At 38.1% G+C, this 72,089-nt stretch overlaps 1 long non-coding RNA gene and 1 pseudogene across 1 annotated transcript; one reads left to right on the top strand and one right to left on the bottom strand.

The window, feature by feature from the left end:
* Positions 1–24,618: 24,618 nt before the first annotated feature.
* Positions 24,619–53,424, bottom strand: LOC120612460 (uncharacterized). Its single transcript, XR_005655447.1, has 3 exons — positions 53,291–53,424; positions 52,600–52,696; positions 24,619–25,787 (listed from the first exon to the last, which is right to left on the bottom strand). It is a non-coding gene; the product is annotated as an uncharacterized LOC120612460 (long non-coding RNA).
* Positions 51,958–52,076, top strand: LOC120612651 (uncharacterized; annotated as a pseudogene).
* Positions 53,425–72,089: the final 18,665 nt, after the last annotated feature.

A 72,089-nucleotide genomic window follows, 5' to 3' on the forward strand; every position in this document is an offset into this window, starting at 1 on the left:
AGTTGGCAGCTCTTACATAGGTAAACCTACTTAAAACTGGTTTTCTTCTGGTTATCTCTCACATTACTGGTGGGAATATAAGTCTTACAGTATCTGAAAAAATTATACATCTACTTCCTGACTCAAGAATTGCACACTGGACATTTATTCCAAAGAAATGAAAACTTGTATCTACATAAAACCTGTACACAATTGTTCATATCAGCTTTATTTGTAATGAACAAAGGCTAGAAACAACCCAAATGTCCTATAGTAGATGTATGGTTAAACTGTGGTACATGTATACGGTGGGCTATTATTCAGCAATAAAAAGGAATTAACTATTGATACACACAACAACTTGAATGGATCTTAAGGGCATTACGTTGAATGAAAAAAATTAATCTTGAAAGGTCACATAGTGTGTGATTCCACTTATATAGCATACTCAAATTGACAAAATTATGGAGATAAGAACAAACTAGTGGTTGCCAGGGGTTATGGACTGCAATGCAGAGGGAAGTTGGTGGAAAAAAATGAGTTTCTAATTCCCCTTCATATGGCACAAGTAATTTTTGATTTAAATTCTTAAATATTTCTAACTCTGTGTTTTCATATGTGCTAAATATTTTGAAAAGGAGTAACCAATGCCACTTTCAAGATAACGGTAATACTGCAAAGCATGTTTTTCCATATGGAAGAGGAAGTCAGACAATTCATTTTAATCAGGGGCTTCAATAGTGAGAAGGACATTCCAGGGGGTACATAAGGCAATCTATTGAGGAGTGAGAAAGAACTATTAGAACAACTATTTCTACTTATTGCATATCTTATACATTCAAAATTGTTATTTTGGAGCAGCTTTTATAATACCTGGAATGCATTAGTTTCATAGTACAATATGCCATTTATACATAAGTAAATATGAATATGGGCATGAAAGCTCAAAAATATTTTCCTCTTCTTAGCTCAATGTATGAAAGAATATTTTCTAGATCAATAGTCCCAACCTACTGGCACCAGGGATCGATGCTCCTATGAGAATCTAATGCCTGATGATCTGAGGGGGAGCTGAAGCTATGATGCTAGTGCTGGAGAGTGGCTGCAAATACAGATGAAGCTTCACTCACTCATCTGCCACTTACCTCCAGCTATGTGGCCCGGTTCCTAAGAGGCCACAGACAGGTACTAGTACCATTCTGCAGCCTGGGAGTTGGGGACCTCTGCCCTAGATAAAGATAAGGAGAGCCTTGTTTGTTGGTTCTCTGTTTGCCCTCCATTTGCCCTCCACTTTTGTATCTGTGGCCTTGAGTTCTGCCTTTGATATTCTTTTCCTCTCACTCAGCATGCATCTCCTGAGTGAGACACCAACTCCCATAGTTGCAACTGCTGTCACTACAGTAAAGGGTAAGATTATCTCTAGATTAGATCATGCTTCTGAGCAATTTTCATTAAATTGACCACAGAGCATATTCCATCAGTATAGCTCCAATAAGTAAGCACAATATGCCCCTTCAAATTGAGCTCAATATTTGCCAGCCCTCCTCATTTTAAAGCTTTTATTATATTCCTCATCCTTGTCTATAATTCACATGATCACTCTAGCCAGAAATATGGTGGTTATGTGACATTTTTTCCCTCTCTCTTGCATGTCACATTGTTAATTTTTACTTTTTCATTTTCTCTAAATTCTTCCATATATTAGATCTTCATGTAGTCAACGTGGATAAATCTCAAAAATATAATAAAATAGAAAAAAAAAGTTGCAGAAAGATGCATGTAAAATTCAAGTATGCAAAACAATGTTTATGGATACATTAATGCATCTAAAAAGTAAATATCATGCATGGGAATAATATACCCCAAATTGGACAGTGATTACCTCTAAGGAGGAAAGAAAGTGGGGAGAAATTAGACATAGGCTACATTTCTTTTTAAAAAAACTAAAAAATATTGAATTATGTTAAAGCTGGGGGGTGGTCACATGGGTGTCAGTTACATCATTACGTGTTTTTCTGTATGTTTGAAATATTTCACGATTAAAGATTTTTTAAGGAAAGAAATCCTATTTTCTTTCTTTACCTCCCTACCCATGGGCAAGGAGTCTAATTCAAGCTCTTGGTATTTTTCTTTGGATTATTACAATATTCTCACTGATCTCCCAGCCTTCCTTTTTGTCCCTCTTTAATCCATCCATCATTCTAAAATGAAAATTGGAGAACATTATATCCCTGCTTATGGCCCTTTAATGGGTATATATCATTTGGAAGATTCCATTAAAATGCTGAATAACAATTATAAAAATCTCAAGTGCCTGCAATGATAAGCATTTATTTGGCCTATGAGTATGGAAGTCACCTGGGGGTCAGCTGACCTAGGCTAGGCTTGGCTGGGATGAGATGACTCTGGTCCAAATGGCTGTCATCTTGCTGTTCTGAGCTGTCCTTCTCATGGTGATGGCAGAGATGCAAGTAGGGAAATGGAAACATACAAGGCCTACACTTGGAGCAGGTACACCATCTCTTACATTTCTCTGTTTTGGTCAAAGTCAGTCACCTGACCAAACTCAAAGTCAGGAAGTACAGAAACATCTTTTATATCCTTAGTGGTGAGAACTACAAAGTCACATAGCCAAGAGTGTGATTATAGAGAAGGGTGAAGAATTGGGACTAATAGTGCAATTTTTCCTAGACCCTAGCATTTATGGATAAATTTTCTTCGCAGTGAGGCACAGACAATACTTCATGAGAATATTCTGAGACACCTCCCAAGCCTCATTACCTGTTGCTCTACCCTTTGTTCTCTATGCTCAGGCCATTCTGAACTATCTGCATGTCTCTGAATATGTCCTGTTGTTTCTTCTCTTTTTGTCTTTGCATATGTTACTCTTTCTGTCTTTAGTAGGCAAATGCCTACTTATCCTTCTTGGCTCAACACAGACAGGTCTTCTTGACTAACCCCATTCCAGATAGACCAATTTTTAGCTCCCACCTTAATCCCATCAGAATTTACCACACCGCCTCTATCTTCATTGTATCTTGAGGACACAATATGGAAACCCAGCACCACACTTTCTAGACTATGAATCCTTTGAAGACAGAGATTTGCATCTTCAGTGCTTAGCACTTTATTGAGGCTCAATAAATATTTGCTGAATAAATACAATCTAGCTATTGGTTAAACTTCCTTGGTTTATAGAAACAAAGTGAGGTGTGCTCTGACCAGAGGAGTCTAAATAGCCTAGTTTTCGAGGCAAGTGAAACTCTAGTTGTAAATTAATACATTGATCTCCTGCTAAAACATTTACTTAGCTTAAAATCTGATCATTTTTAAATGAGATGTGCCTCAGCCTCGAATTGAAGAGCCACAAATAAGATGCCATATAACTAGGTGAGGCGTGGCCTAAGGGCCAGCTGACCTTACCCATTATATTAGTATGCAGTGCAATTTGAGGGTGGAAGAGACCTTAGGTGTATTTGCCTTATGAAACTGTACATCAGTAGGGCATGTGAAGGAAATCAGAGGGCAAATCCCTGTTCACTGTGATACCTAGAGTCATCCTCCCGCAATTCTTGGAAGAGGCCCTAAAATCAGGTTGTGATTGAAGCCTCTAAGATCCAATATTGCAGGAAAACAAAGGGAAGGACTGAATCCATGAATGGCTGTCTTTGGGGTATAAATGACCTACTATACTAGTATGTCTGAAATCACATATACTTTTCTTGGTCAACACAGTCTCACTTTCGAGTGATGTGTACCAACTCCTTCTTTAACATATTGCTGGGTTTTGTGTTCAAGGATTGCCCCCTCAAACAGAAACACCCTACCTACTATTATATCACTTGGATTTACAAATGACCAAAAGACAGAGTCAGAGACAAAAGTAAGCACAGAACACACAGCTAGAAACAATGGAATCACTATTGCTTGTTTGCTTGTCTCTTCAAGAGGGCAATGTAAATCAAAGAATAAGAAAACAACTCTTTAGTCAATCAAGATGCATAAATGACACCTCCAAGGCTTTACACATTCAAGAGAGAGCTAATTACAGCATTAACCAATACTTTGCTACTACTGGGAGAGAGAAATAGCTGCTTCATCTGCTGCTTCCATTTCTAATTTCCTTAAATTTAGGGAAACGTACAAAATGACTTTATGCCAATATCACATGCCACAAAGCAGAGCTCATTTGGGTGATTCTGGCAAAGAGATTGTTCGTCAGTGTTGTTAATGTACACTAGAAGACATCCGATGTGAAATTCATAATTGAAATGTTATGAGCAGTTTAGCATATGGATCCTTCACATCCACTTAATTGCCAGTTTAGTAATAATTTTATGTAATGAGGCATTATTAATAATACGTGAAATACTAAATTGACATAATGCCCTAAAAACATAATATGGCATTTGCCGCTGAAAGAATATTATGATTCCAGGTGTCTTTACTATGATTTCAAAAACATATGTGATATTACATAAAATATTAAATTAATGTTCAGGAACAGCTTGGTTGTGATATATTTCAAATTCATCCTCTAAGTTATAATCTGTTATTATTTTTTTTTTTACAGAAAGTACAAAATTTTGACTGTCCTTACGGACCTACACATTGCGACGGTTGCTTGAAGCTCTCACTCCGTTTGCTCCTCCGCGGTTGAGGTGGCATCTGATACAGCAGGAAGGGAAAGCGAGACAGAAAAGTCAAAAATTTGTCCCAGCTCAAGCACTGAGAAAATATAGGGAAGCAGAAGCCAGTGCTCTCTCTATTGACAGACTCCTCAAAATTTCATCACACCTCAGGAATTTTTAAAATATCTTAATATAGTTCCTAAAATCTTCTAATTGAGACCATGATTATCTTTCGTGAGGCCTGAGGGAAGAATACAGATGGAGGCTCATGTATCATATATTTAAAAGTTACATATGATGCTAACAAACTATTAAATAAAATATGATCTTTTCTACCTTGACAAATATACTGTCAAAATGACAAAATGGAAAAATATGTAAAAAGCCCTGGTTTTTATATGACTAAAAGTCATATAAAATATAAAATATCAAAGATAACTAAATCTAATTACTACTGCGCATTATTATTGTTGCTCCATGTTGAGCTGGTGATATTTAAATAAGCAATAAAATAAAAATATACCTAATTCACAAAAAAATTAAAGTTGTTCATAAAATTTGTTTTTCTTGCTTTTATTTCAGCAAAATTACTAAAGATGCTGTTAGAATCAACATTTTTACATAACTTGTGTTCTATTGACAGTAATGACCTGAATGACTAAAAAACAGATTGTAATTGTATTCAGAATGGAAATTTCAATATATTTTCATAACATAAATTAAATATAAACATTAATACTTTTCACATATTTTCCAAAATTTATTTCTTTTCTAAAATATTTTAAATTATGCATTGAACTTAAAAGAGAATGAAAATTATAATTAATAAATATCAAAATTTTTAATCTATTAATCTAAAAAATGCCAAAAATTTTGATTTATTATTTTGAAACCTTAATGAAATCTTATTAAGTACTTTATAAAGATAAAATTATTTGCAATTAGAGCATTCAACATCCATCTGGTTGCCTATATAAAGAACTAGCTTCACACTTCCATGTGTATGTCTAGATAAATATATCTATAAATATGTCTATAGATATATAAGAATGATATGAATTATTTAATACTGCAAAGTGTTTCTAAGCCACCATGTGCAACCATTGCAAATGCCACTCTAACTTGTGTGCTAGGAATTGGCACGCAACTGGAACACGGAAGAGAAGTAAGAAAACGAATGCTTAGCACTACTGGGAAAAAATACTTCACAATATGAGTCTACTGCATTCATGCTGACAGGAAGGATTTGACAAGTTAATTAGTCTTTTCTCTTACCCAAGCACTTCAGCGTCTTAAATCTCCCTCCACTCAAAAACAGTGTTCGTCTCTGAAGCTGGAAGTGATACTACCTAGAAATCTTCTCCGCATTTGGACACAGTTGCCGCTTTGAGGACACAGGGAAAAGTGTTTCCTGGGCCAAAAAGGTTTAGTCATATAAACTGATGTTTAGAAGTTTGGGTTTCCTATGTCAACAATGAGCACTGGATACTAGGTGGCAGATGTTCCTATGTGTGTGTGTGTAATTACAAGGTCTTCTAAACTGCAGGTACTAGAACAAGGCTAACTCTTGCCTGGCTCTAAGTGCAGCACAGCATGTGGTACATGTACACAGAAAAAGTTTATAAATGTGGCTTCCACACTAACTAATAATACTACCTCACAGACACTGAAATTCCCCCCTACATGCTTCCCCTTTGAACCAGACTACGGCTCGAATCTTCTCCCATCCATTTGTGGTATATTTTGGGGAAATGGCCATCATCTTTGAATTTTGTATCTATGCCCGAGGCTGATTTAGTTGGTTCACACAAGTATTACCATACTGCTTGTTAAAGTATCATAATACTTTCCCAGAACCCCATGTGTGCCTCCCACCTTTGTGTCCTCTTTCTCTCTTTCCTAGGACCCTCTTCACAAGATCTCTGCACAGAATCTCTCCAAGACGTTGCTTCAATGCCTGAGCCACATGTGTTACTCAGTATTTTTAATAGTGCGATTGCACACGGCCTTTATCAAGGGAGAAGTACTGGTAAAAGGGATAATGGATTAACACCACTCACATTTGTATCCAAAAAACATATTTAAGAGATCATCATTGATAGGATATTGGTAGGATATTTCTGGATGGCACCAACTTATCTGGATAATAGGAGGAGATATCCTTTCTTCGTGAGGTTGGCTATTAAAATCAGTTCGGGGTCAGCTATAAAGAGAGCTATTTCCATACTGACAGATGTTCAGTGGCTTTTGTCAAGTGAATTGGTGGCCTTTATCCACTTCCAAGTGGCTAGATGTCCAAATCACTAAAATCACTATTCTAAGCTGATGTGTGATCTGATTAAGGTCCTTCCTGGGCTTTCTGGCTCAGAGTTTAGAACTGAATTGGAGCAGAGATTGAAAAAGACTTATAAAGAAGAGCTACAGCATATTCTGATTCTAAGACAAAATCAAATGCCTAAATGTGCCCGGCATTAACTCATTTTGCAGATAAACCTAGAATTTAATCTTCATGAAATGTTATTTTAGCACCTTTCAAAAAGTCTGCAAGAAAAAAATGGGTTATTAAAAGTAATTGTATTATTTCAATGCTGCATATTTTTTGTCCTGAATGTTCAGCAAAGGCTAGTGAGAGTAAAAGAAAGAAAGAAAAGACGTAATAGGACATTTTCCAAGTTGAAATCACTTATTTTGATTTCCAAACCCAAATCAGCCCAGCCTCTTTCAACCCCAGATTGAGGGTGGCCTAAGGTTTCTTCCAGAACTTGACCCAACACCACTATTATGAAACGGATTCAAGCTTTTATATGTATGGTGATGACGTCCTTGTTCAGAGGCAGAGCCAGGTTTTGTGGGTCCTTGAGCTTTGGACCTTACAACTTTGGAAATCTCTCTTTAAGAAAAAGGAATATATGCCATAAATTAAAAATTGCTAGAATTCCCATCAGGGCCTTAAAAAGTGCCCCTGCGAGTGAAAAGCCCTGAGTGTAAGCTTCACTAGCGTTGCGGTGGACCTATCTCTGTTTCAACAGCTCGCCCATGGAGTAGACACAAAAAGACTTTGTGAAACTGTGATCTCCTGTTTTAGTCCTTGTAGGTTCTTTGTTGTGCTATTGTGCCTACCATAAGAAAAATGCAAGATGGGCCAAAGCCATAGGCTTTATGTAGCGAGAGAAAATGGATTTTCCATCATTTACAAGAGATTTGATTAAAGAGACACTCCCATATAAAGTCTTGATGAAATCTGTGTTGTGTGACCATATGGAAAAAAAGGATAGACTTTATGTGGCTTTCTTCAAGCTTAAACATGGAGATACCTGGTATTCCTATCTGGAAAATTCTTTCAAATCAGCTACGCAGTGTAAACCCCTGTGTATTTTGGGATGGTATGAGAGGGGGAGCAGGCCAATTATTTTATAGTTAATGTCTTCCCCCCTCATTCGGCCATGCAAAGCAGAAAATGGGGCACAGATCGACATTACCATTCTCACTCAGAAATTTTAGAGGAGATGCTATTTCTGAAGGTTTATTTCTACCTGTCTAAAAAGATAAATTATAGAGACATCATTATAGCCTTCACTCTTTCCAAGTTTATGGGAGGTGATGGCTTTCAGAGTCCAAGTCCTGAGTGGGGCAGTCTTCAAGAGCTGGTACATAAGATTCTACAGGACAGACAGGGATGACACAAAGGGCCAGGTCCCTTAGCAGCCTGCTCTGCTCCTGGGTAGGGCTCACATGCTTGAGGGGAGAGTAGGTATCTGGGTCCTAGTGATGAAAGTGAGGTAAACTGAGTTTTTTCATGAGTCATTTAGAAGTATTTTTAGATTTTCAAATATATCATGATTTAACTTAATTTTTGTTTTTTTTTCTTCTAATTTTACTGTGGTAACTGTTCTTTAAAATGTGTTGAAATATGTGACTTAGTACATCATCTATTTTTGAAAATGTTTCATATATGCTTGAGAAAAATGTCTATTCTCCAATTGTTGGCAGGAGAATTATATATGCCCAGTAAATGAAGGGTATTGTGTTCAAATCTTCTAAGACTTTACTGCAAGTGTGCCTAACCTACCAAAATCTAAGAAAGAAAAGAAAAAACAACTCAGTGTTTAAGTGGGCAAAAGCCCTGAATAGACATTATACAGACTAGAAAATATCTACAACTAATGTGCATCCAAGAAGCTTAATCTCATTAGTAATTACAGAAATGTAAATCGAGGCTACAAAGAGATTCCATTTTTCATTCACTTAATCTGAAAAAAATCAACAAGTCTGACAATATCAAGTGTTGAAAGAATATGGATCAAAAGGATTTCTTATATGTTGGTAGTATAAAAAGGCATAACCACTTTGAAAAATAATGTGGCATTATTTTGTAAAGGCGAGCATTTATATACTCCATAGATGATCAGTTCTATTCCTGGGGGTAGAGCCAGAAGAAACTTCCGCACATGTGTATCAGAAGATGTGTGTGAGAGTTCATTGCAGCACTACTTATAATAGCAAAAAAAAAAACTATAAAAAGACTCAAATGCCCACCAATGCAAGAAAAAAGAATAATGAAATACTATAAAGCAGTAATAATATGTGAACTATAACTACCTGCAACAGCATGGAAAGATCTAAGTAATACAATATTATGGGGGGAAAAATCAGGTCCCAGAAGTTACCTACAGCATATAATACTTGTTTTATGAAGTAAAAAACAACTAAAATAAATTGTTTAGGTATATTTGCATATATAAGAAAATATTTATCATATTGCACATATGTAACATAAACACACACTTTAGGATAGTTATTATCTTATGGGGGCAAGGAAAGGAATGAGTGGTGATTTTAGGATAGGACATAGATAATGAAGACTACATGTCATAGACCAGTAGAATAGAATAGTTCTGTTGTCTCTAGCTCTCATTTAAATATAAATAAAAGATAGAGGAAGACCTGAGGAATGCCCAGATATGATAAAGGGGTGGGAAAAACGCAAGCTTTAGCCGTCTGATTGTATTGTTAAGTATAATTTGGCTTGGATTGCAGATATCTGATCCTCTCAGAATTATTGGCAGACTATAACCCAAAGTGAAAGCCTAAGGCTGGTTTGATGGTAAGCAAGTCTGATGTTTACTCTCACAAAGCGACAGGTGCCTCAAGTCTTCTCAGATTCAAAAGCAAGGTGGCTGTGAAGATACTGTCTGCAGGATGAAGCCTTTTCCAGATCTCCACAGCCCCAGCCCAACCCCAGTCTTGACCAATTTTCAGTTAACTCACTGGGGCTGAGGCCTTAGGAGAGCAATGTGGTCAATTTTAATGAACCAGCAGGAAAGAGCTAGGGAAATTAACTGTTCAACCTCAGTCTTCTCTCACCTTCCTATTGCCTTCCAGTGCCTCCTACTGGCCTCACAAAGCAAATAGTGCTGCAGCTTCCAGAGGAAGCTGCAGGGCAAAAGAGCCATTGAGGCAGTCCATACAGGTCAGCCTCCTAGTGCACAGAGCAGGATGGAGAAGGGTAGAAGTAAATCTGGAGTGACAAGCAGAAAATATTCAAGGAGATATGAACACAACTGCTGAGTGAAGCTTCTGAGAAAGCTTATGAAAGGGAGACAGACTTGTTAGCCATCTTTTCTCTTCTTCCTTCCTGGAAGCTGACAAAATGCCTAGAAACATTATTGCATTTTTGACCATGGAAGATGCAAACCACATGCTAAGAATGGTGAATCAGGAAAACAGAGAGCCTGGTTCCGTAGCAGCCTTGAACTACCTAGCCCCAGAGTCGTTGTTACATAATAAAACAAACAAACAAACAAACAAACCTTTTAGTCGTTTAATGTCAGGCTTTTTTTACATGCAGCCAAATGCATTCTTGACTAATTCAGACACCTTGCCAAGGTCTCCAATCAGATATCTGAATTATTAAGTAATTTCTGTTCCTTTCAATGTACTAGACAATAAGCATCACTTTGGAATAATTCTAGTTAATGTTTGATATTTCATAAAAAATTCATTCATCTTCATTTTTTATTTAAAATTAACATAATTTAATAGACAGTAGAAATAAACTGAAAGTCAATCATTTTTCTTTTATCTGCATATTAACTGACAGAAAATCCAAAGTTTTTATTCATTTTTCTGGTTCTTTTAAGATTGCTCAGTTTGGGAGTAAAAAAGATGTCAAATTTCTAAGATTCTTAGGACTTCTACTTAAAACATCTAGTTTTCAAGTTAAAAATTATGTATTTATAATGCATCAACTGTAGAAAGACTTTTTACCTGGAAAATAATTATGAAAATATGGCAAGATACAGAATAATATCGTAATTACTTTTATGATTAAATTGATCCTCTCCCAAAGATAAATGAAATGAAAAGCTCTCTCATAGCTAAAAAAAAGAAGAAAAGATAGTATGTAACAGATTAAATTTATGTCTATTTATCCATCTATTAATATGCCTATATATAATGCATTAGATATTACTGAAAAGTTATACAGTAGCATCTAAAACATTTGACTATTAATCAATATTTTGACTAGAGAAGTTTGCCAATTAAAGGAATTCAGCTGGTGGATTTTATGGTTAAAAATAATTACATTTAATTAAACTGTTTTATAAAATCTGCCTCTTATGAATTGGGGCAAAACTCTCTATACAGATAAACCTGTGATTTGTAACCAATCAGAATTCTTAGAAGCTTATGAAAGATTTTATACTTCTTTATAGATCAGTTAGATCTCCCAGTCTATTAGCTACCAGGGGCCTTTTAACTGCATTCTGAAACCTGAAACTGTTGTGTGTCTATGCTCAGAAAAATGAGTTTTCAGTGGGCTAGGTGACAGAACTTAGTGTGGTGGGTGATGGCAAGATCTGTGCCAGGGCATTTAGGGGAGATGCAGACAGATGGAATGGCTGCACACACCAACCTCCCTTGTGCTCAGAAATTGATGAAATTAGGTTGATTCAGCACACTGTGGTTAATAACATGAAATGTTCCTTGGAATTCTTACTGCATTACTTTGTGCAGCTTTTGTTATGCAGATCAGATTTCATTTCGCAAAATGTCTCTGGATGTCTTGTAAACAATGTAGTTTTGGTTGCTGCCTCAAAAGGACCAAGTGTGGAAAAGGTTTATTATCTTCGTTTGGTCACCAATCTTTCTCTTAGAGATATTATTTGGGTTAATCTTATATAGTGGAGACTGGTGAGCTGTACTCTTTTCCTCCTGGCACCCAGCTAGACTGTATTTCCAATTTCCCTTGGTGTTAGGTGCAGCCATTGATAAGTTCTGCCCAGTAGAATGTGGCTAGAAGTGATGTATACCACCTTTATGCCAGCCCATAACGATCCTCCTTCCTCTTTTCCTTATGTCAGCTAAACACAGAGGATCCTTTTTAGGCCTTAAAAAATGGCAGAGCCACTGATTATAAAGAGCCTGGGTCCCTGAAATACTGGAGCAGAGTCTCCCTGCTGACCCTTGCTAGATTAATGTAAAAGGAAAAACAGACAACAAAACCTATTTAGTGTTACACCACTAAGATTTTAGGACTATTTGTTATAGCAGTTAACCTACCTTATGACTAATAAATCATAAGATGTGTATGTGAAAAGAATATTTTTATAATCATCTTTTCAATTCGCACAAATAAATTCTTATGAAACTTAATGATTATTCTAGTAAAAGTCTAGAAAATATCTATTCCCTACTGACTTTAATAGATTTTGGCATATAGTTCTATAGTCTTGATAAGTATCAGACTTCGTTTTTCATGAATAAAAATGTCACAATACTGAGGGCTTTCATTCCTGTCTCCTTCACCTGAAATCAGTTTTTAGAAAATTATTCATTTTTAGTATTACCCAAATGATAGTATCAGTATGTCAAGATACAAGACCTTGTCATCTCTCCTTAGCAAGGAAGAAAAATAATTGCATATGTAATTTTTAATTATTTCCAAAATTTTTTTTAGCTAGTACAATAAGAAATGCTTGTGTCACTGGCACATGTGCTCACAGGGAATACTTTTGTGATTGTTAAACACAGTTACTGCATTTATGCAGTACTGCAATGGGTATCTCCTATTTTTAATATGTACTATATATATTTAGACAAACTCTAGCTTGCACAAATTATTCTTGGAAATGATTTATTCTCTCGAAGTCTTTATTCATCCCAATCTTTTATTGTGCTATTCGCCCAAGTTAAGAATGTTTTCCTCATAAGCATAGAGAGCCTCCAGTTATTTTTTTCTCTCAGATGCTTTCCATCGACTATTCAGAGATTAGTTTTCCTTACACAGAGTCATTGAACTCAGTCATCTCAAAATAGCTAAAACAAAGCAGTATAGATCAGCTCCAGGTTCAATGGTCACACTGTAGGAACACAATTCATTTGTTAATTAAATTCATACTATCTACACCACTGCCTCTTGTTAGCTTCAAATTTCTGTTTGTGGGAACTCTGGGTTTGCCTAAGTAGTGGAAAGGAAAAAGACACCTCCCTCTGCTCTTGCTAAGTAGTCTTCCATGAAAGTTTTTCTCCTACTCCTATTTTTTAAATGTTAATTTGTAGATTAGCCTAGTAGAATTTTTATGTCAATCCTGCCACATGTCCCTCCCCCACCCCGCAAAACCACCAAAAAATTAAAGACATTATATCAATAAGTTGATAGTAACAATATTTTTGGGAACAACCAACTGCCATATTATATTTCTACCTAGAAGCCCCAAGAATCATCCTAATCTAGACCTAAGTTTGTGGACAGATTTTCCAGTGAATATGGCTTGGGTCTGCTCAAAACTGAGCTCCCTGAAGGCAGGGACTGTATCTATTTGACTTACTGATATATTCCCAGTACCAGGCACAGTGCCTAGAACATAGAAATTTCTCAAAAAATATTTTATTGAAAGGAGAAAGTGTCAAGAGATAAGGCTGGAGAACCTCATCTGCCATACTAAGGAGTTTGAACTTCATCCTAGAAGAATCAGTAATTTTATGTAGGAGAGATATATGAATAAATTTTCATTTTTAGAAAGCATAAGCTTCACATTGGACTCTAAGCTATGTGAAGGGAGAAGACTCTTGCTCATCACTGGTATCCCCAGTATAGAGCACAGTGTATGGAACATATAATCTTCCCAAGAGGCATATGCCCAATGAATGAATAAAAAGTCCATGAAACTGGTCTCTCAATCTTCTAGAAGAACAGAGAGATTTCAGGGCCTCATGCAGAATTTTGATCTCCTCTAGGTTAGCCCCGTGATTTGATTTCTGAGTGAGTAGCTGCTCCTTGATCTATCTGAACCTCTAAGAAAGTCACCAGAGCAGAGTGAGACATCACTTTGGTCTGGAGAAATATCTTTAGACCCAACTAGACACATCTCTAGGCCCTAAACTGGAACTGATTCATTCTCTAAGACATGGAGAAGGATGAGCCATCCTCCTTAAAAACATTTTCTCAAGGGACATTTGCAGGATGCCTGGAGGTCCTTGTCAGTCCATTTTCAAAGTAATAGCACTTCAAAGAAAGGGTACAAACCATAAGACCAGCAGTTAATTTTATGGTTGATAAACATGTTTCAACCTTGAGCTTCCAGATAATGTGTTTCTATGGGTCAACCGGGTAGCGTCTGGAGTGCTGACCTTTGAAACATGGGCATCACAACCTGACATTTGAGGCTGTTCAGCGTCTTTGGTATCCACACGTTCAATAAGTCTTGCTTCTCAGAAAGCCTCCTCCCTTGCTAACCCTGACTGTTCTCCAATATAAATGAGAAAATTAAACATTTACCTTGATGAGAAAATAGTGCTCTCATTGACACTTCCTCACATCCTCACCAATGTGATTTAGTTATAGTTTTTAGTAGCTGTTTTTACATTTTTAATTATTTTGTAGAGTTAAAATATGTAATAATGGATAACTGTGCAATACATTAAATACTTATGGGTATGTTGTGCCTTCTGTTATAATATAAAATCCATCTATTCTGGTTGATGGGTTTTAACCTCACACAGAATACTTTAAACTCCATTTGGACTTGTGCCTACAATCACCTTAGCAAAGTCTCTTAAGTAACTGCGCACAGCCTAATTAGTATGCATTATCAATTAACAAACTTAATAGCCGGCAGATTGATTAGATCCTCTGTTGCAGGGGCAGAGCTGAAGCGAAACAGAATGAAAAATCATTGCACGCATACACTGCAGCTTTGTTATTTTCTCAGATCCCCTCCTCCTCCTTCACATTCCTTTAATTAATGCATGCATATGGTTCTGCATATCCGGTAAACCGGAGCTTTTTCTAACTATAAAGCTCATTCTTAGAGTAGTCTATGCCTCCCTTTTTTTGGGCGGGGGTGGGGGCGGAGATCTGTATATATCATTTTCACTCCTCTTGCCCTTTGCATAGCACTGAATTTTAACAGGCTTCTTCTCTCAACCTGATTATCCTCCCGGTGGTGGAAATGGGAGAGGAATACAAAGATGAGTGGGAAGCATGTGCTTTTTAACACAGAGGACCACTCGGGAGTCACATCGGTGGGTCTTTGACAACCGTAAAGTGCTTCTAGCAATTATTTCCAAAAAGAATAGTACAAATGGACTGTCCTGTTACATCTTGTCTATTTTTGATGGGCTGGAAACAATATGAATAAATGAAGGAAAATCCACATTTCCTGAAAGCAGGGATCAAACTAAAAGGAATTGCCAGTTGCACTGTTCATAAAACGCTGGCATTATAAGAATTTTACACCTTCCATAAACATTCAACACAAAATTCTAAAAAGACTTCTGAAGACATTTCCAACACCATAAATTGTTACCCTGCAGTGCCGGTTTGGGTTTTATTTTTCTATTTTAAACAAAGTAATGGTTCACGGCAGTTTTTAATGTATTAGCTGTTCTCAAGTAGAGTATCTTTTTGCTTCTATGTGGGAAGAGTTATAATGAGGGTATGGAGGAGGGCATAGAGAAGTTTTAATTTCCAGTTTGAAGGACACCCCTGTATGCTTGTGGTTTCTTGACTGTTCCCTCAAAAATCATGTCAGGCATAATCCCAGGAATCCCAAGCCTGGTCAATATTTTCCTGGCCACCTTTCAGAAGGAAGGCTCCATCTCTCTGACCCCACCTCCTGCCACTCTCTTCACTCACCATGCTCCAGCCACCTTCTCACTCTCCCTAAACTCACAAAGCTCTTTCCTCCCACTTGCTTCCCTCTGCCTGGATGGCTGTCCCTACTCTTTTTATGGTTTGCTTCTCTTATCGTGTAGGTCTCAGCTCATAAGAGAGGCCTTCCCCAATCATCCAATCCATCCCATCTAAAGTAGCGCCCACTCCCCTTGCCCAGTTACCAGTACTCTTCCAATCATTCTATCATGCTGATGTCCTAGCTCTTCCACTATCTTACATTATCTTACCTATTTGCTTCTTTAGTTAATATTTTCATCTTCTAAAAAAAATGCAATTTTCTTATTAGCAAGGACCTCATCTGTTTATTCATAGCTGTTTTGCTTCAACATCAGGCATGTTTATCAGTTTGTCAACACTAAGGATTTCAACACTCTCATATTTATTATATTTTCTTAGTGTTATGTCTTTCCATTTTCATATAAAGAAATTAAAAAAACATTTTAGAAGCTTAATTAATATTTGTTGAATGAAAACATGATTGAATAAATGAATAAGGAATGAATAAGGAGTAAGGATAAATACGCATGTGTACAGGGAGAGGTGCAAAGGGGGTAAACACTGAGCCCAGCGTAATACCGACATTTACAATATCAGCCCACAAACAAAAGACATTTCTCCAAAGAAGATACACAAATGACCAATAAGCACAGGAAAAGATGTTCATCCTTAGCCATTAGGAAAATTCAAATCAAAACCACAATGAGATACCACTTTATACCCACTAGGATGGCTAGAATAAAAAAGAAAGATAATAACAAGTGTCGTAGAGAAATTGGAATGCTCCTACATGACTGATGGGAATGGAAAATGGTGCAGTTTCTGTGGAAAACAGTCTGGTAGGTCCTCAAAATGTTAAACAGTTACCATATGACCCAGTAATTCTACTCTGATGCATATTACCTAGTGAAATGGAAACATATCTCCATACAAAAACATGTACATGAAAGTTCATAGCAGCATTATTCACAATAGCCAAAAGTGGAAACAGCCCAAAATCCATCAACTGATGAATGGATAAATAAAACGTGGTATCTACACAATGGATTATTATCCGGCCATAAAAAGGAATGAAGTACTAACTTGCTACGACACGAACAAACCTTGAAAACATTATGCTAAGTGAAAGAAGCCATCACAAAAGACCACACATAATGTATGATTCCATTTACATAAAATGTCCAAAATAGGCCAATCGACAGAGACAGAGAATAGATTAGCGCTTACACTGGGCTTGAAGATGGGGAAAATAAGGAATGACTATTAATGGGTACCAGGTGTTTGGGGTGATGAGAAGGTGACAAAATTGGTTGTGGTGATAGTTGAACAACTCTGCAGATATACAACTGAATTGATTGGTAAAAATCAATCAATCAATCAATCAATAAAATGGGTATGGTATGTGAATTATATCTCAATAAACCTGGCTTTAAAAAAAAGCCCTAAAGGAGGTCGGAAAGGAATGGCCACCAGCGATATGACGAAAATCAGGACCATAGGGTATCACAGAGCATTTCATGAAGAAGGCGGTCATCAGTGGCCAATTCTGCCAGAGATAAAGCAAAACAGGGAGTGAAATGTGCCCATTGGAACTATAAACAGGGGGGGAGCTTAGTGGCTTTGGTTAGACAAACACAAGCTCCAGGGAGACTTCTTAGTTTAGATCTCTCCCAGAAACAAACCATAAGATAAGGATTCATGTGCAAATGTGTCTTTGAAGACGTTGGTAACATCCTGGTAGGGAAATGTGGAATGATACAGGAAAAGGGAAGGCAGCAATCAAGGATGCCTCCTTAAGCGTTAAGCGAGCTATCAGCCAGAGCTCATTCCTTCAGGGAACTCTGGTCCTGCCCAGGCAAGGAAGCTGGCCTGTTAGTACACCACCTCCTGGTTCCCAGGGTCTGGGCTCTCCTGCACTCCCTCACTGGGGCGCAGAGGCAGGGGGATCCTACCTGCTGGCAGACACCAGGAAGCACTGAAAGGTGGAGAGCTCTAGGGAAGCACTAGTGAGTCTTCTCCAGAAGGGCTGGCTGCTTCTGTAGGTAGGGAACCTGGCCTCCCTGCAAGGCTGGGAGGGCAGCAGGAAAAACTGCAGCACACAGGTGCAGGCCCAGAGACTCAGGTGCTTCAGGGGAATGCTGGGAAGACAGGTGGTAAGGGCTCAGGGGAGGGAGGCAGCTTCTGTGGAGAAGCTGGAGCTCTCTGCTGAGAGCTGGGGAAGTGGCAAGGTCAGAAGCTTGAGAAGGCTGAAGAGGGCTTCATCTAGTTGGAGCCTGGTCTTCTTTGAGACAAATTCTCCATGTTCCAAGCTGACTGACTCTGGCCAACTCCTCTTCATCTCACCAGGATCTCATTACAGTCATGTGCTGCATAAAACCTTTCTGTCCAGACTGCATGTATGATGGTGGTCCATCAAATATAAGATTATAATGGAGCTGAAAAAATCCTATTGCCTAGTGACATCATAGCCATGGTAACATGGCATAGTAAAGCATTACTCACATGTTTATGGTTATGTTGGTGTAAACAAACCTACCATACTATCAGTTGTATAGAAATATAGCACATACAATTGTGTACAGTACATGCAACTCGATAATAAACAACTATGTTACTGGTTTATATGTCTACTACTCTATACTTTTTATTGCTATTTTAGTGTACTCTTTCTCTTTATAAAAAAACACTTTGCTGTAAAGCAGTATGCTGTATGACACCAGTAGCAGCTTCTTACATTTGTGTTTACCACGTCTCTTGACTGCATCACTTTCTCCTATGCTTGATTTAATCTCGTATTGTTTTGTACAGTAACATGCTGTACAAGCTTGTAGCCCAGGACCAATAGACTGTATCAGAGAGCCTAGGTGTGCAGGAGGTTATACCATCAAGGTTTTTGTAAGTATACTCTATGATGATCACACAATGACGAAATCACCTAATGATGCATTTCTCAGAACATATTCCCATCATTAAGTGGCAAATTAATGTATATATCTCTGCACATCTCCTTTTGAGCCCTTGCGTTTGCCTTTCATGTGCTGATCCCAGCAGCAATCTGTGGGCTCCAGAAAGGTATGGACCACAGCTATACAATATCAATGCCTAAATGCCCCTCATCTAAGAATTTATTCTCTAAGACAACATGGAGGATAGTAAAACTGTTTTAAATCTTTTATATCATCTTTTTACCCTTACATGCTCAAATTAATGGAGCTCTGTTCTCTCTGGGTGGGGCTGGGGTGGCTGGAAAGAGAGGGTGGAGAATGGGCCACAGAAAAGGAGGGGAAGGGAGAAGGGTCCTTCCCTGTCCTAAATACAATGGCATTCCCTGGTCACCGGCCCAGTCACATAGACTCTCACAGCAGCTGTGTGACTTCCTCAAGGGCAGAAACTGTGTCACATTCATTTTGAACCCCTAGTGCTTAGGTCTCCCTGGTTTTTAAGTTACCTGCAAATGTTTTTCAGCTGAACTGAACTGATGGGGGAGCAGCGTGAGGTGGTCAGTTGTCTCCCAACTTCCTTCCTCAGCCAGCCTCCCTCCAGACCCCTCCTGGGCTTGCTTTTCTGTTTATTACTCTTTCCTGGCTCCTATTCGACCTAGACTTAACCCCTTCCAACCCCAGCACTCTTCTCACCCGAACCCTCCACACACCAACAGGTACTTTGTCCTCTCAAACATGAAAAGAAACTCGCCTCTACCTTCTCCAACCCTTTCTTTCCCCAGAAGCAGAAGCATTTCAGATAATGGCCCTGACGGGTCCCATGATTTTGGATTTCAAAAGACAGATTGTGAAACAAAGGTTCACCAACTCAAAATATCAAAAATTGCCATGTATCCCAGAGAGCACAGTTGGCAAATATATAATTTTCCATATTTTTTTCATTGTGCTGTAGATTGGTCAGTGTTGAGAGCCTTTTGCCTATGTGATTCCAATAGTAGAATTTGAGGCCAGGTGTAGTCCTGGCTGGAAGAGAGAGGTATTTGGGGCTGAATAAGCTTGTAAGTACCCACATATCCATGCATATGTAGGACTGGTTTTGGTTAATAATATCTATAGTTGACCAAGAAGTCTAGGTCCCTTTTTCCTGCTCTCTATTTCTTAGGATCCTCATCTGTCTCTCACCTTAATTCTGACCCTATACCCCCTAATCCAGTTTGTTCTTTACTTCTCTTAGGTAACTTCTTATTCTTTACAATGTTTTATAATCTTACAGCCAGTTTACGGCAACTAAAGTAGTCCTCAAATATTGTGACGATATTCAAAAACTATTTTTCCTAGGGGAACAAATCAAATTAGTTACTGGAATAATTACTGGAGCCTTCCTGTTCTTGGCCTTTGCTTTTGTAGGTAGGTATATAAAACCTAGTCTGCCAGACACAATGGTCAAAATCTGGTCAACCAAGTAGCAATGAGCAACCTAGAGTCCAGATTTTGGTCTTAAATACAATTTCCTACTGAAAGGAATCAGCATTCCTTGAGAAATGATTGATTGATTCCAGGACCACACAAAGTGAGCCTGGAATACCTTGTCATACCAGAAAGAAGAAAGCTATCGAAGACAATCGGGGTCACATCAAAGACCCAGGAGCAAACTTGAAGGCACTCCCAGTGACCAAAAATGAAGGATCTGAAAATAGAATAACGAGTGTAATGTATTGAATTATATCAAATATATTAAAATCCGTAAGGGCATAAGGATAAAAATAATCGATAACTTTGGATGATGCTTAGAGAACAACTCATAGTCTGGAACTTGGTAAATAAAGGAAAGAATCAAACATTCATCCTGACTTTTCTGTTCCAACAATACCTCAAGGTAACCAAGTAGTTGTTAAGGCAAAGTTCTTCATAGAACTGAAGCTAACAAATGCAGAAGGAATGATAGAATTGTATAACTGATTTACAACCTCTTGATGAAATAATGGATCCAAACAACCATCTCTAATGGAAGCTCAAACCATTAGGTGAAAGGCCAATGGGAAATTTTATATGATGAATCAGGCTAACAACCCCTCAACCTACTGATCAATTGTAAAATCACAAAAAGAGAGACAACCAGACATTATGTGCTTTCTGGTGTAATCCAACATGAAGCACACATGTCGCTATGCTCAATGAAATAGTTTTGCCAAAAAATTCGAGCCCATATCTGATTAAGGCTCTGATTTTACTATAGGAAATACAGAAAACAGAAGAATGTGTTAACTATGGAAATGTATTTATCAAGATCCAGAACATCCTAAATTTTATAAGAAAAACAAACTGATTTCTTCAATGAATAAATAGAAAGAAAATAAAAGGGAACAGACTTAGAAATTTAAAAATGCTTTGGAGGCATATGAGCAAATCAACAAAATGCAGAGTATGTAAATGGCTTGGATTCTGAATACAACAAACCAAGTGCCAAAAAGAAATTATGACACACTGGAAAAATACCGATTATGTGTTTGATGATATTAAGGAATTGTTGGCTTTAGGTGTGATGATGGTATTGTGGTTATTTTTTAAAGAGTCCTTATTTTTTAGTAGTAATTACCGAAATATTTACAAAAGAAAATATCTTATTTCTGTTTATAAAAACAGTCAAGGAGGGGACGTGGGCAAGGTGGCTACGTAAACAGTATTGGTCAGGTGCCGCTAACTGCAAGAAGGTGGTTTATTGTATTAGCCTCTCCACTTTTATATTTGCAATTTTCCATAATTAAAAATAAAACCTTAGTGTCCCAAAAGTTTTCAGGATTATGCTTTCTTGCCAGAATATATCTGTGGTAGGATTATAATCTGTAAAGAAAAACAAACAGCTTGCCTTTTATGAACTGTTACTGGGTATATGGTGACACGCAAGTCTGTACTACTTAATTTTAATGTACCTCACAACTGAGAGATACTCTGAGACCCTTTTCAATTTCATTGTTTAAGTAGTAACATGTCAGTGGAAATGGGGCAATTGAGGGCAAAAGATAGTTTATTTTCCAGTCCTTTTGTTAAAATAAAGGGGAAAAAAGGACGAAGCTACTTTAACACTGGGCTTGATGTTCCTCATTGAAGCAGGTGAGAACAATAACAGTAACAGTTAATACTTATTGAGTACTTGCTAAACGCAAGTCACTGTGCTAAGCTCGTTATGTTGCATGCAACACCACCACGAGAGAAGTACCAGGGTCATTCCCATTTTACAGATGAAGAAACAGAAGTCTAGAGAATTAAAGTAACATCCTTCTCCCACTCATGAACCTGCTAAACACATTAGATAGATCTGCTTCCTACTCCGTGGCCTTGGCTAATTCTGTTCCTTCCGCCTCATGATTGCAGCTGCCATTTTTGAGCACCATTATGTTCCAATAATGTGTAATTTATATACATCAATTCACTTTAATTCTCACTAAAACTCCAAGGGGCAGGGAGACACCTATCACCTTCATTTTTTTTTTTTTTTTTTTTTGATGAAACTGAGACTCAGAAGTAACTTGCTCAAGGTGACACTGCCAGCAACAGTGCAGGGTTTCAAGCTGACCCCAAAGCTTGTCTCTTCATCATCACCCTGTTAGCTAGGGCTCAAATGGTCCCTCCTCTGTCCTTCACTGCACTGCTTATTCCCTCACTTTTGGTACCAATCTTATTACGTCATGCAAGTTCATTGAGGGTAGGGATGATGTTCGTTCAGCAAATACCTATCAGTCATCTATGCGCAGGCACTGAATCTTGCACAGCGCCCACCACTAACTTCATAAATGTCATCTGAACTGCACTGCATTTCTTAAGATCAGGGTGAAACAAACCACTACTTACAGACAATATTTTAAAATATACTGTATGATTATTTCTCCCCTCTCCTACAATTTTTACCTAAGTAAATCATTGTTTGGGATATGTCACAGCCTGAACAAATAAAGAATTTCATCAGGACAGGCCAGTGGTATAAAAGTCTGAATGGTAATGTGGTACTGTGGCAGGTTCAGGTCAGAAACCTATGCCATTTTGTGGCAGAGAAAAGCCAAGAAGCTCAACCATGTGTTCTTCCTCCAGAGTGAGCAACTTCTCTTCTAAGTTCTTTAAAATTATAAATAGATGCTCTAAGCTTTTTAAATTTTAACGCTGATGAAAAAATATAATTGTTCAAAGTGGAAAAGAAGAAAACATCACTCTTCATTATTTAATGCAAATGAACCAAACTGGAAAAATTACATGTTTCTTCCTCTGAAAAATCTATTTCTTATTTTTTATCATCCTCAGTCCTTTGTTTTATATCGTTTACACTCAATTCAGAAAATGCCTGTCTAAATTCGCTTTCTAAGCTTAAGTTACTAACCCCTTGTTCTTGTATTTGACACTAACTCAAATAGCCTTGAAACAATTATCTTCTCTATTCCCTTCAGAATTGTCTATACTTTAATGAGTTTCCACTTAATCTCTTCTTTGCCAAAGAATACCACATTGAATAGCTAAAATCCTTAAATCCCCGTGTGGTTCTCTCTGCCCTCTGCTGTACCTTCTTTATTTCTATTATATCCTTTTATAATAAGGTGACTGGACCTGTGCATAGTCTTCCAAATGTGGCCTCACTGGTCTTCACAAAGAACTCAGATAATTCCCTGGATTTATAGTCAATCCTTCTTCTTAAGCATCTTCAAATGGGGGCTCTTACACTGTCTTTATTGCCGTTAAACTCTGAAAATTTGAAATGGTGAGTTTCTTCCTACTCCCCTTTTATCTATCCAAATTTCTAGTTTCCAAACATACTAGGGAATTCTGGATTATTTTAGCAACTAAACACACACTTTTTTCCCAGTGCTTCTGGAACATAAAGTATACATGTCCTTTACTCAGATTCATTACAGGAGCTGCAGGCTTTTTCTTTGGGGAGCCAGTGATTAAAAGGGGATCCCTCCTTTGGGAGGTTAACACTGAACTTGTTTTGCACAGACCTCATCATTTATTTCTCCCTCGCCCCTTCTTCAGAAGAGGGGTGGGTCTAAAGTTAAAGATGAGGATGGAGTGGAGGACAAATAACAAAGGCTACTCAAAGATGTACATTCTTGAGTAGAAAATTTGGTGAATTCAGGTCTTTGAAAAGATCCCTAGGACCAAAATAATACAGATGCTTCAAATGGTCTTGCATCTAATCTCAAACATGCGCACTTGCACACAGACACACACACATATGTACATACACATGTACACACACACATACGCACTCACTACTCACTTTCTATATCCCAGTTATTCAATATAAAACATGATCTCGGCCCCCTCGGGGCTTCAATCCTGTGTGGGAGACATATGTTAATAAAATGGACTAGAGGGGTATACAATCACAAACTGAAATAAGCTTTTAGAGGAGACTGATCCAGTTTGAACAGTTGGGAAAGTCTTCTCCAAGGGAGTGATGCTTGAACTGTTATGAGAATAGTGAGTATGAGTTATCTAACTGGCTTGGAGGTGAGGGTTGGCTGAGCATTCCAGACAAGTGAACCATCATACGTGCAAAGGCCCTGTGGCTTTTTGAGAAAATGAGACAATACCAGTTTGGCTGGAGGAGACTGAAGGAGAATGATACAAGAAGAGCTAGAGATAGGTAGGGCCAGACCACGTGCGACCATGGTACGGATTTTTTTCCCTTTGAGCGATGGGGAACCACTGAAATATATGAATTAGGGGACTGTTTTGAAAGCAGATTTGTGTTTTGAAAAGTTCTCCCAGATCAGAGGATGTGGCAAATACCTATAATGCACTGTGTCACATTCCCTTGAGCCCCTTGACTTTGGCACAGCTATGGTGGACAGCTCCTTGCACCATTGCCAGTGTCCCACTTCGAACATATGCAGGAGATCCCTACACTCTGCATTTTCCTGAGCTGCAGAAGGACGTTCATCTGTAAGTAGCTATAACCCAGATATGCCTCTATAAGGCAAGCCCAAACTATGAGGGATGAAATGAGTGGATAGATGTTCTAGCCTTCATCTTCTGGGGTAACAATTCTGAGGCATACTCTATGTGGATCCTCAGAGGATTCTCAAGTGAGATTGAGCCCCAGCTATCAACTGCAGTGACCAACTAATTTGCAAACATTTATTGTTTTATTTCTTTACTACCTTACTTTCTCCTCTACTTCACTTTTGCTTCCTATGATTGTCTCCCACATCAACTACCCACACCCAAGTCCTTGTCTCAGGTTTGCTTTGAGGAGAATCTAAACTAAGATAGAGTGCTAACTGGGTGAAACTGAAGCTTGAAGAGCTGACTGTGATGCTGTTTATATAACAAAGAACTAAACAAAATACATATTGCTTTGAATGGTATTCCAGTCATCTACTGCTGTGTGACAAATCACCCCAAAACTTAGTGGCTTAAAACAACAGCAATCACTTTGCAATTATTTTCTCTCACAGTTTAAGTGGTCGACTAGGCTCAGCCAGGAAGTTCTTGCTTGGGGTCACCTGTTTGCAGACAGAGAGTGGCTAATGATGGAATCATCTCTAGGGCTCCTGACTCATGCTTGCAAATTGATGTTGGCTGCTAGTTGAGATCTAGCTGAAATATCTACACATGGCCTTTTCACATGACCCGGGCTTCTTCACAGCATAGTGACTGTGTTCCCAGAACAAGCATTCCAAGAGAGAGTGCTGGCAAGGAGCTGTGTTGTCTTTTCTAATCTAGCCTCTGAAGTCACACAGCATCATTTCTTTTGCATTCTATTCACTCAAAGTGAGAGACTAATGCCCCATACTCAAGGAGGAGGAGAATGAGATTCTACCTGTTAATGGGAGGAGTGTTAAAGAATTTGACATGGTAACATGCTTTGAGAGTGGACCCTATAAATGAATTTCCAGCCTGATTTTATTTCTATTATCAAGACACTCAGAAGAGAAAGTGTAGCCTTTCATGGAATGCTTCTGTAAAGGTTCGACATTTACTCACCACATCAAGGTACGTGACTGAATCTGTCTCTCCAAATTGCTCCTGTTCATTATGGGGGAGGTCCCCATCTTGGTACTAGAGCTGTGAGGAAGGAGAGAAAAACTGAGACTGTTAGCCTATCCAAGAGTCAGGGATATTAGGGAAGGCAGCCAATTCCTTCTCTGAGATAGAGGCTCCCTTAATAAAGAGAAAGTGGAAGAAAAAATATATTAATGACATATTCAAGTTTTTGAAACTGAACTTAGCAATAACTAGGTTAATGATTTATTTTTCAATATGAAAATTCTGTTTATATTGACTATTTTGCTCTCACAAATGTCAAGCCATTTATTCTATGGTTAAGGTGCCCATATTTTCATGGAAGTATTTCCTTTTAAATGTTAAGAGAGATCAACCCTGAAATCAATTCATTTTCTTCTTGTGCTAAAAATTAGAATATCTTAGCAGGACACAGTCTAATTGATGCTAAAAGGGATCAGTGCAAAAAAAGGAGATCCAAAGGCTTCAATTTGATTTTCCTTTTAAGACTCACAATTGAATAATAGTAGCTATTTTGAACTCATCTATGTTCATTGACCTAACTTGTCAGAAATCAATCAATAATCAATCAATATGTTCTTTGAACTAAGCTATGAATTTGGGAACACTCGATTCACTGCCATAGTGACCCTACTCCCCACTTATTCTTAAACTGCTTCTCAGTTTCTTCATCTGTTAATAATGGCACTGCTGCTTTTGCCAACACAAAAATAAGTTGATTCACAAAGTATAACCTTCAATGCCTAGTTATGTTCTCCTAAGATTCTGTGCCTGTAATTCCAGAAGCAGCTAAGAGGGGAAAAAATTAGGATAGTATAAGTTCAACAGGTAGATTTACTCAGACTGTGAACACTAACATCTCAGATATAATATAGGCAGTTGGGTATTTTCCATTAAAAAAAAACCTATTTGTTATTTAAAATAATATGAATTTGATAATAAGCTGGTTAGCTGCTGTGTAACAAACTACCCCCAAACTTCGTGGCGCAAAACAATAATTTATTAGTAGTATTATACACATCATAATTTTGAAGTGAGAATGAAGAATTATGATGCCTTGGACCTCAGCTGGGACAACTCAGAAGACTAGAAGTTGGAAAGCTGGCAGCTGTCTGGGTCTCTCTCTCTCCCCACCTCTCTTTCTCCCTCTCTCCTTCAAAATACATAACTGAATTTGTTTCTCCACATACCCTTTCCATATAGCTAGTCTGGGCTTGCTCACAGAATGAAAGCCTGAATGTTGTCATATTTCTTACACGGAAATGAGAATCCGGCTCTAAGAAAAAGTATGCCCACAAACAGAAACCGGAAGATACAAGTTCTCTTAACATGTTGGCCCAAAGCGACTCAGTACTAACTCTACCATATTCTGTTGGTCAAAGAAGAGTCCACACAGATTCAAGGGGAAAGAAGACAGATCCCATGTATCAAAGGAAAGATTTTGAAGAATCCAAGCCATCTTTAGTATACCACACTTAATTATATTCTACTGTGCCTTACAATGTAGCAGACACTCTAGCTTCTGAAAATGGAAAAGAAGCCCCTATTAAATCAACTCTCTTGTTATCTTTGGACCAAAAATAATAATTATGAATGCTGAACAAAATAAAAATAAACAAATACCTGTAAGGCACTAGAGAACAACCAAAAGAAGACACTTGAAGGAAGCTAACAATTGGAGGAAGGAATGGCATGGATGAATTTTTCTTTTCTTATGGCTTTTTACTTAAGAGCAGGCCTTAGTCTATGCTGAGCTGGGCAGCTAACAATAGGATAGAAAGTCTAATGTTTTAGTGCCTTAAAGAATATGAGAAAAGAGTTCAGAGGTACCACAGCAACCCAAAAGTGAAGAGAGGATATTTCAAAAAAGAGAGAGCCAGAGAAAGTCCTAAATTCTGTGTAGAAACTCTTCCCAAGTCTCTAACTGACCACAGAACTATTCATATATAGGGCGGATTCCAAGCAGCCCAGATAAGAAAGTGCTGAATGAAATTTTAGCTGCTGTCCAGCCAAGTTAGCTGCCTGTTTTATTTATTTATTTTTTAAAAAGCAATAACTTTCAGAAGGACAAAATAGAATCCAAGGTCTTTAAAGTATATCGTTCAATGTCCAGGATGCAATTCAAATGTATAAATATATTAGAAAATGTGACCTAGACCCAAGAGAAAATAAAATCAATGAAGATCAACCCAAAGATGACCCACATATTGAAATTAGCAGACAAGGAGTTTAAAATAGCTGTTTTAACTATGCTCAAGGACATAAAGGAAAATAAACTTTCAATGAATGAATAGGAAATCTCAGCAGAAAAATAAAAACTGTAAAGAAAGAATCAAATGGAAATCTTGGAAACGAAAAATAAAATATCTAAAATAAAGTTCTCTGGTTGGGACTTAGTAGAAGAATAGAGGTGACAAACAAAAGAGTCAGAGAATTTCAAGATCAATCCACAAAAATTATTCAGTTTGAAGAACAGAGAGAAAAAAAAAGAAAAACATGAACAGATCCTCAGGGATCTGTGGAACAACATCATAAAGTTTAAGTCCTGTGAAATTTAAATCCCAAGAGTTGAGGAGAAAGGGAATAAGGCAGACAAAATATTTGAAGAAATAATAACCCAAATTTCCAAAACCTGGGGAAAGATACAGATTTACAGATTCAAGAAGTTCAGCAAACCACAAGACAGAAATACAAAGAAAACCACATCTGTGTATATCATAGTCAAATTTCTGAGAAAAAAAGACAAAGACAAAATCTTGAAAGCAGCTAGAGAAAAAATAACATATTACACAGAGGGAAACAACAATAAGAATTAACGCCGACTTCTTATCAGAAACAATGGAGGCCACAAGAAATCTTAAAAGTGCTGAAATAAAAACACCACTGTCAACCCAGAATCCTGTATCCAGTAAAAATATTCTTCAAGAATGAAGGTAAAATAAAGATGTTTTCAAATAAAAAAACAACAGAACACCAAGGAAAAATATGACACTTTACTAATTCCACTTGAACTTACTAATAGTCACTGTTAAATTGGGATATAAATACATTTTGCTTTATTGCACTCCCAATTGTTCTGATACTCCATTTTACTTTAGCTAGTTTTCGTCTGTATGCAAATTCCCTACTTAACAAACACTATTTCTGCTTCCTTTCTCCTACTGTGTCTCAAAGAGTATTGAAAGCTTATTGACTGAACAGTAATAAAGACCTATAATTTTGAGCAAATACTCTGAGCCAGGATCCTTCTATGGATATCGCATGTAATCTTTATCCTTATTATTGTCCTAGTATTATCAGGACAAAATTATAAATGAGAAAATAGACTGAGAGAAACTAATTACCGGTAATGTGTCCGAGGTCACACAGCTAGTTAGTGCTATAATCAGACCCAAGTAGAGGTCCTTGACCTGCTTGAGTAATATTTTATGGCTATTTATACATAGCTTGTAAATTGACTAAGTTCTTTAAGGGCCCCTTCAAAGATCTTTCTTATACTATTTGAATAGCTAACTCTTTTTATTATAAAGGCAAAATTTCAGGTTAACACTCTGATAGTCTATTAATTGCCTGCTAACTGCCTGCCTTCTTCCTCTCTCCACATTCTCCTTTCTTTAGCAATAGAGACCACCCCAACACCCCCAACACAATACATGATTCTGTGTTAGCTGGGATCATAGCTGCTCAACCAGAGGCTATATCTCTTAGCCTCCTGTGAAGCTAGATGTGGGCCGTGTGACCAACTTTGGGCAAATGGGATATGCGTGGACACAAGTATGACCAGAGTTCAACTGGTCAGGTTCTTAAAGAAAAATGCAATTTCCTTAGACCTCCTATTCTTCCTTTAATGAGGGCTAGAAATGTGAACATGAGCCTCTGCTTTGGACCTGAAGATAAAAGCCACATGCGAGAGGTAGCAGAGCCAGCCTGTGTACCAGCCTTCAAAGCTGGCTCTGGTTGGCTCACTGCTGGACTAGGCATGAAATACCTTTATAACCATTAAAAAAAAAAAAAAACCAAAAGGTTAAAAAAAATTAAAAGTATTTATTGAAAACCTGAGTGTGTGGCCATCTCTGTGACTTTGGCATTTTACTTAACCTCTCTAAGTTTCTGTGTCCCCATTCCTAAAGTGATATAATCAGTTTACGTTCCTCACAGGGCTGGCCTGAGGATGAAATGAGATAATGTGTATAATCATCAGCACAGTGCCTGGAACAGAGCCGGAGCCCTACATTTATTGTGTCACGGGGCTAGATGCTATATATAGAAGATTCGAATAGAGACACAATCTGTTCCTTTCATTACCGAATGCCCTCACATTCTAAAGAGAACACTGTTAACGAACACTGTTGATCTAAGAATGAAGACAGAGAAATTTGTAGCTGCTGGGGCAGGTGGTAATGATGTCATAGGCTGTTTTACTCTTCATTTGACAACTCTTCTTTCTCACCATTCCCAACCCTTCATCACTCTTAAAAGAATGGAGGTGTTTTTAAAAACATTTTCTTCTGCAGTTATGAGGGATATATATATTTACATATACATATATGCTTAGGGTTAATTCTTAGAAAATTAATACCTCATTTTGATGCCAGCTCATTACTGGATTACTAAGATGATAAATTTCTTTTGATAAAAGAAATTACTATTTTTCTGCTGTAAAATAGAGACTCCTAGTTTGACCTCCAACTCCCACCCATCTGAGCTTCTCTCAATTCTCTTTCAAAAGAATATATAATACATTTAAAAGGTGACGTGACGTGATATGACTGTTCAACATTCAATTCGTGTCTTCAGGACCACCAGAGGAAAGGTTAGAAATATAAGAGCAGCCCCTTGTTTGTCGCAATTTCACAGCTGTGGCAAATGCCACAGAACTCAGGGCTGGTAGCAAGAATTAGTTAAAACCTGGCAGTAAAGCTTCCTTTCCCTTCACTGCTTCATCTCTTTTCAGGGTGGTTGCCAGTTAATGCTTATACTATGTTAATTTGTGAAAATAAGGACTAAAAGGAAGGACAAGGAAGGAGGGCTTAGGGAGATGTAGGGCAGGGAGGAGAGCCAGACTGGCAAAAGAGGAGGAGAAACCAGAAGAAAGGGATCGGAAAATGAGTGAGAAGGGAAGAAGGGGCAGAGTATAGAGCAGTGCACAGTTTGGGTAGAAGTATAGTTGACTTTTAAAAGAAAAGGGTAAAAAAGAGGTAATACACATGAAGAAGAAGAGTCATTTTAATTTTCTCTTTCTGACAATGATATAAGGAATGGGGGAGAAATATAGTAATAACCTCAAAATGAATGAAGGAGGCAAATCTAAGTCTAGAGTCCCTTTTTAGCATCTGGAAAATTTTAAAGAGCACTATTTGTATTACTTCTAAGGTAGTCATCTCCCTGACACCCCCTCATCCCCCATCCTGCTTCTGGTGATAACGTTATTGCCAACATCTTAAAGTCTAAGGATAACTCAGAGAAGGCCAGACTCCAACTCCTCAATCCTAAATTCTAAACTTCCAGAGGGCTTAGCTACCCTGGATGGGCCAGGACCTGGGGATGGTTAAAGTGAGAGAGGTGCTGGGAGTTTAGGTGGCATGTTGGTGAAGCCCTCACGCCATGGGGCCCTGATGTTAAGAGGCCTCCTGCCTGCTGGGCTCCCCCCATTATCTAAGGTCGCTGCCTCTATGCCCAATGCCTTGCCAGCCTTCCCCCACCCAGGGGGCTGCTCGACTGTCACAGAAAAGGCAGAGTTGACCTGCTTCCCAATCTGCCATTCCATTATAGGAGAAGGATAAAAGAAAAATGCAAAAGTCGAGAGGAGAATGGACTAGAAAATTCAAAGATGGCAAAAGGCTGTGAAATCTGAACCCAATTTCTAGGTACTTCTCCTACTAGTTCTGGCTCAGTAATTATGAAGCAACTGTTTTGGGAACAAACAATTTATCTTTCGACAAAGATGCCAGGTTCAAGAAGACCTAGAACAGGGGAGATTGATGTTTAGTACATCTGACTTTCTATTATTCCTCAATTTAAGAGAGTTGTAACTTTTGCAAAAAGTTCTGGATGAACAACTTTGGATAGCGTCTGAGTTTGCCTGTCACTGATGCCCACATTTGGGCTGCGTGGCTTCATTTCTCCACCCTTCCAATGCCTTGTCTTTGAACTATTACAGCCCAGCCCCTTCTTCTACTTGCCTATCATGATTCAAATTCCCTTTGCAATGGCAAAACCCCAAGAAAGACAGGAAAAAAACTCATCTTCAACCAAAGCCCCAGCTCTGCTGCCATAATAAGGCAAATCTAACACCATCTTTCATTAGCCATCTCCCTCCAATCGAAGGAATGTCAGAGGGCAGAGTGTCTTTTCCTGATTCCAATCATGCCAGACCCATTTCCAGGAACCTACTGAGGAAAATGCTCAACTCTCCATCGGGGACCTGAACCTTTCAGTTCCACTTGAGACAGATTTGAGTTGACTTGTCAAAGGCTGACATATAGTTTGCAATTGAATTTGAAAGGAAAAAAAAAAACCCAAGTTGTTGACTATTTCTTCCATGTGTGTTGAGCTTTAAGGGTGTTATCTGCTGGTTTCGTATGCCTGTCCACAATATAAATAATACATACCTCCTTTTGGAAAATCAGTCACCACCTGAAATTGAATGGGTTTATGTGGAAAGAGTCCATTCATCATGAGGGATAAAAGCAGCATGGTATTTTGGTTATAAGCACAAGGTCTGGAGCCAAACTCCTTGTGTTCAAATCTCAGCTCCACTATTTACTACTTCTAGAACCCTGGGAAAGTTATTTAATCTATGCCTCAGTTTCTTTAACTGTAAAATACAAGTGTTAATGACATGAATTTCATAGAATTGTTATGAAGATTAAATAAGCTAACAGCTGGCATGTAATAAGGACTCTACCTATATTAACTATTATTATTATTATTTATTATTATTATTACTATTACTATTACATATTCTTTGGAACACATAGGGGTGGGGGAGTCTCAGTTGCTCAGAGAGCCATACCCAGGAGGAAGAGCCCTGAGTTCTCTTTCAATGGTGATTACTCAGTGTAATAAAGGGAAGAGATTAGAGGAAAGATGAGCAAACAATTAAGGTGTTAGGTCCCAGTCCTGTTGGTTAGATCTTTCCCACCTTGACTAAAGACTAAGTTGACAGCTACAAATGAAGGGATTCCTAAGAGGGGCTCATGGTGGGCACAAAAAAGCTCACAAAACATAGTTTTACTGATTATGTAATTGTGAGTTTAGGGTTGTATGTGACACCAGCTGTTCTCAAATGAAACATTTAGAGCTATAGTCACATTTATTAGCACAGAATTGATTTACAAAACTCAAGGAGGGCACGGAATTCCTATGAACTGTAAATTAGTAAATTGCTTTTTAATCTACCATAAAAGATCACTGAAAAGTCCTTTTAAAATCAAAGGTCTGCTAATTCAATCATGAACACATTTACCCAATGGTACTCAAGGCAAGAGGAAACCTTAAAGGCTGTACAATTGCCATTTAAAACACATAATTTAAGAAATGATTTAAGTTTAATTACAATATCGAATGAAGATATATGTTGTTCTGAGGAGACATTGGCCTTGACACTGATATTTGCTTTAAAAATATTTTGAAATGAAATGGCACGTCCTGCATTATGTGCTTTTTGATCATATCTACTTCTCTGTGAGCCAAAGAAGACAACGGTGAAGACAATGACACCGTAGATGGCTGTCCTTTTGAGGGCAGAGCGTGCAGAGAGGACTAGAGAGGGAGAGGTTGCATTAACCTCTGTCATGGAGTCTGTAGGATATACACTACATCAGAGATAGAATTCATTATAGTTCATCTATCTCCCCTCCTTATGGATGTAGAAACTGAGCCCCAGAAAGCGAGGTGATTTGCTAGCCTTCATTTAGGGCCCAACGTCAGAACTAAAACCATTCTATTAATTCAGTTCTCTTTCTACTTTGCCAGTAGTTCTCAAATTCTAACAGTGCTTAAGATTTACCTGGAGATCTTGTTCGATATGATGATTCCTGCTCCTTCTATTTTGACTCTGCAGGCTTGAGGTATACTTACATTTTTAACAAATTCAGGTGATATGAATGCAAGTGAATCCAGAGACCACACTTTGAGAAATTCTGCTGTAAGTCAAGTGTCTTATGGCAGACGCTTTTCAATTTATGAAGATAGTCAACTAATAAATCTAGAAGTTGTACAAATGCACCTCTAATATTCCCTGACTGGTACCCTTTGCTTCTCAGCACATTTTTCTACTCGTAGCAGGATCCAGGAGCAGCAGAATCCTTCTCACCTGAGAGCTTATGAGAAATGTAGACTCAGGCTCGACCCCAGACCTAATGAGTCAAAATCTGCCTTTTAACAAGATCCTTAGGTGATTTAAATGCACAGCAAATTTTGAAAACCACTGATAAAATGTCGAGCTTCTGGCCCCAAGGAGTGCATTCTAGTTATCTATAGCTGCATAATAAACTACCACAAAATCTTGTGAGTATACAAAAACAATAATATTATTTTATCTCATGATTTTATGGGTCAGGACTCACCTATACAATTTGTTCTGTTCCTTGATTACTGGGACTTCAGCTGGTAATGGGACAGCTCAAGCAGATCATATATCCGGGGTCTCGGTTCTTCTCTATGTGGCATATGCTAGGCCTGGAATGTTCACCATGGTGCCTTCATTCAAATGATTGGCATTTCGGCTGAAATGGGTGGAAGCTGAGATCTGGAATGCAATATTCTATTTCCATGCATGGTGGTCTCAGGGGAGTTGGACTGGCTCTCCTCAGAGCAAGGGTTCAAAGAGACAGGAAGTAGAGCCCTTTAAAGCCTAGGATCAGAAGCTGGCCCAGCATCCCATTGGTCATAGAGTCACAGGGCCCATCCAAATTCAAGAGGAGGAGACACGGACCCCAAATCTCCATGAGAGGAGAATTTGGGGCCATCTCTAACCTACTACAGGGCTCACTAACTCCGCATAGGAAACGGTTAGGGTTGTGAAGCACCTTGAGCCAGTCCATGATCAAAGAGTTGGACTGTCAGGTCTAAACTGTAAGTAAAATCTGAGATGAGGAAAAAGGAGATTAGCTGGAAAAGGCTTTACAGGAGGAGATGAGACTCAAATTAGTCTTGGAAGTGTAAATAGGGGCTGGACACACAGAAAGAAAGGAAAAAGGCATTCCAGAATAATTTCTAGATCTACCACAGTCTTTTTTTTTCCCCACCCCGACTCCACTTTACCCTAGGCCTCAGGTTTCCACCACACTATGGAGATATCTAAGTTGTCTTCCCATGTCAACTTTGTGTGTAAAATTGCAAAGCAGAAACAGCTTTCCAAGGAAAGTTTCCAAGGAAATCTGAAATTTGCCATAGGCTCACTACCATATTAAGTATTCAGAGAAAATTAGCAGCTTTGAACTATGTTAGAGGAGCAGTTTGCTCAAATCGGAGTCATTTTCTGTCTAGAAAGGATAGATAACTCTAGGCCTTGATTTTCCTCTGCTCTCACTGGGAATAATTAGACATTCTTTAGGAAACTCAAGCCCTAGAATGACCCTTGGATACAGAGAAGCGGCCAGAAATATACATACAAATAAGTAATTTTTTAAAAGCAGGAAACCAATTGAACATAAATTAGGGTCCCAATTATATAAATAATTAATAAAGATAGGTAAAATATTAGAAGAAGAAATGAAAAAATGTTAACTGATTATTTTTAAGTTGTGAAAATATGCACGATTTTTCCTCTTTTCTGTATTTCCGTAAATTTTCCATAATAAATATTTTCATAATCACAAAAATACACATGATCGAAATAAATATTTTGATTTTCAAAGAAGATTCTGGGAACCCTCATACTGCAATGAATTCTTCAAAAACAATTTTTACAAACCCTGTCACAAATCCTTCCAGAGAGACCCACATATGAGTATTTGCCCTGATAAATGCCAGTTCTGTTCTTCAAGATTTACTTGTCAGGAAATCAAGACACACAGAATGAGTTATTTTAGAAGGAAATCTTCTAGGATTCTGGAAACAGATGATGCTTTCTTTCAGCCTGTTGTCATTCTTCTCCTTCACTAAGATATCGTCATCATCACTCTGGGTTTAACTCAGCTTGACAGTAGCCACATTTCTGTGTTGATCTTCATCTCTTATTTCTGTAAAAATCTGTAAATTGAGACTCAGTGCACAGCTATTTCATACTAATCAGGCAGCGGGACTAAATTAGAACCAAGAAGGGATCTGAGGAGAGATAATGTGAAGCCAACCGCCGCCCCAGCAGACTTTTTATGCTCAGGACTTCATCCTCGTGAATGCTGACTATGCCATTTGCTCTCTCTTTTATAGGCCAGAGGGCCATCGCTCTCACTGCCTATCATAAACTATTGGCAGCATAACCCTTCACTTGTTTTTCTTATTCAGTCCCAGTTTGCGCTGCTGTGAGAATATTCTGCTTTTCAGCTGCCATTATCAGTGTCTAAATCTTCCCTTGTCTAAGGCACCAGCTTTCCCAGTGCAGAAACCACAGACTCAGCAGCCAGGATGTCATCAGCATACTCGAGATTACATCATCTCCTTCTGCCAACCTTAATACCACTATGGTAACCATCAACAGCAATACCCATGATTATTTTAGCAGAAATATTGAACAGATGTGACAACCTTGTCAAACTCCTTTGCTGGTGTCCAACCACTCTGTTATACCTTTTGCAATTCTAAAACCTCTCTTCTGGCCATAATAGAGACAGCACGCTCTGACCTCCCGAGTAGGAAACTGTTCCTGCAGCATCAATCGGTATGTCGAATACTAACTACCAACACCAACTGACAAACGCAGTGCTTTTTCAGGCCACTAATCATTTTTATACACAGTCTCTCTTTTGACTCTCAAGACAGCTGAGCTCTTGGTGGTATTAACTTGAAAAAGCACTGGACTTCCTTTGAGTTTCTGGGTCCTTATGACTCATGAACCTTGAGCAAGTCACTCTGAGCTCGTTTCTTTTTAGTAAAATATTTACCTTTTTAACCCAATTTGATAATCAAATGAGATGGTAAATTTAAAAACAATAAATTACAAAAACAGATACTCAAAAAATACTTGTATACTCTGGTTCATAGTAGCACTATCTGCAATAGCCAAAAGATGAAAACAACCCTAATGTTCATCAACAGGTGAATGGATGAACAAAATGGGGTATATGCGTATGATGGAATATTATTCAGCTATAATATGGGATGAAGTACTGATACATGCTATATCACGGATGAACCTAGAAAAGATTGTGCTAAGTGAAAGAAGCCAGACATAAAATGTCACATATTGCAATGATTCCGTTTACCTGAAATACTCAGAATAGGTCAATCCATAGAGACAGAAAACAGATTTGTGATTGTGAGGGGCTACGGAAGCGAATGTTTAATGGGTGTAGGTTTTCTTCTGGAGCGATGAAAATGTTTTGGAACTAGGTAGAGGTAGTGGTGGTTGTACAACATTGTGAATATACTAAATGCTACTGAATTTCTCACTTTAAAAAGGTCAATTTTATATTATATGAATTTTACCTAAATAAAAAGAATGATAAAGCACATGAAAGTCCTAGTTGTATATCCCAGAGACAAAACAGTCTCAGGAAAATTAAGTGCTTTATGAAAGGACAAAAACTTAAAAAACAAAAACAAGCAAATCAAAACAAAATAAAACAAGAAATCCACTCTGAGACTGCAGTGCTGGTTTTCTGACAGGCAAGTAGGCCTTCTTTATGCCATTACTTTATGCTATCCTGTTCTGGGTGTGAAAATAGAGTTTTAAGCTTTTAAGGTGTTATCATTCTCTGCTCTGAACTTTTGCCCTGACTCCCATGCCCTGTTGCTTAATCCAGTCTACATAGTGCCTTTTTTAGCCTCTTCTTCTCCTTATTAATTCACAGAGATACTAAGACAAAATGACAAATTGGTCTAAAGATCGCAGGGTCTTTGTAAAATCAAAAGAGCTTCCCTCTTTATCTAAAGAAAGAGAAGGTTCTTGAATGCCTAGTAATAGGTTAAGTAGAGAGCTTTTTAGAAATATATTTTATTGGGCCCTATCTTAATCCAACTGAATCAAAATCTGCATTTTACCAAGATTTCCAGGTGACTTCTGAGCATATGAAAAGTTGTGGAGCTCTAGACTTGTAATAGAGTCTCTATTTATGTGAAATATGAGGAGGTTGGAGATGTAAACAATAAGCTATATCGGGCCTATTGGGCCACTTGTTACAAGTAGAAAATGTTCCTTTTCATCATCTTCATCAACAATTACTGAAAAGCTTGTGGACGGTGGAGGAAACTCATGGGATGAATGTTCATCGAGTTACACCTAATTTCACAGATATTCTCGCCTCTATTATTCTTCTGTACACTGGACACAGTAATTCCACCTCTCTAGTTTTCTAGTAACCTCCCCAGCTCATAGGTAAATGTCTACAAAGGTATGATTAAATTATCAAATGTCAAAGTCATTTGCTAGAGGTCATCTGACCAGTCGTTCACAAATGCTATTCCATGGACCAATTCTGATTTGGCTACATCAGAATCATCTGGGGAGTATTTTCAAAAAGGAAAGAGACCATGAAATGTGTATTTTCAAAAAGCTCTCCAGGTGATTCCGATGCACAGTCAGGTTTGGAAACCATCTGTCTAGCTCAGCCTATGCATTCCCCTCAGCAGCTTCCCCACTACCTTCAGAGATAAGTACATTTCATTTTAGAGAGCTAAATGTTAGAAAATTCCTTCCAACACATTGAGTCAATGCCTGCCTTCCTGTAATTTCTGCCCCCAGGTTCTGTCCTTTGGAACCATACAAAATAATATGAGTGTGTTTCAGATATAGCGTCTCCCTTTCATATCATGTGCAGCTCTTCAAATGTCTGGCTCCAGGCCCTCTGTGTCCATCTATATCTCCTCCCTAGTAATACTTTTTGCCTTTTTTGTCTAGTAATAATGAAACTACCAACTTTCTTTTTCTTCTCTTTTATTTGTAACATATAATAATTTATACATATAATAATTTACATTTGTCTCTTATAAGAAACAGATAGATTGTTAAAAAAACTTAATCTCTTGGAACTGGCGAGTTTAGTCAAATTACATACATTTATTATAATTACTCATATATATATGGAATTATTTCTACCATGTTATATTGTGCTTTTATTTTATTGTGTTTATTCTTCTCTTTTTTCTTTCCTTTTCCGAATTCTGTTGGATTAAATTTTCTTTATTACCTTCCTTCCTTCTCTCCCCTACTCTCACACATCCCTGGTTTTAGAAGTTGTGCCAGCTTCAGTAGTCATTCTTTAGAGATTATTTAAAAAAAATTAAATAACAAGAATATCTAACAAAATATAAACTTAATCAACTTTAGTTGTCATTTATTAAAAATTGACATGCATACTTAACAGAATATAACGTTAATCAATGTCTATTCTGCCTCCTTAACAAATCAAAGAACTTAGAACACTTAGAACACGTTAACCTCATGCTGCATTCTAGATAATTTTTCAGTTCACTAATGTCGTTCAGCTATGTCTAATGTGCTGTATAGCCTATCCATTGATTATATAATTTCTAATGTTACATTTTTATTACTAAAAGCTTGTTGTCTTCTTTTCAATTTTTTTCTGTTCTATTTTCATATTGTCTAGTTCTTTTCTTATTTTATGTCTCCTTTTATGTCTTCGATATTTTTAAACAAACTTATTTTATAGGTTTTAATAGGTCTTTTTGTTATATGAACTCTTGAGTGTCTAATCAGCCATTGGTCTATTTGTTGATTTTCACGTGTGTGTTTTGTAATTTTGCACTGTGGAGTCATCTTCAGTAGGATTTATCTGGGAAGTGTTTCCTGAGTGGAAGGATGGTCCTTCCAAAGAGGTTTTTACTTTATCTTCTGCCAGTTGACTCAGAAATATCACCAACTCCAGACTACTTTTACGTGAATTTTTGACCTTAGGGATTCCTATTAATACAATTAATATAAATTAAGCTCCAAGCCTGCTTGGACCAGATCCATCCTCAGGGGAGATTTTTTTTCTCATCTAGAGCCCAGGCTGGCATAGAAATTTTCTTGTGTTCATAAACAGGTTTTTTTCTCCCCTAGTGCATTCTTTTCCTAAGGTTCCTAGATTTGCGTAGAGTTGTCAGTTCTAACTCCTGCCTCATATGGGAGACTTTTCCTCCCATCTCGGTAGTGTTAACAGAGGGCCAAAGTGGACACCGTGCCCTAGTGTAGCTCTAGTGTCAGTTCATAAACTTAAGACTGTTGTTTTTTTTTATTTTCTATTTCGGGGTGTTTCCCTTTCTTGTGATGTCATCAATTTGTTCAAAAGAATTTAAAAAATGTATTTAACCAAGAATTCCAGGTGTTCATGGCAGAAGGGCTTTCAGTTAATCTAGCCTGTAATATTGATGGAAATAAAAATATCCTAAGTATTATCTATATACAGCATTTTATAATAACTAAACAATAATTTGTCTCACTATGGATTCTCAACTATACTCAACTATGCTTCAATATTAAATGGTGCAGTCCCCAAATTGAAGGTTATACTAATCTCATAATATCTCCAATAAAAAGCAATGCTTTGTTATACCTGTAAGGTGTTCATATGCATAGCAGGACTGTTAAATAATGATACTGAGACTGTAAACTAAACAATTATATATCTTTGTAATTGTTCAGACACTATTTGCATATGTTCTCTAGCAAATGAAAATAGAGCTCCAAAAATTAAGTTTCCTCTTATGGAAGTGAATAAATGTATTGTTATACTACGCATCTTAACTTTTGAAAACAATAACAGCAATGTAATTCTAAAATGAAAGTAGCACAGAAGAGGGAATCAAAAATCTAAACACTAATCAAACAAATACTCTGAATAGCTTTGATAGGGAGCAGAGAGCAAGCCAATATGGTTATTTCTCTCCGTTCCACCATTAGCTTACTGTATAACCCAAGACAAGCTTTTGCTTTTTTCATGGCTCTGTGTCTCCATCTCTAACTTGTAGCTTTACCACTGATTAAGTGTATAATCTAGGGAGAGCCTCTAAGGCCACAAGGCTCCATTTCTTCTTCAATAGTAAGAGTAAGTGGTACCACCTGGTCTCTAAGGTATCGCCATATCTAAACCCCATGGTTGTAAATCCTGGATAACAGACAGCTGTAGAGAATACAAGCTGTTTTTTGGAATGTCAGTGTAAGCTGAGTGCGGGAATAATCTGTGGAAATATATCTATAAGTACACAATAACTCCAAATATGAACACATGCAAAGATTTGATGGCAACAAACAATACAAGAGCACAGAATAAGAATCAGAAAACTTAAACCCTAATCAAAGAAACCTCTAAAAAGCTTAGATATAGCTTTCTATCAAAAGCTAACACCAAAATGTGTTCTATCTCTACTCAGTAAATACCATCCTCAAACCTCCCATCCTGTGGGAATTGTACATCTTGTTATGTGGCTGCTACATTTCACATTAAGCGCAGGGTCGTTTTGTCTTCAAAGTACTCCAAGTAGCACTCATTCTGCATTTACCACTTTTCTTAGGGGTACTGGTGACAAGACTTCAAAAAGATATGAAATATAAAATAAATATTTGAGTGCATACTAACATGAATAAATAATTGAATAAATAAGTGGGAAAGAAACTTTCTTATACAGAAGAATTCCAAATAATTTATGTAGATACTCCTTCCTCTAGGAGTGTGGGCTGGACTTAGTGACTTGCTTCTAAAAAGCGGAGTATGGAAAAGGTCGGGGAAGGACTTTACAGTGGAGAAACCTGGCAAACACAGCCTTAGGCAGGGAATTGAGATGAATGTCTCCAGTGATGTCATGGTGATAGCATATACCCTCTGACACGAAGTGATGAAAAGGACTCTTCACCTCTATGGTATTCTTCCCCAAAACTCCAGTGTAATCATGAGGGAAAAAAAACCCAAATTGAACATGCTACAAAATACCTAACTCCTCAAACTTTCAAGGTTGTGAAAACAAGGAAAGACTGAGAAACTGTTACAAACCAGAAGAGACTAACAAGACATGATGACTGAACACAGTGTGGAATCTTGAAAGGGATTCTGGAATGAAAAAATGACATTAGTGAGAAAGCTAGTGAAATCTAAATAAGTCTGGAGTTTATAAATAATATTCTACTAATGCCGGTTTCCTAGTTTTGGCAAATGTACCATGAATATATAAGATGTTACTATTAGGGGAAATGCTCTGTACTACCTTTGCAGCTTTTGCTTATTTCTAAATTTATCCAAAATAACAAGTTTATTAAAAAATATATATGGTTCAAAAGAATTGAAAACAGATACTCAAACAAATACTTATACATGAATGTTCATAACAGCATTATTCATAATCACCAAAAGGTAAAAACAACTCAAGTGTCCATCAGTGGATGAATGGATAAACAAAAATGTGGCCTATACATATAATGGAATATTATTCAGCCATAAAAAAGAATGAAATACTGATGTGTGCTCTGTCATCGATGAACCTAGAAAATAATATGCTTAGTAAAAGAAACCAGTCATAAAAGGTCACATATTTTATGATTTCATTTATAGGAAATATCAATGCATAGAGACAAGATGCAGATTGGTGGTTGCCAGAGGCTGTAAAGATAAGAAAAGGGGAGTAACTGCTTGTTGGATATTGGTTTCTTTTGGGAAAATGAAATGTTTTTAGAAATAAATAGAGATGGTGATTGTACACCATTGTGAATATACTGTCACTGAATTGTTTACTTTAAAATGGTTAATTTTATGTTCTGAGTTTCACATCAATTAAAAAAAGAGAGACTATAACCTAAATGTTGGATTTGAAGAGAGTCTCAACCTCTTTGAGCTACAGATGAAGATAGAGAACTATCTGGATCTTGAAGATGCCATTTTTTATATTATAATTCTACTTGTAATCATTCATGTGACAGTGAAGATGAACAGCAACCAGTCACTCCCCTCAGTGATTTACAGAGTAACACTGCATCTAGAGGACTAGGTTAAGCTAACCAGCAGAGTTTAAAAATTAAAATATATGAAAGCCAAAACTTTCCTTTGTGTTAGAGCATTTTATAGAATAATGACACATTTGAAAGGCAGGCTCTACAGACAAACTGACAGAGTTTGCTTCTCTGCCCCATCCATTACTGTGTGACTTCTGGCAAGAGACTGATTCCTCTAGGTTCATGTCCTCAGCTGTCAAGAAAGGTGACAACAGTACTGACCCTGTAGGCTGCTCATGAGGCCTACTTGAGCTAACTGACTTAAAGCTTCCAGATCAAGACTGTCAATTTATATCAGCCATTATTATTACTATCACCAACATTACTATGTAATATTGTGATAGCATAATGAAAAAGGTCTTTTAAAACCATTACCTCAAAGAACAAAGATTTTACTCAGAAACTAATAAGATGATTAATACTAAGTTACATTTTTATACAAAGAATTTCCTGCCAGGCTTATGCATATTTTCTATAAGCAATAGTATTGAGGATTTGAACAAGAAAGAAGAGTCAATGCAAAAAGGAAAACTGTAATGGTAGAGGGGACGTAACCTGCATTGTTAAACTTCGTAGCAGCCAAGTATCTCAGTCCCAGAAATTACTGACCCCAGAGGATGTACATTTTAAAACATCACTCAAATATTATTCCATTTAGAATTTTTAAAACAGAAATTTGGGGCCAGGAACTGCTGCTTTCTTTCTGAGACTACACGAAAAGTTATTTCCTAAATGATATGATTTCTTTCGATGTTAATTTTAATCATTTAAACATTCTCAGTAACATGAATCTATAGATATAATTGTTCATTAATAAATACTACACAAGTCAGTAAGCAAGTAACAGATGAATCTACAGAAATAAGTGTTCTATAAATGCAAGTGCCTTAAGAAGGAAGAATGACCTGAAGAAACTTCCATCAGCTGAAGCGGGGAATTTGCTATCTAAGTGAGATCTAGAACTGGAAGCCAGTTAGCAAGATTCCTTTTCTCAGTTCTGCCATTTGCCATGCTGCCCAAGACAAAGCTCTCAATTTCATTATGGCTCTGTATCCCTGTCTCTAACATTTGAATAATATTTGCCACTTACCTCATTAACAGAGGTGCTGTGAGGACTCAAGAGATAATGTTAGTTAAGAACCCTGACATGCCTATAAACACAAAACATTATCCCTGATAAATATGATGATTGCCCTGGCAGGTTCTGTTAAAGATGTATGATGCTAGGCATTGGCAAGGGTGAGAAGGATAAGCCATGTGAGCAGCTCCACCGTGACCTTGGTCCAGAGTGGGAGTGCCAGAGTGAGGTGGTGGCCATATACACAGGGTGCCCGAGGGCCTCTGATGAGAGCAAAGCTCTAAGGTTGTCTCTGGGTGCCAGGTAGTTGGAGGTCAGTACAAGGAAGATTCATTCAGCATTGGGCAGATCTAGCCCAACCCAGTACACCTGGAAGGAGGAGATGTCCTTCTCCCTCCTGACCTTCCCCAGGGGGAACTGAAGACTGTCTACAGTGGCCTTTGTTCACTCTTCCAGAAGAGCAAAACTGAAACCAGGCTATGCACTTCAAACCCTTCGTAAATATTGAAAATAACAAAAAGAGCACTGGAGATTGGGTTTTTCATCACCAACATGCAAATATTATAAAACAGTGACTTTTTAAAAAATCTAACTGTGCTCCTCCAGGGCTGTGCGTAGAAAAAAAAGAAAACATTTTATTCTCTGTCTTTGCCTTTTGGTTTTATAGGCACAAAATGTGAAATAAACTTCCTTAATTTTCACTTCAGTGTTTGCAGCTTAGGATTCCATTAATATATCCTTCCCCTCGGTTGTGCAGGGTCTTCGTTTGCAGTCAGTTCATTCCACACTGATGTATATTTCATTGCCCAAGGCTTAATTTTGATTTATTGTCCATCCATAAATTAGAAAAATATGCTCTGGAATTCCATCCCGCTGAAAAGCTGTGCCTGATGTCAGGGGACTGGGTGATATTTAAGATGTCAGAAATACATATTGGATTAGTGTGCTTTGTTTCCCCACAACAGCAGGTGTTTAATCATAGCTGATGGCTGAAGTTAAATGCATTAGGACAGCAGCAGCCAAGAAGATGGAGTTTTTCTAAACCATACAAACTCCAGGATAAATAACTCAAAACTAATTGTGTGTCCACATCTTAGATACATTTTTATTTACTTAATACATTAAACAATGAAAATAGCCTCTGGCACTTAACTTCATGTTTAAGAGCCTGTACAAATATTTTATGTTAGTGAAGTGTTCACTGTTTAAACATAATTACTATTTCCCTTACTGGCCCTCTGGTGGCTTTGTATAAAATATTTCTTAAAGCAGAAAAGAATAAAGGCTGAAATCTCTCAGTAATTCAAAGATAAGAAATTTTTAGAGTTTGCTTTTTTCTTAGTATAATTTGAATGCATATATCTGTCTACACGCCCATTTTGCCATAGTCCAAATGATGTTCCACATACCTACTAACGAGGCATTTTCCCTTCCTCTATTTGTAAAGTACAGGTTCTCTTTGCCATTATGTTTATATTAATTAGAGTTCTCTGTGTATAGAAAAATGATCAGGCTTGGTCTGGAGCCATTTAGCCAGAGACTGGAGAGAAGACGCTTAGGAGAGCAAACATTTTCAAGGTGCACCCGGTGACCTGTAACAAGCCAGGGAGATTCATGGCGAGAATCGTATATTTTGACACAACAGTGATTTGATTAAAAGAGAAAGTAATAGGTTTAAACAGTCACTATGAGGATGTAGCCAGACTTTGGTAGCATTTTGCAATTTACTTTATAGACCCACGGTAGCGCAGGAGAGAGGACCTTTGCTGCAGAAAAAGGCCGCTAGGATTTGAAAACAAACATGAACAAAAATTAAGTGTTGGAATTAGTCCCCCTACCCGCAACCATTTTTTTTTTTTTTTAAACACACATCTGTGGAAAAGACAGGGTAATAGCAAGGAAAGGAAGATATCGAGGTTACTTTGAGAATGGAATTAGACCGGGATTTAATTTTTCCTGGATATTTTTAAAAGAATGATTTTGGGAGCCAAGACTCCACTGAATCTGTCTGAAAAGAAAAGAAAAAAATATAAGTCTCTGCATTTTGAGAAAAATAAAATTTTATATTAGAAAATCTAAATAGTTAATTTATTTCACTTAGATAAGCAGTCTGATCCCCAAGAAAAGCTAACAAACCTAGGTTCAATGTAGCATCAAATTTAATTCTAATATAGTGGCTGAGAATAGTACAGTGTAGTTTGAATTAAATCGGTTAAAAAGAGTATTGATAAAACACTATTCAGTAAAAAAAAAAGTGCAAGTTACAAAACAATCTAAAGTATGGTCTTAGAAACATAAGACTATAAGAAAAAAACAAAATGAAAGACATCCTACATGTGTGCATATGTCCAAGAATAACTATATCACCCATAGCCAAGGGAATGAGAGAAAACAGAAAAGTAGTTATCCCGAGAAAGGGATTTTAACTTTTTACTCTATGAACTTTTGTGTTATTTAATTTTTATTTATAATGATAACACTTTCAGATATAACTTGTATAAATTAATTTCTAAAGAATCCCAGTAAAGTTCTGTTTTTAAGGAAAAAAGATGCTAATTCCTTATTTTTATACATATATCCTGCCTGAATAAAGATCTATGTGATTATTATTGTTATAACTATGTGTTAAATGAAATAGTCATTGAATGTTGTTATAAAATCAATCTCCTGAAGAAAAAGTTGTAAAAATTACTGTCTTGATGAGGTGTCCACATGGGGCAAACCTCACTGGTACCTTAGTTTTCTGACTGGAAGCCCCCTTTCCAGCCTCAATGTCCTTAGTATGGCGGCTGCCTCAATCACTGAGCATTTATTATATATACTAGGCAATTCACTCCCCAAAAAGCAATACTAAACTCACCTGCTCTTTGCCCCAGAATACCCAATAATAATATTCTCCTTGCTAAAATTTTATGTTTTTCACAAGTCTGATTTTTAAAGTGATATTTTGGTACTTTTATTTTTTTAATGAATGTTATAAAATGCATTTCTCATTTATCGCAAACATTTTCATACCTTTTAACATCTTTTCCTTTTTTGCAACTGATATCTATAAGTTCTTCAATCATTTTAATCCAAGGCCAAAGTCATATTTTTAGAAAAAAATAGATATGGGGATTTAATAAGACTCTCACTCTAAACCATATCATTTTCTTTCTAATATTTTTAGCCTGAGTGTTGTAGGTCAGCCTCTTTAGGAAATCAACTGAGATGAAGTTTCTTCAGGAGGTTCACTGGAGGCTATATTGGAGTCACACCTAACAGGGACAGAAGGAAAGAGGAATTGGGGTGGGGGTAGAGGGAGTTGAGCTGCTATGCTGTCACCACATAGGCCTCAGCTGACCCCACAGGGAGCTCTGGGGCTGGATGGTCCTGCAGTATGGTTCTCCCTTTGTACCTCAGACTGACCGGTCATTGGATGCAGGCTGGCCGTGGAAAGGAGTGTAACTTTGGGCGAGGCAGCTCCCTTTGGCAGAGGACAGTTCCTGGACTCAACATTCCCAGCAGTTATAAGAAATGAGTGCCTCAGTTCATCACTAGTGTGAAACCCCCTCAAAGGGGGTTCTAGGTGGTATATCCTTTGTTCATCACACTAGTTTCCAGGTCTCATGATCTTCATTTCTATCTACAAAAAAACAATGTTCATTAAACAGTGGCTAGAGCACCTCTCTAAAACAAAGGAAAGAAGGAGCAAAATCCACTGTGAGGAAATATGATAGGACCATAATCCCAAAGCATTTTCTGTAAATGAGGCTAAAAGTAGAACAGTGAAAATCATTCCATTGTTGTCACAGAAGCAGTAAAGCAAGGAAGGAGAAGGACGTAATGAGGGATTCAAACTAAAAACATGTGATTTTGTTTTCAAATTTTCTCAGTTCTCCTATACTGCAGTTTCTCTCATACTGTATCAGAAATAATAACACAGTTTATGACAGGGTCTGGAGGCTATTAACTGGGATTTCCTATTATACATGCAATAGTATGACTCATGCGTGCATTACATCAAGCAGCGGATATTTTGGTCTAAAAGGCAAAAGTGGAAGACTTCAGGCACCCATGGCTATTTTACCCGTTTTCCATTCCAAAGAAACCTGGTTTCAAGAGGAGATGGCACAGACGAAGTAGATTTGCAGAGCGATCAGGGAAAGAGCACTTAGGGACCAAGGAGGAAAACTTCTGGACTGAGAAGAGTGTTGTCAGCCTGTCCCTGTCAACATATGGTAACTTGAACCCTGACTCTGCCTTGGCAGTCTGGAAGTGGACTGGGCATATTTTGAAGTGAATGCCATTAATTAAGATTTGCTTAGGTACATTCACAGGGCTCTGTATTCAACCTCTGGTAGCCTAAGTAGAAAACACTTATGTCTGAAAAAGAAAAAGCTTAACATATTGTTTTCTGAATACATCACAAAGAAAATAAGATTCCAGAAGCATTGTGCAAACAGGAGTTTTTCTCCAGAGGAAGTCCTTTAAGGAGCATCGAAATTCCCTTGTTCTAACACATAGAAAAATAAAGATACTCAAAGAAACATTTGTTCCTAAACATTTCCACAACATTAACAGCCCAATACACATATATCTATGTACATGGCTTGATAGAGGCAATACATGTACTGAATACAAAAAATAGTGGAGGTAATTGTCTACAATCCTTGGAAGATCTAGGATTAGGCCCCAGGATCACCCATTTGGGAATGGACTTGAGGTTTGATCCCTCGTGACTGGTTCCTCTGAAGTTTTACTCTGGGAGATAGTTTGTGTGGTAAGAATAAATGCGAAAGTAAGGGGGAAAAAAGCTATTACAATGAGATGTCCTAATAATAATTGTAATAGCTAATACATTGAGTGCATTCTGAGATTTCCTTCTTAGGAGTTTGCATACATTACCTTAATAATCATAGCAATAACCCTAAGAAGTTGGTACTGTCATTATCTCCATTTTTACAGATGAGGAAACTGAGGCTTAGAGAGTCTAAGTAGCTGTGTGGCACAGATTGGAGGTGATACCAATGAAACCACAGCTCAAGAAGGCTACTTCTGTGTAAGAGCAGCATCTCCCTATATGTCTACAGACTCTGGAAGGTTAGGGCTACAAGAGACCTTCAAGATCCACAGACCACCCTGCCCAAGCCTCTCCCAGTACAGGCAAGGAAACTGAGGCCCAGAGCAAAAGACAGGATAGCTCTACATTGCTTCTGTGGTCATGTGTGTTATCTCCCAGAAAGATATGTAATTACATGATAAATGATATTGTGGTCTGCAATATTTGCTCTGGTAATAAATCATCAGGACATTGAAATGTCTTGGGTTTAATGCCCAGACCCATGGTATTTTCTTTTGTGTGGATTGCAGAACTAAGCCCACTGACCTAGCTTGGTAGAAGAAAATATTGTGGATTTTTAGATTTCCTGGAATAGGGTTTCTGAGGATCAGCTGAATCGGGGCCCAATTTGTCCTGGATATCTGATGTCACTATACGCCAGGACAATGAGTGCAGCCTCTGCTATCTATAACTAAGAAGACCCAGTAATGCTATAAACTCTGAGATTGATTTCCAGGAAAATCCTTGGTATTTCCAGGGGCCACAGCAAACTGTGTCTTATGTTCATGGGCTTAGAGCTGTCTCGGGGCAGGGACTCAGTTTACAGATAAGGCCACCCTCAAAAACACTTTGGCTGATCATTTTTATTTTAGGAGCTGGGAATATTTAAAAACTTACTATTTAGTCAGTTGTGGAACTGTGTTGTCCCTATATCTTTCTTGAAAATACCAAGAATGTACCTGATTTCTGAGCTTGACCAAAATAACTCTTTTGTCGAAAAACATAAGTGGCTTCACTGTTTCCATTCAAAGGCTGAAAAGCATCTGCATATATGAAACAAGAGCAGGTTTGCCTTATTCCTCTTTTATAAGGAATTCGTAGCTACTCCAAAGAATCATCGTGTATTTATTCATCGAACACTGATTCAGCCAAAAGCTGGAAGAATTTACTCCAGTAACTGAGTTACAGTTGCCCAGCAATTTGGTCACAGATTCTGTCTTATGACTTATATATTTTGAGTCCGACATTTTACATCCGGAAAATATGCCAAACTTGTCTCTTCGGCTTCATCATTTTAGGATCCTTCCCTGGTGCTAAGTTTCCAAGTCTCTGCCCTTTGCTGTTCCAGGAACACCTTGTGCTTTATTCAGGGAAAAGTCACTGGGAGTAGTCATGCGATCCTTCCTGCTTTGGAAAAGCCCCAGGTCTGCCAGCTCACCTTTTCTTGTCTTCCTAAATGAGAGATAAAGCTTGGGATCTTGTGATATCATTTTATATTGCTCAAATTTATATAGTTTTAAATAGACACAGAGTGTTATATAGTGAAGTAATCCTGGGTTGCAAATATAGGCTTACTTGTGTTTTGGATATGACACTTAACCTCTCTGAGCATTTCTCATTGCTAAAATGGAAATCGTTATTCGTAGGATTGTCAGAAAGCATAATGATATAAGTATATGCTGTCTGGCATATACTAGATGCCCAATAACCAGTAGCCACCATTATCATCAATTTTCTAAAAGATATAAGGATTATTCCCAGTGAAGACATTCTATACGACACTCAGTGTAAGAGGATAAACGAGCAGTTACCAATTGTAAATCAAACTTTATCTGATGCTTCCTTGGGCTATGGACAAACATTCAGGCTGTAGCCAACCTACTTGAGCCCTCAGAAAAGATCCAACTAAACCAGAGGCAGTAACACCATGGGGAGAGGAACAGAAGTGAAGAACTTCAAATGAGGAGGTGATTTCCCCAACTTCTCTAAAACACATGGCCCAATGCCCTCCCAAAACAGAGATGAATCAAGATGTCCTCTCTACCAGCTCTTCCACCCACCTCACCCTGCTCTCTAGCAAAACCAAAGCCACAGATTTTAGACTGGGGCTTCCCAAACGAAAGTGCTCCAAATCACAACTTCAGGACTTTTGAATCAGCAGCTCAAGAACCTGTCACCACAAGACACTGCTGACCTATACAAATATATAAGGATGTTTTTTAAAAACGAGCTGCTAAATTAATAAGATAGTCCTATCTCACTACTACAGTGATAATTTTTTAAAGGCCTACAAAATGTTAGCTTGTCAACCCACTTAGGAAAACTATGTTGAAGACCCTCTGTTGCACATTTAATTCACTTGTATATGCCTAAGAGTAAATATAAGTTAATGCCCATTTCTAACAGGGAATTAGAAAAGAGACATAGAAAATTTAGCACACAATGTAAAAATAAATACCTGGACAAAAACTAGAAGATACAGAAGGGGATATGGAAAAATGAAAACAATTATGGTAAAGTTGTGAGAAATTTCTTTCTTTTAAAAATTATTTTAATTTGGTATACTATTATTTTTAGAATTAACAAAATCCCAGCATTGAGAGTGGGGAATACCCAGCTTTTAAGAGAGTCTTAAAATTAATGTCAAACTTTTTCTAACAGAAAATAATACAAAAGAAGACATAAAACACTTTAAGGCCCACTGTCTTATTCTTTTAGCTCTAAATATGCAGAGATGTACATACACACTTCCATCATGGGGCTGTATATGTACATGATGGAAAAAGCTAACATATTTATGTGATATTATTACTAATGATGCAGCATTGGCGAAAGAGGCTTCTCTCTGAGTTTTTCTTTTCATAATAATGCTAATATTTTGACATGTAGATACAAAGCTAAAAGGGAAAGCTTATAGATTCAAAGACAAAATTGGTATCCAAAAGCATTTAGATAGCTCCAGTGAGAAGGCATTTAACAGGTGTTAATGTAGATACAAAAACTTGACTGCCAAAGTACAGAAGTGAAATATCTTACCAAGAACAAGACTAAATTTAGGGCTGTTATTGCCCATAGGTTCAGCAAAAGTAAATGATGGGCTAGAGCTGCCCTAAAAGCGAAAGTAACTTTAGGACTACTTTCAGAACAAGGAAGGTAGCTATTCTCCTGCAGAGAATCCCAATGAAACTCAGACTGGAATACAGTATTCAGAAACTAGGAGAAACTAGTCTATGGCCATACCACCTTGAACGTGCCGGATCTCGTCTGATCTCGCAGGCTAAGCAGGGTCAGGCCTGGTTAGTACTTGAATGGGAGATCACCTAGGAATATCAGGTGTTGTAGGTGTTTAAAACAACAAACAAACAAATAAACGAACACACACACACACACACACAAACTAAGATAAACTAAAGGATTCTCCCAGAGGGTCCAGGCAAAGTTCTTTGCAACTCTGATTCTAACCTCTCGATTCCCACTGTAGACCAATGGTTCATAATCCAGATTACGTGGCTTCTGTACAGGGTTTGCGGATGGGTCTCAAATCCTCTAGCATCCCATGCAAAATATTCTGCTCCCCATAAAATAATAATTCAAGGAGCTTAAAAATAAATGCGCTAGTGCATCTCAAAAGGAGTAGTGTTGACCTCCAGAAAGCAATGTGTTGAAGAATTGTCCCAGGTCCCTCAGAACAATCTCAAATGTTCCATTAGACACTCGTGTAGGTGGAAAAGCCTTTGGTAATTATCTCTAACTCTATTTTACATATAAACACAAAGTATTTTTACATAATTTTAGCATACACTGAATTTTCCACATATACAATTACCATATACATGGTTCAGTCTGCATTTTATCAAGAGTCACTCACCAGTTTGGAAAATCCTGTTACCGACAACAGTGCAGTTCTTGGGTTTCAAGTTTTCCCATCAACGATCCACATGCACAGCTGTCACATTGGGATGATTCTATGTATATAAGAAAATACACTTATTTCAAAAACGTCAGTTATAAAGAGAGTCAACAACAATCAATTGAACAGTTTTATTTTAAATCAAAATCTATTCGTTATAAAGTATTGCAAGCATTTGACTACTTTATTCTATAGTTGTCATGATGGAGAAATACATATTTTATGTTATTTGTTGTTTTTTTTTCTCCTTTACAGTCAGATCATTGTGTTTTTCCTTCCTTCCTACTTTCTTCCCTTCCTCCTCCCTCCTTCATATCTGTTATTTTTTCCCCTTTACTTAAACGATGTGTTTGGGTAGATTACATTGTCCAAGATTTTCATTTCGAGATAGCAAAAGAGATATTACAAAATATTTACTGTGGAAAGAGGGTTGTTGGCACCAAACACCATTGTGGATCGCACCTCCACAGATGTGTCCCCGAGTATAACATTTCTAAAATCTCTAGAAAGTGTTAACATTACCTCACTCTCAAAAGAAGGCCCAGCACTATGTGTGGAGTGGTCTGAATCCCTAGGAAACAGGATGTTTAAAAAAACAAACAAACAAACAACAAAAAAAAACTAGCCTCTACGGGAAGAGGGTCCTTACCCTGAGCCAACCGAGGTGGCTCCCCCGAAGGGCCCAGTTCTCCCGGCTCTGGGACCCTCAGCGTCGAGGCACAGGCCCTGCAAACCGTGGGCTCCCACCGCTCCAGTCCTCCGGGGCCCCCACGCAGCCTGGACGCCCTCCCCAGCCATGGCCGCACGATTAGGGCCGCTATGGCCCCTGACTTCCTCTTATTAATGTTTTTTAAAAGAAAAAAAAAGTAAATCATTACTCAGCCCAGCTCAGTCACCAGGCAAACTGTTTAATAAATTAGCTTAATCTATTCCGCAAGTGGTTTGTGAGTGCAGTGTTTCCTCCAGTTAAGGAAAACATTTATATTCTCTCTTCGCCCTGCGTTCCTGGGCTCCCAGAGTCACTCCCCGGTGCGGGCGCATGGGAGCCACTTCAGGGCAGGAGGCTCTCAACCTCACCGCCTGCGGATGACCCCACCACTAGCCCCCAGGCGGGAGGCCGAGAGGGCAATTGGTAGCCTTGTGGCTTTGTCCTCTTCAGGCCCCTGGCAGCAGCCCGAGGCGCTGGTACCCACCCCGCTTCTCAGCTCCTCAACTCCGCCCCTACTCGGCAGCACATTCCCCACTTCCAAAGGGGCCGTCTTAACTGCTCCCCATGAAATAATAATTCATTATGTCACCAAAAGGGAAGAAAGGGAGTCTAAGTATCTTGATGGGATTAGAGGAAACCCCCGCAGAGATGATTTAGGGGCCGTGATAATTCATTTAATAGGGGCCTGGGGCAAATTGCTAGACAGGGAATGGAACTGAACCAGCCTAGAAAGGGCGCATGAAAAGGCTGTGTGGGAGAGCTGGCTTCATTAGCAATATTTAAGAGATTTCATTTAAGAACGAGTCATAAAATGCAGTACTATTTTATCCACCTGGTTTGGTGGCCTTTAGCTTTCCTCTGCATGAATATTAAATTTGAAATGGCAGTACAGCAACACATTTTGGAAAGTGTTCTTTGGGCTGTTATTTGTATGGTTGGTTTAGTTTCTCGTTTGTTAACCTTTTAAAATGAATATCATTGAAAGTGGATAACTGTACAACCAGAACTTGAAAAATTAGGGAGAATATAATGCTTTAGAATAGGTTGTTACTAAACTGGGTAAAGATTTAAGTTTTTATTGATCAAAACACAAAAGGCATAGAGAGTGAGTCAGTAAATGGCAAATTACTTTGACAATTCCCAATTTTCATGCAGATTTTCTGAAGCTGCCCCATTCAAAGCCGCCACCCGCAGCCTAGATGAGAACCACAAAGCAGAGAACACAGATGGGACTTGCTCACAGACACCCTGAAAAGTCAAACACGCTTCAGTAGAATCCTGCCAAGCGTGTTTTCCTGAACAGAAAATATGACATATTCCTATAAATATATAGGAACTTATAGATAGCCTATATAAATACGAAATATTCCATCTTGTTTGTAAGAGGCAAAGATAAACTCTATCTAGTTTGATCATAAAACTATTTCTTTCCGATGTAGATTTTTATCTGTTGCGGGTGAGGATGGCTGAGGATGGGGGCTGCTTGAGGTTTTGCAAACCCAAGACAAATATGGAAATGGTGATAGTTCCAGTTACAACTACAATGAAAAAATATTCTCTTTTGGTGTACGTCTTCCTGTTCGGTTTCAATTGCCACTCTCCCACACATATCTGCCACTCAACTGGAAAGTCCCGGCCAGGAAACATTTTAGCAAATCACGACCTTCAGTCCACCATGTCCCACGTTTTAGCCTGGACTAATGCTCTGCCCTTCAAAAATCTTATATTTCCAAAATAAAATATTAACTTTGATCTCTCCCTTTAAAAAAGTAAAAATAGCTTTTTCTAGATATGTTGCATCCATTTTTTTTAAACCACAGCTGCATTCTGTTATTTTAACAAAACAACTGGCAAGTCTCTATTCACAGAGCTGCTTTAGCCACATAGGATACATAAGATGCATAATTAATATGTTATTTAAAAGACTTTCTTAATCAAAAAAGACACTAACTACATGTAAAATTATTCACTTACATATATTGGTTTGTGCAATTTTCCACAATGACAGTAAAGTTGTTAGCTAAATATATTTTTACATATAGCAAAACTTAGCAAATATCTTTTGTAAAGCATGCGTTGTAAGGGTAGTATTTGTGTTCCTCCTTTTTATATTCCACCATCTCCTAGTAAAGAAGGCATATTTTATATCAAATTGTAAACCACTTTGAAATATAATGAGAAGTTCTCTTTTATATAAATAAAGATCACTAATGTTTTATATAGTCGTCAGTCTCCAGACAAAGACAAGGCTGGTCAGTTCCCTTTAGAGCCTTTTACCCTGTCCTCAGACTCTTGCCTTTTCTCAGGGCTTCCCTTTAGGGACAAGCAACCAGTACTGGTCAATAACAGCCATGGTCAATGGTGGGCCAAGTTCTGAGAAGTTAGCTCTTCTCGGACTTAATAACTTTCATTCGTTCCTTCCTCTTGTGAAAAGTTATTCTAAGCCTGACCGAGACACCCCACCAAATTTTACCTGTTTGTGGCATCAATTTGTGCTTTTCAGAAAAAGGATTTAGCTGCCAATCAGAAAGCAAAGAAGCTATAGGAAATGGGGGTGCACGCACACCCAAACTGTTGAGCCTTGCCATAACTGACAGTGTTTAAATGGTACACAGATTTAAAGTTTCAAGCACAGTAAACACATTGCCATTAGACAATCTGTGCTGGGAACCCATTGCAGAGATCATGAGGGCAGAGCTATAGATGTAGAAAATGTTCTCTCCTTTCCCAGAGCCCAGTGTCCACATACAGACACCAGCAGATGAAAAGCTGCATCCTTGCTAACAGAGGAGACAGGAATATAATGTCATTCACATAACAAAATACCACAGAGGATTGAGGTACTGGGGACAGGATATTTAAAACCAACAAAGCTGGGAGTTGGATGGGCAAGGGAGTATAAATACTTTTAAAGTACCATTTTTCTAATAATATATTCCAGGTTTTTTTCTCACTATAAAAAATAATAAAGGTGAAGAAAATGCATAGCCGATTATGCAAGTTACTTCCTCTTTTAAAAATATTAATATTTAAGGTACTAAATAGTATTTCTGAGAATCACACAATTTTAAAAAAGAAGAAAAACTTCATGTGAATGCATCAGAAGAACTAGCACTGGCAGACGACACACAGATAGGCCTCTGCAACACTCTCCTGCACTTCATTCTGAGCAACCACAGATACCAAGTCCATTACAAATCATAGAAGATAACTGCTTTTGAAATCTACAAACACTTTGTTTCAATAATGTGGGTGAAATACATCAAATTTCAGTAAAATAAGTTTATACTGTAAGTTGGCCCAAGCTTTGTGGGAAGTAATTTGGTAATATGCATCAAAAGCCTTAAAAATGTTCACTTCATTTAATCCAGTAATTTTATCTATGGGACTAGTTTCTGGGGAGATGCAAACAAAGATGTAGGTAAAAAGATACTTATCTTTTATATTTATAATAGCAAAAAACTAGAAACCACCCAATATCCAATAAGAGGAACTAGTAAAGGAAATTACGGCATCACACAATAGAATTTAATAAATCCATATTCGATTTTATACATATAGGATGCTCTGAACTGTGTAAAACAATACAAAAGAAAGAAAATATTAACATGATTATCTCTAGGTATTGGAAATATGTTTTATCCCAAATTTTGTAAGTTTTTTATAATGAAGATGTATTACTTTTATAGTATACATCTTTGTATATAACATATCAATTTTATATACTCACACATGAAATTCATTAATTCCTTCAGTGTTTATGACATAATAAGTTGACAGGCAAACCAGAAATCTCAGAGCCAAAATAAAACTGCAAACAGTTAATTAGGTATTTTTTCCTTAAATAACCACAAAAAAATAAATTAACATCCATTTCTTTATTTATGTAAAGCAATGAATATCTACATGTTTTCTTTTCTAATAAATTTTATATTTAGTTATTATGATTCTCTTTTGTGGGTATATACAAAGAGAAAATGTTTGGTTAGAAAATCAAGCCTTTCAGGTGATTAAGTCCACATTTCATCATGATCATCTGCTGCTCACACTTGGCACCTAGAGTATATGTATTTATTTATTATTTACACAAATAATACCACATGGGAAACTTGCAGGGACGGCCCTGCTCTCAAGTCATTGTATTATCTGCAAAAATCTGTTTTCAGCAGCAGACTATCCATAAATTTGACCCCTTGACTCTTTTTTCTTTTAACTAGGTCAAGTAGCTGTCCCTGTAGCACCATCAGTATATTCAATAAAAATCAAGTATATCTTGTGTTTGAAACATACATTATAAATAGATGTATAGATGGAGCAGATATTGAGAAAAGAAATGATAAAGATTATGAATATTAAGATTTATATTAATCTATAAGCCTATTAAAGTACAGTAAAACCTGTCCTTCAGACCACCTTTTAAAAGATATCACCTCCCTGATGGGACCACTAAATTTCGGGCCAAATTATTTTCCCATAAAGAACAATGAAAAGAAAATGATTATATTAAGACTACTTCTACTATGGTTTCTTTTCATTGTTCCACCAAAAATGATTCCAAACAGTAAAATAATATTGATTTTGACCTTGTTAATGAACCTGAAGAACTTCATGGAATACTCAAACACCGATTTCCATTTTTAATGAAAAAAAAGGAAATGGACCCTCTGTCTGATATTGTCGACAACACCAGCAGCAGGTAGGAATAATGTCATTGGTATTCGGCAGATGTAGCTTTATCTTATATTGCTAATGTTCCATAAGGTTTGTCATGTGGACTTTTCTTTGTGCCAAAAGCGAGAGATGATTGTGTGATTTGTAAAATATTGAAGAAGCCTTCAAACTGGGAGGTTTATTGCATTTCTTTTTGGATACCAAGATTCTCACATACAATATTACTGAAGTGATTTTCAGTTTTCCTAAATGCCACTCTCTCCAAGGGAACAACTTTCTCTCCTTTGGCCTTGCAAGGACTCCCTATGGCTTTGACTGGCTTTTCTCCCAAAGAAAACTGCCATGTGATCCACACTCCTAGAGCTCCCCAAAGCCCCCTACAAGTTGGGCCCTGGTTCTTTTAATCAGGTTCTTCTTCAGCTCATTTATGTCAGTCAGAAACACCAGAAGCCCTACCCTCCTGTGTTGGACTTTCAAGGCATATTCCCTAACTGTTTAAGTCTGAAATTGCTTTTCTTTGCAGCCTCCAAGAATATAATACGATGGTTTTTTCAGGTCTCCTCAGGGTCCATCTATTTAAACAGAGTTTTTTTCTTCCATGGATATAAGGAAGGATCTAGTCAGATGTAGATATTCTTTAAATTACTCATATGTGCGCAAAAAATACATCTTAAAATTCTCCAATAAAAGATAAAAACATGAGCAACAAACACACAAATGTCAGGCCCCTCTGATGGGGTTCACTAGACCCCACAGTTCTTCAGACAGGAACCATGTCCTGTTGTGTCACTGACGCCAGCTTCAAGCCCAAGGCCTGCCATTATCAGTTCCCAGGAAGTCAATATAGATCTGAACCAATTGCTGGTCACGTCGCACTGATCCCGCCCCCATTCTTTAGCCAGAAGTCACTGGACCTTCATCAACTCAGAATCACAGGTTCTTGGTGCTGGAAAGGGTCTGGGAACACACTGGTTCAGCCCAGCTTTCTCATCTGAGATCATGTTACTGAGTCTGGAGGGGAGAGATCGCTCAAGTGGTATCAATAGAAAGCCATGAACCTTATGGGGAAAATCATAGGTGTTTTATCCCTGTTCCTAAAAAGAAGAGACCAGGGATTTAAAATATAATAATAATAAGCATATTTTAGCCGATAACTAAGAGTAGTGAGCAGCCACCTATGTGGTTTGAGCTCAAAGATAAACTATAAGCATTCGCAACTTAATCCTTCAAATACTAGTATGTCATAATAATAAAGTTTCTTTTTTCAAGCAGGATTTATTATTTTCAGTTTGAAATGGAGACAGCAAGGCATAGTGAACAGTGCGTAGCATCTAGCAACTTGAGTTTGAATTCAAGCTCCATCATTTGTGCTAGTTGCATGACTGAATAAGTCACTAATCCTCTCCGGGCTTCAGTTTCCTCATCTGTAAAATGGGCATAATAATACCATTGACCTGCCGAGACCATTTGAAGAGCAAAGGAGATAATAGATGTCATGAACTGTATAAGGCAAAAATAAATTATTTGCTTGAAAATAAATGTCAAAGCTATGGCCATGCATGTAAAGAAAGGAAAGCACAAGTTAAGAGGAATGCACACACCTATTTTAACTTAGACATTCCCTATCTCTTTTGAGCAAGTTTACTGGTAATGAAACACAGATACCAGGATATAAATCCAGCTGGAGCCAGAGGGAACACCCCAACAACTCTTCCTGCACAGTCACCTTGGCAATGCCACTGCTTCTCAACCCACCCTACCCGCCTTCCTCTGTGGGATTAGAGAGCTAAGCCTGAATTTCTCTTTCTTTCCCTTCCCCAATAGTCCTCCCATTCCCCTCATATTGTTAGGAAGGCTCAGTCTTTGAAAATGAGGTGAGAATAGCCTGGATTCCTAAGCAGAATATTATAGCTTTCTTTCTGTTCCTTCAGTGGCTATCTCCTTGCCACTCCCAAACCTGCACTAGGTGGGGAGGACGTCCTCTCCTCAGTCTCTCCATAGCTCTCTTTCCTCTGATTCATTGTACTGGAGGTTAATAGACTACAATTCTCCCTCCGTGCATAATATCTGTTCTTATCTGTTTTTTCCTTCTTTCTCCCTTCCATCCTAACCTGCAAGTAAAGCAAGCAGCTTTAACTTCTAGCATCAGGGTAGAAAAAGCAAAGGGCATTATTTTTGTCCCAGTTTTGCTGTTTCTATGAGGACAAGGCTGGCTTAATTTGCATGCTTACTGCTAAGTTATACAGTGCTAGGCCGTGAACACCCATTATTCTAGACTGAAATTTGCATTTCTCTGACACTGAAAAGACACTTTGCATTTTTGTGTTTTCACTCAACAAACATTTATTGAGGGGTTATTATGGGCTGATAAGCACTGCGCTAGGAGCTAAAGAAGTAAGCAATGATGTACCCACTTTCTGAGGTAAAACACACTGTGCATTTCTGTAGATATCCTCTTGTTCTTTTTTGTGTTTATCTAGTACTAAAATCAGTCCAAAGGTCTTCTTTCTCCAGAGCAGAGGTCTGACACAATGCTGGGAACCTACTCAAGGCACAAGATATACTCATGAAATCAGAAAGTCTTAGAACTTCTGACTAGAGGGGACCATGGAGTCCAACTCCTGTTTTGAACCATTGAGGAAATAGAGGCCAAGAGAGAGTAATGAACTAATCTGAAGTCACCCATGGTGGCCGATCGCATCTATCTCGAGTGGTTTAAGGCTGGTCAGAGTGGTGGCCCAGCAATGTCCTAGAAGATGACTAGCTGCCCTTTCCGGTCTGGAGATTCTAGGCAGACCAGGAAGAATGGTGGTAACCTGGCCAACCACCCCTCTGGAGAGTTCAAGAATCTGAAGCAATGTGAGCTGCTGTGGGTTCGTGCCTTCGTCAGTGTTTGCCTATGCCATCCCTATCAGCATCAAACTCACTCACTGCTTTGTTAAGTGCTTTGGGATTTCTCAAGTATAAAAGGTGCTATATAAAATCAATCACAGGAAACTCTGCTACTAGCAGCCCAGAACTGCTACAGTAAGCGGTGTCCACTCAATCAATAGTCCCTCACTGAGAAGGGTAAAGAATACCATTAAAAAGATGTGCTTTTAGAAAAACTTCCATCAAGTAAAAAGAAAAATCCTACCTTAAAAAGAGTATACAGAAAGCACACAATATGTCGTTCCACCAAGAGCAAGCAATGTTAGACATGAATGAAGGAGTTTCTTACTGCTTCCCACATACCTTTGCTTAGACTTTAACCATGCAAGAACACGATTTGATACACACTGAGCCTGAGAAAACTTGTAGGCCCCATACAGGAAATGGCTATTGGATTTTAAAATCCAGTTATAATAGGAAAATGGAATTACCTCTTTGGCATCAGAGTAGAAAATAAGTGATTTTTTAAAAATTGCTTGCTAAAGAACAATATACATGTTTGGAATACAGTATGCCTCATCTGCCTTTAATTATTGAAGTACAAGAAAAATATGTAGATGTATAACATTTAATCATGTTAAAGAACTGGGATACTTGCACAATCCTCAAAGAATATTGATTTAGGATATTTTGGGAATTCATTTTATTTCAGAAGGTGCAAATGGAAAAAAGAATCATGGGAGCGGATATCCTATAGTATTTTTAATCCATAAACGATTTTTTTGTTAATTCCAGAAAAGTATTGTGGAAAGCAAATAGTGATAACTATTGAAGTTCTCATAAGCATGTACAATTAAGAAGAAAGCCCTGGAAGAATTTGCATAATGAATACTTCTGTGGTCTGAAGGAGTATTTTAAATCAGTCATCAGTGTCTCTTAAAGTCTTTTCTTCAGACCGTAGTGTGAGTTCAAATTGCTAAAGCATAAGTAATTAAAAATCTTGCGTTTACAAGAAAATGTGTAGAACTCATAGTTGAAGCGTTTTAAACTCTAGAGTGCATGAGAGCTCCTAGGGGAGCTTGTTAGATGCTGATTTTGAGGGCTCACAGACCTCACCTTAAGAAGTAGTATGCCTTCCAGAGCCCTGCGAAAGTGAATCCTGCTCCATAAGGTCAGCCTTTCATTGCCCAGTCCTCACAGCCAATCAGTCCGAGGGTCAGTCCTTCCCACTGATGTGCAAAAAGCAACCAAGGCTCAACTACAACAGGAGGGCACACACAACCCATACAAGGGACACACCTGGAGCACCTGGCTCAGGTGACCAGGAAAAACTGTACTATTTGGCCCCATAGGACACCTACTACATAAGGCCACTCTACTACGAGTGGGAGACATAGCAACCCTACCTAGTATTTAGAAATAAACACAGGGAGGAAGCCAAAATGAGTAGACAAAGAAATATGTCCCAAATAAAGAACGGAGTAAAGCTCCAGAACTAAACAAAATAGAGACAAGCAATCTACCAGATGCAGCGTTCAAAACACTGGATATAAGGATACTCAATGAACTTAGGAGAAGAGTAGATGAACTCAGTGAGAGCTTTAACAAAGAGACAGAAAACATAAAAATAAAGATAGAAAACAAAAAATAACCAGTCAGAAATAAAAAATACAATAACTGAAATGAATATGTTAGAGGGAATCAACAATAGATCAGATGAAGCAGAGGATCAAATCAGTGATTTAGAATATAAGCTAGCAGAAAACACCCGATCAGAACAACAACAAAAAAGAATCCAAAAAATAAAATGAGACTAGTTTAAGGGAACTCTGGAACAACATCAAGCATAACAACATTCACATCATAGGGGTACCAGAAGGAGAAGAGAAGAGAGCAAAGAATTGAAAACCTATTTGAAGAAGTAATGATGGAAAAATTCCCTAACCTGGTGAAGGAAATAGACATCCAAGCCTAGGCAGCACAGAGTCTCAAACAAGATGAACTCAAAGGAGCCCACACCAAAACATATGATTAAAATGTGAAAAGTTAAAGAGAAAGAGACTCTTGAAAGCAGCAAGAGAAAAGCAGTTAGTTACCTACAAAGGAGCTCCCATAAGACTGTCAGCTGATTTCTCAAGAGAAACTTTGCATAAAATATTTAAAGTGATGAAAAATAAGGAACTACTCTACACAACGAAGCTATCATTTAGAATTGAAGGACAGATAAAGAGCTTCCCAGACAAGAAAAGGCTAAGGGAGTTCATCAATACCAAAATCAGTATTACAAGAAATGTTAGAGGGACTTCTTTAAGAAGAAGGAGAAAAAAGATAAAAATGGCAATACTATATATATTAATAATTGCTTCAAATGTAAAATGATTAAATACTCCAATCAAAAGGTAAGGTGGCTGAATGAATAAGAAAACAAGATCCTTACATATGCTGCCTACAAGAGACTCACTTCTGTCAGAAAAACACATAGACTAAAGTAAAGAAATGGAAAAAGATATTTCATGAAAATGGAAACAAACCAACAAAAAATCTGGGTTAGCAATACTTATACCAGACAAAATAGACTTTAAAACAAAAGCTATAAAATGAGACAAAGAAGGACCCAATAATCCAATTCTGGGTATTTATCCGAAGAAGCCCGAAATACTACTTTGAAGGGACATGTGAATCCATATGTTCATTGCAGCATTATTTACAATAGCCAAGATATGGAGGCAACCTGGTTGTCCATCAATGGTTGAATGGATAAAGAAGAGGTGGTACATTTATACAATGGAATATTACACAGCCATAACTTTTTTTTTTTTTTAAAGAATGAAATCTTGCCATTCACAACAACATAGATGGACCTAGAGGGTATTGCGCTGAGTGGAGTAAGGCAGAGAAAGACAAATGCCACATGATTTCACTTACTGTGGAATCTAAAGCACAGAATAAACAAACAAAACAGAAACAAACACCTAGATACAGAGAACATTTTGAGGGTTGCCAGATGGGAGGGAGTAAAGAGGGCGGGTGAAAAAGGTAAAGGGATTAAGAAGTATATATTGGTAGTTACAAAATAGTCATAGGAATGTAAAGTATAGCATAAGGAATATAGTCAATAATATTGTAATAGCTATGTGTGGTACTAGAATTGTCAGGGTGATCACTTTGTAAGTTATACAAATGTCTAACCACTATGTTGTACATCTGAAACTAATATAATATTGTATGCCAACTATAATTGAAAAATAAAAAAATGTATCTATTAAAAAAAAGTGTGCCTACTCTTGGTTACAGGTTAGGAAACTATAATATGTAACTGTTTCATGGTGACTTGTCCAAGGTCACCCCACTACGTGATTGTGGGGCCTCCCATGGTAGGAGGCAACCTATGGGAGCCTATGGGCAACCATAGGTTGCCTCCTACCAGTTACATAGCAGTGGTCTTTTCCCTTCAGCACCTGGTCCTTCTCTTCAAAATGGTTTGGTTACTGTTGAAATGTTTCCCAAATTGTTTGCCCAGAACAAATGATGATCCTTTCATGAAGATAATTCTACAGAAGCTTCCCCGTCTTCCTTCCTTTCGCAGAGTTCTGTATAATCATTTTAGACTATGAAATTAGAATAGAATTTAATCAGTTTATTGTATAAAAATGCCCATTTATAAACCTAATGCCAGTTATTCTGATCATGACTGGTTTCAAGAACTTGAGATGGAGGTGGGGACCTGGTCAGTATACATCCTAGTTCAGACTTCAGGCTCACAGCCCCGTTGGTGGTCCCCACCTTAGATTTCAGCAGTTTCCTTAAAGTGAATATATTTCCCAGAGCCACTAAATAACACCCAGATTCTGACCACATTGCCAAAAATTTCAGATTAGATCTAAATGTAAATGGTCACACTAAAATTCTGGGAGACTTCTCTTTTTTTTTTGGTTGACATAATTTTATTTTTCTTTACTCAACTTTCTTAAAACCTAGCTATACCAATGGCGCAGAGGCTTAATAATTAAGACACGTTCTGAAATTTGTCCCCCCAAAGCTATCACAGAAACTCTAAGAATGATTTGAACACAAATAAATCTGTACCTCTTTAGCAGAATTACTTAAAAACCTACTAAAATACTCTCTACTCTTCTGTAATCAAAATTATTCCTTGATTGCTTATCATACGGGGCATCAGAGAGATCCAAGAATATGTATGATAATCAAACTCCATTCTATGTGGAGTGCTATCCTATTTCCTCTATGAAATATCTTATTGAGCAATGATAAAATCAACTTCCTTGAGTTTTCGTTTCCTTCCTGTAGGGCCTAAAAGAGTAGATGAAATCCAAAAAGCAGAGTGAGCATTAAAAGAGGCAGAAAACTGGAGACATAATATAACCCCAACCTCAGATAATCGAGACATAGTAACTCTTTCAAATACTGAAAGCTTTTTAAAAATTTTAATTCTGTTTCATAATTTCCAGATACATGAGCAAAGAATATTCCAATTTTTAATTATTTCTTAAATCGATAATTTTTTAAAAATCAGTTTTTATGTGCCAGAGAATTTTAATGTTTAAATGCTCAAAAAATTAATATTGATAAAATATGACAAAAACATTCGACATTTTTCTCATATGATTTCAATGTTTATGGCTCGATTGGAATTAAGACATATATAAGGATATCTGGAAAATTTAGTTGTGTGTGTGTGTGAGACATTTAACCTTCTGGCCCTTAGTTTTCCCATCTGCAAATAGGTCTGTAAAGAGGATTTGATGGTGTCTAAATTTCCTTCCAGTTCTACAAGTCTACAAAGTAAGTAAGATCTACCAAGTGTAATAATTAGGGCAAACAAAATGTTTCCTTTGTGAATGCCAATCTTTATCATAACAACATATATTACTTTTTTTTCAGAAAACTTAATAGCTATTTGTGATGTTTTTAGTTGTTTAAATATTGTTGTTCTAATGAGGATAATTAACTTAAATTTTATGCTCTAGCCAGCAGCTTGGGTAGATTTAGAGTTCTACAGCTGGATTAAAAATACACTGAATTCATCCAGCATGTCGTTAGTTAAATGGAGTTGGGATTTCCCCATTGAAGATCCAGCTTCATGATTTTCTGACAACAAATGGAGTAAAAGAAATCTCAGTGTTTGTGACTTCCAGAACATGTTTTGCCATCCTTCTCCCTATCCCTGACAATGAATGCGCTTTCTTTGGCCAGCTATTAAAATTTTCAATAGTGGAAATTTATTTCATTCTATTATCCAACTATGCAGATACCAGATCACCATTTTCTGAAAATATGTTAAACGGAATGGCACAGAAGGCTAACTCTGACAGCAAAAAAGGTAATTTTGGACAATTCAAGGAGATCTATAGCCAGGTCGAATCTCTTTCACAGCTTCCTATGAAAATCTCAGCCTCTAAAAGGGAAGGCTCTCATGATACAAGAGAAATAAGCAGGAGCTTTACCAAAGTACATTATATTGTGACACAAAAAGCATAAATCATGTGTGTATGAAAATCATAAGCCCTAAGCTTTAGAGAGAGTTGTGCAATTGACAATCAAATGGAGCTTAAAAGGAATTACGAGGTTTTCAGCTAAAGTCTTGAAATAAAGAAAGTAATATTTTACAGCAAAAAATTGCAAATGTCAAGTTTAAATCATAAGACTTTGCACCATTGAGTTACTAGCTAGTTCTATAGCTTCTTCAGTCCTTAACACAGGGAAAGACCAACTTTCATGCTCAATAAAACTTAAGAACTTTAGAAATACATTTAGGAACATAATTCATGTATTTGTGACTTTTTCCCTCCCTAAATGACTAATTGTAGAAGAAAAATGAGTGAGCATAAGAACTTGGATGGTAACCTATTCCATCATTTGCTTTGGGCTGTTACGAGTCCTTGTGTTTTTTAAATAGGGCTGCCACCAATTTGGTCATTTAAAGGAAAGGGGGGTCTAGGGAATATGGAAGATTATCCTCCTTTTCCCCTCCAGACACATTTAGCTCTTGCTCTGGAAAACCCTAGGGCAAGCTAAGCTACAACAGCCAGCCAACCAACCATCAGACCCCAGGAAAAGCTGGAACCCAGCTGCCCAGTTCAGTTTCTCCTGTCCAAAGCCAGACAGGTGGCAACCCAGATTGAATCTGTTGTTGTGGGAATGATTTGATTCACAAACAGGGTTATTAAATTTTATATGGAGACACAGGCGGAAGTCACAAGATCCTGGAGAGAAAGACCCAATTCACATAAATTTATCTTAATAGCTGTGAATTCAGGAGCATAAAGCAGAAAAAAATTAATGGAAAGGCATTTCACCTCCTCCGTCTGCCTGCTCCCCTCCACTCCCCAGCACATAATATGCACCCCTACACATAGATCAACAACTGCCATGACTCCATCCAGCCCTTCGCAGGAGGAGCCCAACACATTGATCTGAGCCCGTTTTGACACATAAACTCCAATTTGGCCCCAAGTCACTGCGAGTGGACACTGCCACCAACGGCTCTGACACTAGGTTATTTGTTGTTGCTGTTCTCTGTCCCTGTTTGCACATTAATCCAGTGACAATTAGGTGTCAGTGAGCGTTGTTTCTGCTTAGCTGATAGCCTTGGGCTCTGCGCTTGAAGCCCTAATCAGGAGTGTAAACTCTGCTATATTTCAATTTGGAGAAGCGCTCTTCCGCTAAGAGGCCCCTGGCACTGCGATAAATAAAACGCCTATTTACTCTATTGCCACACTTAGACATCTAATGCACTTACTACCAGCCCCCTAATCATAGCCTACAGTTAAAACCGCCTATAAATCACTCCGTTCTCATCCTGCACATTAGTGAAGCCATTTTCCCCAAACCCCACAATGAGCACTGTTTCCTTTTCTTGTTAGTCAAAAGCTAGATGATTTTTATTAGGTTAAAGACGAGTTCACAGATGGTAAATCGCATGGAGAGAAATGAGCTGGAGAGTTACACCTAGTCAGTATGGGACACTGCGCCGGTGCCGGGGTGAGATGCAGTTCTTGAACCCAAGCAGCGGGACTTCTAAACGCGGCCGGATCCACGCCCCACCCCACCTGCACCGCCACTGAGCCTCGGGGCTACTGCAGTACCCCCCCCACCCCCCCCCAGGGGATCCCAGTACTGCTGACCCGGGCCCCGCGCTTGAGTAGGCTGAAGTGACCTGGGAACCCCGCGACCCTTGTCTGGACTAATGACATCCTCCTCCTCAAACACTACCCCAAAACGTGAAAACCGCTCCATCCCCCTTGATCTCTCCACGCATGTTTCCCACCAGCGCCCGCTCACAGGCAAGAGAGCCCGCTGGAGGCCCAGAGCTGCGCGGCCCCGGGGGACCCCGCGCACAAAAGCTCAGCGCTCAGCCCCTGCTCCTCGCCTTCCTTTTCAATTCTCCCCCGATCTCAGGTGGAATTAGGAGGATTAAAGCGGCGAGTAAATGAGGCGAGTGTGCAAAATGACTCCTTTCTGAACCAAACGGCATGCTCCGTGCTGGGGAAATGAGATGCACATTTAAATCTCATCCATCCACCGCCTGCGGCCACCGCCATGTACCTGCCTACTTAGCCCAAGGGTTAATTAATTGAGGCTTCAATGCACTATTGCAAGAGCATTATTGCATTTGATACTCTACATCTGTGATTTAAAACTCTTTCAGTCCCTTGTCAGCAAGGGAGGGTTTTTAACTAGGAAATTAGCATTCAGATAAGGGAACGCTCTATTTGCTTCTGAAAGGAAGGAAATATTAAGGATGCTGGTGCACAAACCGGCTGTCATATCCTGTCCCATCCTGGAGGGAGCGCGAGGGCCCCCTCCCTTGGGAGCGGCGGTGACTGGGCCCGGGCTCGCACAACGGATGCCCGCTGGAGGGGCAGGCAGGAGGGGGCCACGAGGCCAGTGGGACCCCATTCCTCAAAGTCTCCAACCTGCTGGGAAGTGTTTGCCTCTGCAAAGTCCAATAATATATTTTCTCCCCACTTAGGAGCTGATTCTTCTTAAAATGCATTGCCACGTTACCTCGAACGTTGGCTTTCTGACTTCCCTGCGGGGTTCAGAAGTAGGAAGTAACCTAGTTTTGTAAGGAAGAATAAGTGGTAAACATCACAACAGAATTTTAAGGACACTAAAACAAAATCAGGGACAAGACTGCTGTTAGTGATTATTACCCTTATTATTTTAAGTATTAGATTTAAGAGTTTAATGTACAAACTTAAACACAATTTTTCTACTTATAATTCTTCAGTAATTTTAGCAGAGTTTCACTTCCTGGCCACATGTGCGAGTGTCTCTCTGTGTGTAAAAAAACTCAAGAACAGAAAATAGTGGTTGACAAACTAATGTTCTGAATCAGAAACCAATTAGAATCCTGTCACCTAAACATGCTATGATACAGACATAGATTTCATGCAAAATGGATGCATCTGTAAGTTCTGGACTCTCCGGCAAAAATCTCAAAAGAAAAAAAAAAAACCTTCAGCACTTACTAACTACCAGCGGAACAAACTGCTGGTAGAAAGGGGAATGTTTCTTCTTTTGAGCTCCTGACAGCCAGATAAATTTGGAAGACTTAGGAATCCTTTAATAACAAATACTTTGCTAAGTGCAAGGAATTATAATTTCTTTTCTACTGAAGCTCTGAACCACGGACCTTAATTAGGTAACAGCATCACCTACAGTGGGATTCGGCCTGGAGTCAACAAACTGAAGTCAACAATCTAATCTAAACAAAGTTCTTTGGAATTCCATTAATCAGGCAAAAGATTGGGATAATGATCCAATTCTGTCTTTGGGTACTTCTTCCTGAATGATCAATTACCCAGAAGTTTCATTTGCAGATGCTATCATTGCCTACCTTGTTCAAATTCTACTTTCTACATCTCAGCAGTATTAAAAAAATAATCAGAAAAAGCTGGTGATAACAAGAAATAATAGTTGAGGTATGTTTGCCTTATGGTTTTTTGGCTATTTCCATTTAAACCTTGAGTCACAATGCCAGTTAACAAGTTGCTTTGGTCCCTTTTGTTCTTAAGGACCAACTATTCTAACATTGTTTCGTACTTAACATTTCAAGTGGTTTACAATACACCCAGTCGTAAAACATTGTCTCATTGGTACAGACACCTTTCTGCAACCACATGCAGAGAGACCAAATACTTCCCATTATTTTAAATCTGTTTGATATAATCCTTTAGAAGTAGGAAAAGTAGAGCTTGCTTTTCTGTCAACTTTGTACCATTTTCCCTACATTGCTCACACTGGTTCTTTATAGGAAGGCATGTTCCCCTGACTCCTAGGTGGCCTGCATTGGGGTCTTCCAAATAAAAGAGCACCACACGAAAAGCTCACAGCGTTTTGCAAGAGAAGAAACACAAAAGTAACTCAATAAGCTCTGAAAATTGATAAAATGAAATGGCGAAATTTTGAATCTATGTACAAAGCTATGCTTTGGGAACATTCAGTGATATCAATCTCCTTAGATTACTCTGCTTTTACAACAAAAGGAGATATCTGCACATTTGGAGTGGCTCATAGGACCAACTGGATGCCACTTGGTATCTGGGAGGAAACATGGAGCTACATACTGAATGGTTTGATTATGACACATATAATTTGAGTATCTTTCCTAAGGATAGATACAGCAAACTTACATTATGAAACAGATTATGTCCAAAATAAGAATATAATGAAAAAGAAAATGAAAGTGACATTTTTACTAGGAAACTGGTACCCAGCAAGAGTATTCTACAATAAGGAACGTGAATATCTAAGGATGCAGAGTGTGAAATTAGCCACCAGGTGTTCTCTAATTCATGAGTCTGTTCCTTGCCACCCCACCCAAGTCCCCTCTAGCTCCATCTCTTTCTAGGTCCAGCTGGAACTTCTCTGGCTGGTTCCCAAACATTGCACCAAATAACACCTTTAGCTTTTTACTTTGTAGGGTCAGAGGAAAAAAGGAACATGCTCCTCTTTCCCCAACATCATGACATTTGTGACAGAGACAAGGATTCTGTGTCCTCTTGCAGCTCCCCCACTGCCCTGTCAGCGACCAATACCCCGAATAGGCTCTGCACAGATAACTTGTTGGACCAACTAGTGAAATCCCACTGTAATCCGAGACCATTCCAAACCCTAGAACCCAGTTTTGTTACACAGAAAAAAAAAAAAAACACAGCTAAAAAGTAAGCCAGAACGTAGGGCTGAGAGACTTTAAGTACATACAAATGTGCACAGTGAGATATGATGTGTTGAGGTTCTGAGGGGCGGCCAGGAGAGAGGATGGATTGGAGGCCCCTTGGAGGGCCTGATTCTTAGATGGTTGACTACAGCGAAAGGGGAGCAGCAGACTTCTTCAAGTGGAATCTGTTGAGCAATGTGATGATACGATAACTATTAAAAAAAAAACTAGCCTCAGTCTTGTCTTTACATAGAAACACTGTTTTTGTTTGTTTGTTTGTTTTTGTTTTGTTTTGTTCTGGTTTCTTCTTTTTGATGGAATTTATTTTTCACGAAGGAGGCAAAACAGTTCGCCCGGATAGCTGAAGGTATTCCTCCATAACTCATCAGTCGTAGGGCTGGCTCTAAAGTTGGTGCTTGACAAACCAAAGAACAATGGCCCTGCCTTCTAAATAATCTGTTCCATAAACCTCTTCTTTTGAACACGGAGCCTTCGCTTCCTCTGACCTGGAATACACCAGATGAGACCACAACCCCTTTGTCAGCAAAAAAATGTTCATGAGTCCCTTGCTTCTGCTGACTGGGTTGATAGCAGGGATGCATTTCCCTGTTCAGAATGGAAAATCTGAGTGACGGATCCCAGCTCATCTCTCTCTCCCATGGGTAGAAGGGAAACAATTCTATTGTCTGTTCTGGGCCACAGATACTTAAGAGACAGGCAAACTCCAGGAGGCCAGCTCCAGAGAATCCATCAAAAGCCAGGATAAAATAAATGCAAGAGCCACCTCACATTCCCCTGGAATTCAGTGAGAATTAAATATAAATAATAAACACAAAAGTAACAGATACGCAGGTATATAAACTTTTCACAGTGGCAAGGGAACCTCATGATGAAAGGTTGAAGAAATAATACTTTTTAAAAAGGGCATCTTATTTTGGTAAGCACTGATAGAAGGAGGTGTGAGTAGCTAAAGTGCAGGTGATTTTTTTCAGTGGGGGAGAAGGCAGTTTA

This window comes from Pteropus medius, unplaced genomic scaffold (assembly GCF_902729225.1).
Source record: "Pteropus medius unplaced genomic scaffold, Ma_sr-lr_union100, whole genome shotgun sequence".
Lineage (NCBI taxonomy): Eukaryota > Metazoa > Chordata > Mammalia > Chiroptera > Pteropodidae > Pteropus > Pteropus medius.